This window comes from Chiloscyllium plagiosum, unplaced genomic scaffold (genome assembly GCF_037043375.1).
Source record: "Chiloscyllium plagiosum isolate Xiang-an unplaced genomic scaffold, Cpla_swu_hap1 HiC_scaffold_6, whole genome shotgun sequence".
Taxonomy (NCBI): domain Eukaryota; kingdom Metazoa; phylum Chordata; class Chondrichthyes; order Orectolobiformes; family Hemiscylliidae; genus Chiloscyllium; species Chiloscyllium plagiosum.
In genome coordinates, this window is record NW_028270144.1 from 93,368,971 (window position 1) to 93,429,918 (window position 60,948).

At 43.0% G+C, this 60,948-nt stretch overlaps 1 protein-coding gene and 1 non-coding gene across 2 annotated transcripts; one reads left to right on the top strand and one right to left on the bottom strand.

Moving 5' to 3' along the window:
- Positions 1-1,078: 1,078 nt before the first annotated feature.
- On the bottom strand, positions 1,079-1,150 carry trnae-uuc (transfer RNA glutamic acid (anticodon UUC)). The gene has a single exon. It is a non-coding gene; the product is annotated as a tRNA-Glu (tRNA).
- Positions 1,151-24,093: 22,943 nt separating this feature from the next.
- alox5ap (arachidonate 5-lipoxygenase activating protein) lies at positions 24,094-45,291 on the top strand. Its single transcript, XM_043692040.2, has 5 exons — positions 24,094-24,258; positions 24,347-24,428; positions 37,725-37,795; positions 40,372-40,453; positions 44,784-45,291. The coding sequence occupies exons 1-5, from the start codon at positions 24,189-24,191 to the stop codon at positions 44,944-44,946; spliced, it is 468 nt and encodes a 155-aa protein (XP_043547975.2). The 5' UTR covers positions 24,094-24,188; the 3' UTR covers positions 44,947-45,291.
- The last annotated feature ends 15,657 nt before the right edge of the window (positions 45,292-60,948 follow it).

Genomic DNA, 60,948 nt, shown 5'->3' on the forward strand with positions numbered 1-60,948 from the left:
AAAACATCAAAGGAGATGTGCAGTATTGGCCGAATGTCCTTCCTATGTTCTGTTTCTATGTTACACGCCAAAGTTAGATTTTACCAACTGTACCAAACTACAGCATTATATCATATTTAAAATATAAAACATGCTTCATACAAAGTCTCAAAAGGGTTAATGAAATGTACACACACGGACTAACAGACCGAGTGCATCAACTACTCGGTGAGGTGAGAAAAAGCCTTTTCACTCAGCCAGAATTTAGGGTAAGGAATGCAATGCTTCGAAGTGTGGCAGAAGCATGCTAGAGGGCATTGGATACTTATTTGGATAAAAATAGCATGCAGCGGTATGTAATGATGTTCATTTGATGAGCTAGCCCCGACATGATGGGCTAAATGGCCTCCTCCTTCGCCGTAGCACTTCCGTGATTGTGTGAAGTACCACACAAAATGTGACCAATTATGCAGCATCGACAGCCTCAGCTCTGAGTGACTGAATTTAACTCGTCGTACAAAGACACCGTGATAATAGCATTAAATATGCTACATCCAGAGTCACTCCGTTTAGAATCTGCATTAATATGTTACACACAAAACCAAAGCACAGAAAGATGGAATTAGATGTATGGACACTAAAGCTTTGAGTGACAACTGAAAACTGCCTGATTCAAATAAACACGATGCACCATCAGAGCGCCTCAACGACTTGTGTTTCCTAAAGAATTAGCTGTGTCTGCACTTAAAGTACAGCTTCTAGAATTACAGCAAATGTAACGCCAATTAAAAACCTAGAACTCCTATCCGCTGGTTTTGCAGATGTACAGCAGCACATTGGCGCGTTTCTCTCTAACACTGTTGGTGAAATGGCACTGCGCTGCCCATGTAGCAGCGATCCCAGCTGGTCCGACCCAGCAACTGTCTCTCAGCGTCACAACTGGTTTAATTAAAAGCGCAGTGAGAACAGAGTGCTAACAATATTATAACGTAAGAATTGTTAGCAACGCAACCTAGATAATGCATTTTTTTAAAAAGGTCATAAATCGTAATATCAATATTTTAAAAATTAAGATAAATTAGATTATGAAAAGGTTTCATTCCCATACCGGGAGTCGAACCCGGGCCGCCTGGGTGAAAACCAGGAATCCTAACCGCTAGACCATATGGGACGCTGAGTTAAACCCCGCCGATTGTGAAGATGTTTTACAGCTTCCTGCGATGTTCAGAGTTTGTTCGTCATTCATATAATGAGACAGCAATCTAACGGATGCAGTCATCATTTGTAACTCAGTTCAAATTAAGCTTGATTTAGTTCGTAATATAAAGTTATGGGCTCAATCTTTAATCAAGGATAAATCCACTGCGCTGACAATTTAATGCTCATAGTAGATAAAGTTACAATCTTTATACTGCTCAGGCTCCACACCTAGGAGATGAATACAAAACAAGACTTTTCCCATTCACAAAGACACGAAAGACTTACCAAAGATAGTAAAATCTCACACTGGCCAATTAATATTGGAGTCATGGAGGTTTTACAGCACAGAAAGAGGTCCTTCCTTCCACATAGTCATCAAGCATCAATCTATTCTAATCTGATTTTCTGGCATTTGGCTCGTAGGCTTATGTGCATTGGCATTTCAAATAAACAATTAAATGTTATTTAAATGTCTTAAACTGTTCCTGCCTCAACCACCCCTTTAGGCAGTGAGGCCCAGGTACTCACCATCCTCTGGATTTAGAGTCATAGAGATGCCCATGCTGACTCTCATCCCAAAATACACCCGCTCATACTTTTCAGGATTCAATTTCATTTGTCTCTATTCAGCTCATTTGACTAACCTAAAACTTTCTTGCTCACTGTTTACCACACCACCAATTTTGTGTCATTTGCAAACTATTGATCATTCCCGCTACAGTCATGTCAAGATCATTAATGTACTGAACAAACAAAGGGACCCAGCACTGAACTGCAATAACTGTACTTGCTAGTTTGCCCTTATAGTTTAATTTTCATCATCTTTATTATTTACCAGTATGATAATATACTTATACTTTATTGATATAGTTTACCAACAATCTTTGCCACATAGTTTGTTGTTTCTTTCAGTTGGATATTTTTTCAATCAATCTCCACTCAGCTTCCTGAAGTCAATGACCAGCTCCTTCATTTTGCTGATATTGATGGAGAAATTGTTGTCTTTACACCATGCTGTTCAGCAATCTATTTCCTGTATTCTGTCCCATCGCTGTTTGATATTTGACCTTCAATGGTGGTGTCATCAACAAACTTGTAATTGGAGTTGGGGTGGGAAGTTAGGATGGTGGGTGGCTTGGCGGAGAACCTACAACTGGTGATGTTCCTCTATATCTGCTGTCCTTGTCCTTCTAGATGGATGTGGTCATTGGTTTGGAAGGTGTCTAAGGATCTTTGGTGAATTTCTGCAGTGCATCTTGTAAATGATGCACACTGTTGCTTTTGAGCATCAGTGATGGAGGAAATGGATGTTAACGGATTTAATGCAAATCAAGTTAGCTGCTTTGCCCTGGATGGTGTCAATCATCTTGAGTGTTGTTGGAGCTGCAAACATCCAGGCAAGTGTTCTGACACACTCCTGACTTGTGCCTTCTTGATAGTAAGAAAGCATTAGGGGTCAGAAGGTGAGTTGCTCACTGCAGTATTCCTAGCCTCTGACCTGCCTTTGCAAACACTGTATTTATATGGTAAGTCAGTTCATTTTCTGGAGAATGGTAGCCCCCAGGATGTTGATACCATAGGATTCAGTGATGGTAATACAATTGAATGTCAAGAAGCGGTGATTAGATTGCTTATTTTTGGAGATGGCGATGACCTAGCGTTTTTACGGTGTAACATTCACTTGCTACTTTTCAGCTGAAGCCTGGATGCTTTTACACATGGACTGCTTCAGTATTTGTTGAGTCAGGAATAATGCTAAATATTGTGCAATAATCAGCTAACATTCCCACTTATGATTTTATGATGGAGGGAAGACACTGATGAAGATGCTTGGTCTAGATTATCCTGAGGAACTCCTGCAGAGATGTCCTGGAGCTGCAACCTGCCCCTTTTAAATAGGTGCATACTTCACTCGAATGCCTCCCATTGACCCAGAAGCTCTCTCTCCTGCACCTTATCTAAGCCTACATTCTATGTTACTATTTGTACTCTTGCCAGCGCATGGCTTTGGGAATAATTTGGGACATAGTTGTCTTTGTGATTCTACTCATTCGCTTCTTCCTTTGCTTTTGACAATCTGATTGTAGGACTTTAATATCTGCACTCTCCAATTTGTTGATACCAATGTGCACTGTAATTTCTACTTCTTCCTGTTCTCACTGTAGAAAATGTTGCACTATCTATGAGGTGACTTAACTTTGCATGACGAAGCAACATGTCATGTGGGACTCACAAAGATAGTTTAAAAAAAAATGCTTGCTTATCCCCAGCCGATGATGAGCACATCACTACTCTTTGCTGCTCCCTCCTGTGCATTGCTTACCCATTGGTACCAAGGTTTGGATTGCACTCTTTCACTCTGGCATCAGTCCCAGTCATCTCTAATGTTGAGATCCAGTCTGAGAATGACATACACCCCCAGAATTCCTACTCTTCAGATGGTGACCCATCCATAATCTTACATTTTGACTGCCTGTGATGTGACAACCTGCTGGAAAGTAAGATCCAGGAAACCCTCTTCCTCCCTGATGCTTTATAGTGATTCCAGCCTGCTGACCCCCCACCCCAGTCTAGGAAATTCAGAGCTTGAGATCAATCATATACAGACACTTCCTACACATGTAGTCCGTCAAGGCATAAGTCCCAAGTAAAGCCCCGCATGGCCCATAAATTGCAAGTAGTGAGTTTCTGTTGTGGAGTCCATCAAACTATCAGTGAACTTTCGGAATGGCATGGTACCTTTTCAAAAATAAACTGCTAAAAAGATAAGTCTTCACACAGAAATTTTGATTCACACTTACTTACTAATGGGAAAGGTTAGTGCCTAATATAATATTTTACAGTCATGTCAGTAATGTCAATTTGCTAAGCAGATGTTTATTATGATCTTTTGAGTGAAACTAAAACACAAATCAGAATACTTCTACGAGAAGAAAAATTCTAGGTCCAATTATATGTTCACACATATTGCCAGTCACAGATCAGTAAGATAATTTGTTCAGCACAATCTAAAAAGCAATGCTGAGCAATTTGCTTTAGAACTATAAAGGAAATCATGTGGTAAGTTCATCTTGCTCACATCTAAATCACAGATGAATACTGAGATAGGATACTCTTTGCTCTCACTCATGCTTAAGTCACAGATGCATGTTTGAGATAAAATACCTTTTGCATCTTCTGCATGTAAACTGTTGTGTGACCTACGTGAAGTTTCACTTTGATATCATTAAGTAACAGAAATTGCAAATGGCCACTCACACAAAATACCTTAAACTTATACTAATCCTTTTACAAAAATGTTATCATTCTTAGGATACTTTCAAAACCGATATTCCTTTTTCATCCCTATCTATCCATGTGGAGGTGGTGGAGGGCTTTTTTCTTGCAATTCTGCAGTCTCAACAGTGAAGACATTCTTACCATGCTGTTAGGTAGGGGCATTCCATCATTTTGATATCACAACAATCAAAGCATGGTTCCAAAGAAGAGTTACATTGGACTCAAAATGTTAACTGTGTTTTCTTCTCCACAGATATTGATAGGGTTGCTGAGTTTTTCTTACATTTCCTATCTCAAGCATCCACAGTATCTTGCTTTTATTTTTATGAAAGAATGGTGTGCAATAGTGTGCAATTTGGAAATGATGGTGCTCTTGTGCACCCCCTGCTCTCCTTTCAGATGGTGTACATTACATGCTATGAAATGCTACCGGAAAACTTTGATTGGTTGTTGTAATGCATCCTATTGATGGCTCATGCTGTAGCTCAGTATGTGATAGTGAGATGCCAATCAAGTACACTGATTTTGTTCTGGTCAGTGTCAAATTTCTTGATGCTTGCTGAAACTGACTCAAACCAGGCAAGTGGAGAGTGTTCGGCTATATTCCTGATGGTGTGTGTAAATAGCAACAGAGCTTTGGAAAACCAGGAAGTGAGCCAAGGGAATGTGCTTACACTGCCACTTGGTGGTGATGTTCATTGCCTGGCAGTTGTGTAGTGCAAATGTTCCTTTTGCAAATAGAAGCATAGAAACATAGCAAATAGGTGCAGGAGCATGCTATTCAGCCCCTTGAGCCTGCACCTCCATTCAATACGATCATGGTTGATCATGCAATCTCAGTATCCCATATCAGCTCAAGTGTGAATGTTGTCCAGATCCCAGAATGATCCTAGCATGTAGAAATAGACTGCTCCCTTCTATGAAAAATTGTGAATGGAGCTGAATGCTACAATTAGCAGTGAACAATCATACTTTTAATCTTTGGATGGGAGCAAGGTCATTGATGAAGCAGCTGAAGATAAATAGATCAATGATACATCTGCAGTGATAGCTAATGTTTCAGATTATTGGTTTCACAACTGCCACAAGGATCGGTGCTGAGTCCACGACTTTTCATCATTTATATAAATGATTTGGATGTGAGCCTAAGAGGTATAGTCAGTAAGTTTGCAGGTGACACCAAAATTGGAGGTGTAGTGGACAGCAAAGAAGGTTATGTTAGATTACAATGGGATCTTGATAAGATGGGCCAATGGGCTGAGAAGTGGCAGATGGAGTTTAAATTAGATAAATGTGAGGTGCTGTATTTTGGGAAAGCAAATCTTAGCAGGACATTAATGGTAAGGTCCTAGGGAGTGTTGCTGAACAAAGAAACCTTGGAGTGCAGGTTCATAGCTCCTTGAAAGTGGAGTCGCAGATAGATAGGATAGTGAAGAAGGAGCTTGGTATGTTTTCCTTTATTGGTCAGAGTATTGAGTACAGGAGTTGGGAGGTCATGTTGTGGCTGTACAGGACATTGGTTAGGCCACTGTTGGAATATTGCATGCAATTCTGGTCTCCTTTCTATCGGAAAGATGTTGAGAAACTTGAAAGGGTTCAGAAAAGATTTACAAGGATCTTGCCAGGGTTGGACGATTTGAGCTAAAGGGAGAGGTTGAATAAGCCAAGGCTGTTTTCCCTGGAGCATCAGAGGCTGAGGGGTGACCTTATAGAGGTTTACAAAATTATGAGGGGCATGAATAGGGTAAATAGGCAAAGTCTTTTCCCTGGGTTTGGGGAGTCCAGAACTAGAAGGCATAGGTTTAGGGTGAGAGGGGAAAGATATATATGAGACCTATGGGGCAACGTTTTCACACAGAGGATGGTACATGTATGGAATGAGCTGCCAGAGGATGTAGTGGAGGCTGGTGCAATTACAACATTTAAGAGGCATTTGGATGGGTACATGAATAGGAAGGGTTTGGAGGGATATGGGCCAGTGCTGGCAGGTGGGACTAGATTGGGTTGGGATATCTGGTTGGCATGGATGGGTTGGACCGAAGGGGCTGTTTCCATGCTGTACATCTCTAAGACTCTAAACATAACGTGTCTGTATCATTTGCAGACTCTTCACGTCATCCTCACAGCTTGCCTTTCCACCTATTTGGTGTCATCTGCAAACTTGGCTATAGTGTATTCACTTTCCTCATCCAGATCAGACAGTCATAGAGTCATAGAGATGTACAGCATGGAAACAAACCCTTTGGTCCAACTTATCCGTGACAATTATCCTAAATTAATTTAGTCCATTTGCCAGCATTTGGCCCATATCCCTCTAAAACTTTCCTTTTCATATACCTATTTAGATGCCTTTTAAATGTTATAATTGTAGCTGTCTCCACCACTTCCCCTGGCAGCTTATTCCATACACTCACCATCCTCTGTGTGAAAATCTTGCCCCTTAGGTCTCTTTTAAATCTTTCCCTTCTCGCCTTCGACGACATTGCCGAAACCTCCAAATGGACCCCACCACCAGGGATATATTTCCCTCCCCACCTCTTTCCCCAAAGACCGTTCCCTCCATGACTACCTGGTCAGGTCTATGCAGCCCAACAATCCACCCTCCTTTCCTGGCACCCTCCCCTGCCACCGCAGAAATTGCAAAACCTGCGCCCACACCTCCTCCCTCACCTCCATCCAAGGCCCCAAAGGAGCCTTCCACATCCATCAAAGTTTTACCTGCACATCCACCAATATCATTTATTGTATCCATTGCTCCTGATGTGGTTTCCCCTCATTGGGGAGACTGGACGCCTCCTAGCAGAGTGCTTTAGGGAACATCTCCGGGAGACCTACACCAATCAACCCCACTGCCCTGTGGCCCAACATTTCAATTCCCCCTCCCACTCTGCCGAGGACATGCAGGTCCTGGGCGTCCTCCACCGCCGCTCCCTCACCACCTGACGCCTGGAGGGAGAACGCCTCATCTTCCGCCTCAGAACACTTCAATCCCAGGGCAGATTTCACCAGTTTCCTTATTTCCCCTTTCCCCACCTCACCCCAGCTCCAGCCTTCCAGCTCAGCACCACCCTCATGACCTGTCCTACCTGCCTATCTTCCTTTCCACCAATCCACTTCACCTTTCTCTCTGACCTATGACCTTCATCCCCACCCCCATTCACCCATTGTACTCTTTGCTACCTTCCCCCACCCTCCTGTCTGACCTATCACCTCCATCCCCACCCTCATTCACCTATTGTACTCTATGCTACTTTCTCCAGCCCCCCCACCCTCCCTCCTCTCATTTATCTCTCCACTCTGCAGGCACCCTGCCTCTATTCTTGATGAAGGGCTTTTGCCCGAAACATCGATTTTCCTGCTCCTCAGATGCTGCCTGACCTGCTGTGCTTTTCCAGCACCACTCTAACTTAAACATATGCCCTCTAGTTGTGGATTCCACACCCAAGGGGAAAGACCTTGTCTATTTATGCCATCCATTTCCTCATGATTTAATAAATCTCTATAAGGTCACCCCTCAGCCTTGGACGCTCCAGGGAATAGCCCCAGTCTCTTCAGCCTCTCCCTATACCTCAAACCGTCCAATCCTGGCAACATCCTTGTAAATCTTTTCTGAACCCTTTCAAGTTTCACAACATTCCTCCTAAAGCAGGGAGACCAGACCTAAAATGTCCTAACCAATGTCCTGTACAGCCACAACATGACCACCCAACTTCTATACTCAATGCACTAACCAATAAAGGAAAGCATGCCAAATGCCTTCTTCACTATCCTATGCACCTGTGACTCCACTTTCAAGAAATTATGAACCTGCACTCCAAGGCCTCTTTGTTCATCAACACCCCCCAGGACCTTACCATTAAGTGTATAAGCCCTGCCCTGATGAGCCTTTCTAAAATGCAGCACCTCACATGTGCACTCCTCAATCATTTGGTCCATCTGATCAAGATCCCATTGTACTCTGAGGTAACCTTCTTCACTGTCTATTACACTTGCAATTTTGGTGTCTTCTGCAAACTTACTAAACATACTTCCTAAGTTCACATCCAAATCATTTATATAAATGATGAAAATCAGTGGACACGGCATCGATCCTTGCGGCACACCACTGGTCACAGGTCTCCAGGCTGAAAAACAACCCTCCATCACTACCCTCTGTCTTCTACCTTTGAGTCAGTTCTGTATCCAAAGACTAAAACATCCATTCCAAAATACTCTTTACTCTTTATACCATGACAGCTAACCTTGCTAAATAGTCTACCATGAGGAACCTTGTTGAACACCTTACTCAAGTCCATATAGATCACATTCATTGCTCTGTCCTCATCAATCCTCTGTTACTTCTTCAAGAAACTCAATCAAGTTTGTGAGACACGATTTCCCCCACGGGGACAAAGTGAGGACTACAGATGCCGGAGATCAGAGCTGAAAAATGTGTTGCTGGAAAAGCGCAGCAGGTCAGGCAGCATCCAAGGAGCAGGAGAATCGACGTTTCAGGCGTAAGCCCTTCTTCAGGAATGATTTCCCCCACACAAAGCCAAAAAGTCAATCCCTAATCAGTTTTTGCCTTTCTAAATACATGTACATTCTGTCCCTCAGGATTCCCTCCAACCACTTGCCCACCAATGATGTCAGTCTTGCCAGTCTATATTTCCCTGGCTTTTCCTTACCACCTGTCTTAAATAGTGGCACCACATTAGCCAGTAATGTGGAGGAGGTGTAATCTAGGTAGCTGTGGGACTCAGTCAGTTTATAATAAACGTCCGTGTTGAGTCGGTCATCCGAGATAGAAATGGAGAGGTCTAGGAAGGGGAGGGAGGAGTCTGAGATGGTCCAGGTAAATTTGAGGTCGGGGTGGAAGGTGTTGGTAAAGTGGATGAACTGTTCAACCTCCTCGTGGGAGCACGAGGTAGCGCCGATACAGTCATCGATGTAGCGGAGAAAAAGGTGGGGGTGGTGGTACCAGTGTAGCTGCGGAAGATGGACTGTTCCACATTAGCTCTTCTAGCACCTCACCTGTGGCTATCGCTGATACAAGTATCTCAGCAAGGGGCCTAGCAATCTCTTTCCTAGCTTCCCACTGGGTTCTGGGGTACACCTGATCAGGTCCTGGAGATTTAACCACTTTTTGTGTTTTAAGACAGCCAGCACCTCCTCTTCTGTAATTCGGACATTTTTCAAGATGTTGATATTTATTTCCCCTCATTCTATATCTTTCATGTTCTTACCTACAGTGCACACTGATACAAAATACTCGTTTAGTATCTATCCCCATCTTCTGTGGTTCCATATATAGGTAGTCTTGCGGATCTTTGAGGGGAAAGTGAGGACTGCAGATGCTGGAGATCACAGCTGAAAAATGTGTTGCTAGAAAAGCGCAGCAGGTCAGGCAGCATCAAAGGAGCAGGAGAATCAGCGTTTCAGGCTTAAGCCCTTTTTCAGGAATGAGGAGGGTGTGCCAAGCAGGCTAAGATAAAAGGTAGGGAGGAGGGACTTGGGGGAGGGGCATTGGGAATGCGATAGGTGGAAGGAGGTTAAGGTGAGGGTGATAGGCTGGAGAGGGGTTGGAGGTGGAGAGGTCAGGAAGAAGATTGCAGGTCAAGAAGGCGGTGCTGAGTTCGAAGGTTGGGACTGAGAAAGGTGGGGGGAGGGGAAACGAGGAAGGTGGAGAAATCTGCATTCATCCCTTTGTGGTTGGAAGGTTCCTAAGCGGAAGATGAGGCGCTCTTTTTCCAGGCGTCATGTTGCCATGGTCTGGCGATGGAGGAGGCCAAGGACCTGCATGTCCTTGGTGGAGTGGGAGGGGGAGTTAAAGTGTTCAGCTACGGGGTGGTTGGGTTAGTTGGTCCGGGTGTCCCAGAGGTGTTCTCTGAAACGTTCTGCAAGTAGGCAGCCTGTCTCCTCAATGTAGAGGAGGCCACATCGGGTGCAGCGGATGCAGTAAATGATGTGTATGGAGGTGCAGGTGAATTTGTGATGGATATGGAAGGATCCCTTGGGGCCTTGGAGGGAATTGAGGGGGGAGGTGTGGGCGCAAGTTTTTCATTTCTTGCAGTTGCAGGGGAAGGTGCCGGGAGTGGAGGTTGGGTTGGTGGGGGGTATGGACCTGACGAGGGAGTCGCGGAGGGAGTGGTCTTTCCGGAACGCTGATAGGGGAGGGGAGGGAAATATATCCTTGGTGGTGGAGTCTGTTTGGAGGTGGCGGAAATGACGAAGGATGATACAATGTATCTGGAGGTTGGTGGGGTGGTAGGTGAGGACCAGTGGGGTTCTGTCCTGGTGGCGATTGGAGGGGTGGGGTTCAAGGGCGGAGGAGCGGGAAGTGGAGGAGATGCAGTGGAGGGCATCGTCGACCACGTCTGGGGGGAAATTGCAATCTTTGAAGAAGGAGGCCATCTGGGTTGTTCGGTATTGGAATTGGTCCTCCTGGGAGCAGATGCGTTGGAGGCAAAGAAATTTGGGAATATGGGATGGTGTTTTTACAGCGGGCAGGGTGGGAGGAGGTGTAATCTAGGTAGCTGTGGGACTCAGTCAGTTTATAATAAACGTCCGTGTTGAGTCGGTCATCCGAGATAGAAATGGAGAGGTCTAGGAAGGGGAGGGAGGAGTCTGAGATGGTCCAGGTAAATTTGAGGTCGGGGTGGAAGGTGTTGGTAAAGTGGATGAACTGTTCAACCTCCTCGTGGGAGCACGAGGTAGCGCCGATACAGTCATCGATGTAGCGGAGAAAAAGGTGGGGGGGGTGGTACCAGTGTAGCTGCGGAAGATGGACTGTTCCACATTAGCTCTTCTAGCACCTCACCTGTGGCTATCGCTGATACAAGTATCTCAGCAAGGGGCCTAGCAATCTCTTTCCTAGCTTCCCACTGGGTTCTGGGGTACACCTGATCAGGTCCTGGAGATTTAACCACTTTTTGTGTTTTAAGACAGCCAGCACCTCCTCTTCTGTAATTCGGACATTTTTCAAGATGTTGATATTTATTTCCCCTCATTCTATATCTTTCATGTTCTTACCTACAGTGCACACTGATACAAAATACTTGTTTAGTATCTATCCCCATCTTCTGTGGTTCCATAAATAGGTAGTCTTGCGGATCTTTGAGGGGAAAGTGAGGACTGCAGATGCTGGAGATCACAGCTGAAAAATGTGTTGCTGGAAAAGCGCAGCAGGTCAGGCAGCATCAAAGGAGCAGGAGAATCAGCGTTTCAGGCTTAAGCCCTTTTTCAGGAATGAGGAGGGTGTGCCAAGCAGGCTAAGATAAAAGGTAGGGAGGAAGGACTTGGGGGAGGGGCATTGGGAATGCGATAGGTGGAAGGAGGTTAAGGTGAGGGTGATAGGCTGGAGAGGGGTTGGAGGTGGAGAGGTCAGGAAGAAGATTGCAGGTCAAGATGGCGGTGCTGAGTTCGAAGGTTGGGACTGAGAAAGGTGGGGGGAGGGGAAACGAGGAAGGTGGAGAAATCTGCATTCATCCCTTTGTGGTTGGAGGGTTCCTAAGCGGAAGATGAGGCGCTCTTTTTCCAGGCGTCATGTTGCCATGGTCTGGCGATGGAGGAGGCCAAGGACCTGCATGTCCTTGGTGGAGTGGGAGGGGGAGTTAAAGTGTTCAGCTACGGGGTGGTTGGGTTAGTTGGTCCGGGTGTCCCAGAGGTGTTCTCTGAAACGTTCTGCAAGTAGGCAGCCTGTCTCCTCAATGTAGAGGAGGCCACATCGGGTGCAGCGGATGCAGTAAATGATGTGTATGGAGGTGCAGGTGAATTTGTGATGGATATGGAAGGATCCCTTGGGGCCTTGGAGGGAATTGAGGGGGGAGGTGTGGGCGCAAGTTTTTCATTTCTTGCAGTTGCAGGGGAAGGTGCCGGGAGTGGAGGTTGGGTTGGTGGGGGGTATGGACCTGACGAGGGAGTCGCGGAGGGAGTGGTCTTTCCGGAACGCTGATAGGGGAGGGGAGGGAAATATATCCTTGGTGGTGGAGTCTGTTTGGAGATGGCGGAAATGACGAAGGATGATACAATGTATCTGGAGGTTGGTGGGGTGGTGGGTGAGGACCAGTGGGGTTCTGTCCTGGTGGCGATTGGAGGGGTGGGGTTCAAGGGCGGAGGAACGGGAAGTGGAGGAGATGCAGTGGAGGGCATGGCGACCACGTCTGGGGGGAAATTGCAGTCTTTGAAGAAGGAGGCCATCTGGGTTGTTCGGTATTGGAATTGGTCCTCCTGGGAGCAGATGCGTTGGAGGCAAAGAAATTTGGGAATATGGGATGGTGTTTTTACAGGGGGCAGGGTGGGAGGAGGTGTAATCTAGGTAGCTGTGGGACTCAGTCAGTTTATAATAAACGTCCGTGTTGAGTCGGTCATCCGAGATAGAAATGGAGAGGTCTAGGAAGGGGAGGGAGGAGTCTGAGATGGTCCAGGTAAATTTGAGGTCGGGGTGGAAGGTGTTGGTAAAGTGGATGAACTGTTCAACCTCCTCGTGGGAGCACGAGGTAGCGCCGATACAGTCATCGATGTAGCGGAGAAAAAGGTGGGGGGGGTGGTACCAGTGTAGCTGCGGAAGATGGACTGTTCCACATTAGCTCTTCTAGCACCTCACCTGTGGCTATCGCTGATACAAGTATCTCAGCAAGGGGCCTAGCAATCTCTTTCCTAGCTTCCCACTGGGTTCTGGGGTACACCTGATCAGGTCCTGGAGATTTAACCACTTTTTGTGTTTTAAGACAGCCAGCACCTCCTCTTCTGTAATTCGGACATTTTTCAAGATGTTGATATTTATTTCCCCTCATTCTATATCTTTCATGTTCTTACCTACAGTGCACACTGATACAAAATACTTGTTTAGTATCTATCCCCATCTTCTGTGGTTCCATAAATAGGTAGTCTTGCGGATCTTTGAGGGGAAAGTGAGGACTGCAGATGCTGGAGATCACAGCTGAAAAATGTGTTGCTGGAAAAGCGCAGCAGGTCAGGCAGCATCAAAGGAGCAGGAGAATCAGCGTTTCAGGCTTAAGCCCTTTTTCAGGAATGAGGAGGGTGTGCCAAGCAGGCTAAGATAAAAGGTAGGGAGGAAAGACTTGGGGGAGGGGCATTGGGAATGCGATAGGTGGAAGGAGGTTAAGGTGAGGGTGATAGGCTGGAGAGGGGTTGGAGGTGGAGAGGTCAGGAAGAAGATTGCAGGTCAAGATGGCGGTGCTGAGTTCGAAGGTTGGGACTGAGAAAGGTGGGGGGAGGGGAAACGAGGAAGGTGGAGAAATCTGCATTCATCCCTTTGTGGTTGGAGGGTTCCTAAGCGGAAGATGAGGCGCTCTTTTTCCAGGCGTCATGTTGCCATGGTCTGGCGATGGAGGAGGCCAAGGACCTGCATGTCCTTGGTGGAGTGGGAGGGGGAGTTAAAGTGTTCAGCTACGGGGTGGTTGGGTTAGTTGGTCCGGGTGTCCCAGAGGTGTTCTCTGAAACGTTCTGCAAGTAGGCAGCCTGTCTCCTCAATGTAGAGGAGGCCACATCGGGTGCAGCGGATGCAGTAAATGATGTGTATGGAGGTGCAGGTGAATTTGTGATGGATATGGAAGGATCCCTTGGGGCCTTGGAGGGAATTGAGGGGGGAGGTGTGGGCGCAAGTTTTTCATTTCTTGCAGTTGCAGGGGAAGGTGCCGGGAGTGGAGGTTGGGTTGGTGGGGGGTATGGACCTGACGAGGGAGTCGCGGAGGGAGTGGTCTTTCCGGAACGCTGATAGGGGAGGGGAGGGAAATATATCCTTGGTGGTGGAGTCTGTTTGGAGATGGCGGAAATGACGAAGGATGATACAATGTATCTGGAGGTTGGTGGGGTGGTGGGTGAGGACCAGTGGGGTTCTGTCCTGGTGGCGATTGGAGGGGTGGGGTTCAAGGGCGGAGGAACGGGAAGTGGAGGAGATGCAGTGGAGGGCATGGCGACCACGTCTGGGGGGAAATTGCAGTCTTTGAAGAAGGAGGCCATCTGGGTTGTTCGGTATTGGAATTGGTCCTCCTGGGAGCAGATGCGTTGGAGGCAAAGAAATTTGGGAATATGGGATGGTGTTTTTACAGGGGGCAGGGTGGGAGGAGGTGTAATCTAGGTAGCTGTGGGACTCAGTCAGTTTATAATAAACGTCCGTGTTGAGTCGGTCATCCGAGATAGAAATGGAGAGGTCTAGGAAGGGGAGGGAGGAGTCTGAGATGGTCCAGGTAAATTTGAGGTCGGGGTGGAAGGTGTTGGTAAAGTGGATGAACTGTTCAACCTCCTCGTGGGAGCACGAGGTAGCGCCGATACAGTTATCGATGTAGCGGAGAAAAAGGTGGGGGTGGTGGTACCAGTGTAGCTGCGGAAGATGGACTGTTCCACATATCCGACGAAGAGGCAGACATAGCTGGGGCCCATGCGGGTGCCCATGGCTACTCCTTTGGTTTGGAGGAAGCGGGAGGATTGGAAAGAGATGTTGTTCAGAGTGAGGACCAGTTCAGTCAGTCGAAGGTGGGTGTCAGTGGAACGCTACTGGTTGGTACGGTGGGAAAGGAAGAAGCGGAGGGCTTTGAGGCCTTCGTGATGGGGGATGGAGGTGTATAGGGACTGGATGTCCATGGTGAAGATAAGGCATTGGGTACGGGGAAGCCAAAATCATGGAGGAGGTGGAGGGCGTGGATGGTGTCCTGAAGGTAGGTGGGGAGTTCTTGGACTAAGGGGGGACAGGACTGTGTCAAGGTCCTTTGAGGGGCCCTATTCTCTCCCTGGTTACCCTTTTGTCCTTAATGCATTTGTAAAAGCCCTTTGAATTCTCCTTAATGCTATTTGCCAAAGCTATCTCATGTATCCTTTTTGCCCTCCTGCTTCCCCTTTTAAGTATACTCCTACTGCCTTTATACTCTTCTGGGGAATCATTCGATTTCTGTTGTCGATACCTGACATATGCTTTCTTCTTATTCTTGACCAAAATCTCAACTTCTCTTGTCATCCAGCATTCCCTACACCTAGCAGCCTCGCCCTTCACCCTAAAAGGAACATACTGTCTCTGGACTCTTGATATCTTAGTTTTGAAGGCTTCCCATTTTCCAGCCATCCTTTTACCTGAGAACATCTGCCCCAAACAACTTTTGAAAAGCTCTTCCCTAATGCCATCAAAATTGGCCTTTCTCCAATTTAGAACTTTAACTTTTAGATCCAGTCTATCCTTTTCCCTCACTATTTTAAAACGTAATAGAATTATTGTCATGGCGGAGGAGAAAGTGAGAACTGCAGATGCTGGAGATCAGAGCTTAAAAATGTGTTGCTGGAAAAGCGCAGCAGGTCAGGCAGCATCAAAGGAGAAGGAGAATCGATGTTTCTGAAGAAGGGCTTATGCCCGAAACGTCGATTCTCCTTCTCCTTTGATGCTGCCTGACCTGCTGCACTTATTATCATGGCCCCAAACTGCTTCCCCTACTGACACCTCAGTCACCCGCTCTGCCTTATTCCCCAAGAGTAGGTCAAGTATTGCTTCTTCTCTAGTAGGTACATCCACACACTGAATCAGAAAACTTTCTTGTACATACTTACTAAATACCTCCCTATTCAAGCCCTTAACACTATAGCAGTTCCAGTCTATGTTTGGAAAGTTAAAATCCCCTACCATGAGCACGCTATTATTCTTACAGATAACTCAGATCTCCTTACAAATTTATTTCTCAATTTCCGGCTGACTACCGAAGGTTTCTATCGTACAATCCTAGTAAGGTGAGCATCCCATTAATATACATTGTAAATAATGTGATGCCAAAACTGATCCCTGTGGCACACCACTCAATGCAGGTTGCCATCCTGGAATTTCCCCCTTCTCCCTACTTTCTGCCTTCTATTAGTTAGGCAATCCTTTTCCCATGCTAATGTACAACTCCAAAACTAATTTGACAGGCATGATTTCCTTTCATGAAGTTAGGCTAACTCTGTTTGATCATATTATGTGTTTCTAAAACCTTTGATATTTCATCTTTTGTAGTAGATTCTGACATTTCTCAATAGCAGATATAAATAGCCTATTGTTAATTTTTGTTTGTCTGTTTCCCTTTTTAATAAAGGTGTTCCATTGGCAGTTTCCCAATCCTCTGGGATTTTTCCAGAATCTAAGGATTCTTTGAAAGTTAGTACCAGTGCATCCATATCTCTGTAGCTACTCCTTTTATTATCAGAGGATACATACCATCAGGTCCAGGGGAGTTATTGGTACCTAAGCCCATTAGTTTCTCTAGTAGTATTTCTCTTATGATAGTTGTTGTAGCAAGTTTTGAGAAGATTTGTAGCTCAGGTTGAGGTTCTGGATGTAGGTTTACTCGCTGTTTGCTTCGCCCAGAGGCCTACTGAAGATGTTACCTAGTAGGGTGATGAAACATCTGGAAATGAACCTTCCAGCTCAGTGAGCAAACCTACATCCATAGTTGTTGTATTTATTTCCCCTCCCCCTGATACCCCTTGACTATATCGTATTTTGTTTTGAATGCTATTAGTATCTTCTAGTTTGAATACCGATGCAAGGTACTTATTCAACTCCTCTCCCATTTTCTAATTCCTCATTATTATTTCCCCAACTTTGTTCTCTGAGGGACTCATGTTAACTTAGGCCTCTATCTTCCTATTGAAAGAAGCTCTTGCTGTGTGTCTTGATATTACTTGCAAGTTTACCATCAGTTTATCTTCTCACTCTGTTTTGTTTTGCTTTGGTCAGTATTTGTTAGTTTTTAAATCTTTCCCAATCCTTTGGTTTACCACTAACCTTTGCCACATTCTGTGTTTTTTTTTATTGTCAATTTTATGCTACGTTTAACTTTCCTGGTTAACAATGGTTGGTTTATCCCTGGGTCCTGGGCCTCCTTCACCCCTGCTCCCTCACCACCTGACACCTGGAGGAAGAACGCCTCATCTTCCTCCTCGGAACACTTCAACCCCAGGGCATCAATGTGGACTTCACCAGTTTCCTCATTTCCCCTTCCCCCACCTCACCCCAGTTCCAAACTTCCAGCTCAGCACTGTCCCCATGACTTGCCCTACCTCTCTATCTTCCTTTCCACCTATCCACTCCGCCCTCCTCTCTGACCTACATCCCACCCCACCCACCCATTGTACTCTTTGCTACCTTCCCCCAACCTCCTCCCTGACCTATCACCTTCGTTCCCACCCTCACTCACCTATTGTACTCTATGCTACTTTCTCCCCACCCCCACCCTCCTCTCATTTATCTCTCCACCCTTCAGGCACTCTGCCTGTATTCCTGATGAAGGGCTTTTGCCCGAAACGTCGATTTTCCTGCTCCTCGGATGCTGCCTAAACTGCTGTGCTTTTCCAGCACCACTCTAATCCAGAATCTGGTTTCCAGCATCTGCAGTCATTGTTTTTACCATGCTTGTATTTATCGCAAGAGAACTAGAAAATAAGATTAAGGAAGTTAGAATTGTGTAGGACTTTGGTGAGATCACACCTGGAGAATTCTATTCAATTTTGCTCTCTCTATATTTAAAGGAAGAGACATTTGTCTTGAAGTACAACATTACAAAGATTCACTGGTATATTTTCTCAATTGAAAAAAACGCTCTTTCTGTGAGAGGCTGAGCAACTTGTGCATATACTGTCTTCAGATTATCATTGAAATGTACAAACTCCTGAAGAGGCTTGATGAAATAGACACCTAAAGGTTGTTTCCCCTCACTGGAGAATCTGGAACACAGCAGCAGTCTCAGAAAGAGAGTCGGTCATTTAGGACCGAGGTGAGGAGAAATTGCTGCATTCAAAGTGTGGTGAATCCTTGCAAATCTCTATCCCCGAGGCTGTGGCTGCACCGTTGTTAAGTGCTGTATATTGAAGGCCGTGACCAACTGATTTTTGGGTTCTTTGGGAATCAAGGAAAATGAGGAGCAAGAGGGAAGGTGAATTTCAGGCTGAAGGTTAGGCATGATTGCACTAAATGCTGACACAGGCTTAAGGGGCTAATTTGCAATTTCTTATGTTTACAGTTATGCTCCCATACCTAAGCTTAAATCATTAATATAAATCACAAGGAGTAGAGCTTTACTAAAAAGTCCCAAAAGGTATTATTTCCGCCAGACTGATAAAGAACAGTTCATCACTACTTTCTGATTTCTATCTCTTCGTTGATTTAATATTCACTCTACTACTACACCTTAATTCTTATTTACTTTGTTAAGAAGTTTAAAATTATAGGATCTTAGAACCATAGAATAGTTGCAACACAGGCCATTTGGCCTATCAAGTTCATGCTAGCTCTTTGCATAAGTCACATTGTTTTGCCCATTCAGTGTTGGCTGGAAATAACAATCTGTGGGATCTATGGAATCTAACTGCTAATGCTGTCAGAGAAACTTGAAACAGAAAGAGTAGCTTGAGATAATGAGTGGTCTAACTGTTTCCTCATCCTCAGCAGATGGGGAATAACCTCTTATCGATATCTTGCGCTTTACTTTTCTATTTTCTTTGTTTTGTGGCTTTCTCTTTCAGGAGTATGAAAAAAGCATAACCTTAAACATCTCTATTTTTATTAGACTTCTGTGTACTAGAGTTTGTCTACAATGTGTGGATGCCACATCTTGAGACAACTAGTAAGCAGCATGGGTAATGAAAGGAAGATGCTCTCTCACTTAAGTGCTACAAACCAGTTAAAAAGAGAAATTAAGGCAATGAGACTTCAACCCCCAGCCTGCGAAACTATGTATCTCAAATCAACTTTTCAACTATAAATATCACACTACTAGAGCAACCCATTAATACCGCAACACCACTGTATCTCCTCATCATGAATAATTCAGAGACAGATCTGTAATAACCTCTTCTTTAAGCTTTCATCTCTTTGGACTCACTCCTTAATTCTAATCTGCGTGTATGTGTGCATTGTTAGTTCTTTTTATTGTGTGTAGTCAATAACAGACTGATTTTCTTTATTAATTCAATTGTTAAATTGGCTCATCTTAAGACTTAAGTCATTTAGCTCTTGAAGAAGGCTTGCCACAAGGGCAATAGATCCTTTTTAAATTAACCTTGTGGCAACCAGCTGAGGGGTTTGAGGAATAAAGAGGAGGAGCTAATTCATCCCTCCTCACCCGGTGGTTTAACAATTTGGCAAACTACCTGGTAGGGAAATTAGTCTTAATTCTGTTTCAATGCAATCCATCCAGGCTGTATTGTTTTCTCTCCCCGAGAACCAGTCCCAATGTTACAGCAATCTAAGCCCATGCTGCCCTTCAGCACCATCTCTCAGTCCTTCCATCTATTTTTATACTGGCACATAGAGCAACCCAGAGTAACCTGGAAAAGGCCACCTTTGAGGCTGTGCCCACTGGTCTATTTTTTAGCACCATAAAATCTGCATGTGAGGCCTCATCCCTTGTCATACTTTTATAATTGGAACTGATTTGAACCAAAGCCACTCACTGGCCATTCTCTACTGTCCTCAGACTGCAATGCAGTTGCTCAGTGACAACTCTGACCCTGAAAACAAATTGCATTCCTGGAATCCGCTCTGCAGCCACAGAGATGTGAATGTGTGTCCACACTTTATAATCACTCATCAATAGGGTTGTTCCTATTTTCCACTCATTCCCATAAGTTGAAGCATACATGGTGCTATGAACATGGCCTTTGCTGTAATCATTACAGGAATCAGCACTCTGACAAATTTTTTGATATAATAACTGTTGGAGACTGAGATGCATTCAGGTGACTTCTGCATTATCTGCCTGGTCCTGCCTCATTGTTTCAATGAAACTTTAAGTTTTGCAGATGCACCAGTGTGGATCTAGCTACCAGTGACACTCCAAACTCCCCAAAATTCAAACTTATCCAGCCATGGAGACAGTTCCTGTATACAGTATGTGGCTATCCAGGGAGATTCCATTTGGAACTGCATGTGCATCTAATGGGACAGAATCATGCCTGTATTACTGGTTTACCCTATCATGCCTGTACTATTGGTTTGCAACCTGCTAATTTATGAGACATAAAAAATTTAGAGTTTAAAAGGTCTCCTACATTTAAAACCAATTTTATGATTCCAGCTTATTTTCTTGGATCTTGACCTTACCTCAACACTTTAACTCTATACTTGGAGTCGCTCAAATATTGTCGCTTTTTGTTCAGCACTTACTTGCATCCCAAATTATGGTTTGTTGAAGTTCCTTCATAGATGTTAACTGACTGGCTTGTTATCTGAGTTGTCTGAGTTACCTTTTTGTATTTTTTTTAAATAGAGGTGTAGGAATTGCAAGCCTGTTGGAATAGGGCAGTAGAATGAGGAAACATGAAGTTTGACCTGAGAAGTTAGATGCAGCCAAGATGGAAAGAGACGAAAGCAGTTTGTGGTTTTATGACTCTTTAGGGTAACAAACCCTCTCAAATTGCTGACATTACCGACTACAAACTTATTTTATGTATTTTACAAATGAATGATAAGGGGGAAGTAGCTGCAAGATGTCCCTGGATGACTCAGCAATACTTGCAAAGGTATTTAGAAAATCAAGCAACTAACCGCAGATATTAACTTTTCACGTGATGAACTTTCTCAACCAATTTCTGTGTTTCACTCAATTACAACTAGTCTGGAACAATGCCCTGTCCTAGGTAACTGCATTTTGTCTAAAGAATGCCACAGTTTAATGCTGCATGTAATTTATTTCTCTGTAAAATTTGCAATATTTCTAAAAGAATTTCTTGCTTTTTTTTCAGTTTTATGTTTTATTTTCAGTCCTTCATAAGTAATACAAGGTGATCAAGACCTGATGCAGATATCACATACATGGTTGAAACACATATTTGAATAACGAACCCAACTGATAGGAACAGCCCCACCTTGATTACAATTTGCAAGTTTGGAAAGGATGTGGCTGAGCTACAAACATGTGAAGGGAGCGGAGAAAACACTTGTAAGAGTTAAAGAACTGGGCATTAAAAGGGAAGATGGAAAGAGATAAAACTGAGGTAGTGAAATAAAGCCAGTAAGTCTCTAAACTGTGCTATTTTAATGCAATGCATTTTATGTGTTTTAACGTATCACATCTAGTTAAAACCAAACATTTTATGGTTTGTTTGGAAACATCTCTAGACAATACTACCAAGCAGGCAAGGTGACGAGAGAGGTACATTTTGATTGGTTATTGCAGAGAGCTTTACAAAGAGGATTTCATAAGCCACACTGCCTGGTGTTCCATTGCTGTTCCTTCCTTCTTGTGCTCATTTTATTCACAACATGGCTTCAAAGGTAATGTTCATGATGATGCTATAGAATATGGCAATCTGGTTTCAGAGGTACGAAGTAAGCCACCACAGAAAACACATCTCCAGAAAGCTGGGGCTAGGGCAAAACAGTTCTGTTATTCATCCATGGCAAGTGGCATTTATTGCCCATCCCTAGTGGCCTTGGAGAAAGTGATGGTAAACAGCTGCAGCTCACTTGGGTATACTAGCCCCAAAATGCCATTAAGGAGGAATTTCCAGGATTTTGACCCAAATAACACTGAGGAACAGCAACACATTTCCAAGTGTGAGAGGAAAGTGATGTTGGACTCAACTTGCAAATAGTGACATTCCTATGTACGCAGGGTCCTTATCCTTCTAGATAGCAATGGTTGTGAGCTTAGAAGGAGCCTAGATGAATAGATGATACATACTACTGCTACTGAGTATCAATGGTGGAAGAAGTGTATGGGTGTGGTGTCAATCAAGTGATGAGAGAGAGGTCATTTCCCCATGCTCTTTCTTATACTGGAGCAAGAGGAAGAATAATTGCAAAGCCTGTTAAACCACTTTAACTGTATGAGACATCTATTGGAGTTCCATATTAGATTCTGATCAGGACTAAACAATAACAACAACTCTAATCTGCTTCAGAATATACAAACTAAGTTTGGCCACTATGGGATTAATCAGTCATAATTGGGGTAGGTGAAATAAGCAGAAATTGTTTCTGTTAGCAGGCTAGCAATGCTCTGAAGGCAGGAGTTTATTTGCATCACAGTCAGAAGTGTGAGGGCCCTTATTTTTAAACTGTGCCTCTTAGTTCTAGATTCTCCCTGAGGAAAACAGCCACTCTGTCACACCACTCAGAATCTTATTGTTGCAATTAATATCACATCTTGTTCTTCTAAACACCCAAGAGTATAGGCTCAACCTGCTCAACCTCTTGTCGTAAACCAGCCCCTCATCCCAAGAATCAGCTAGTGAACCTCCTCTGAACTTCTTCCAGTGCAAGTAAAATAAGGAGACCAATACTACACATAGTACCCCAGCTATGCTGTCATCAATGGTTGCCCATATAGTTGGAGCAGGACCTCCCTACTTTTACATTCCATACACCTTGCAATAAGGCCAACATTTCCCAATCGCTGTTTGTTTCTGCCGACTGTACTTCTTTGTGATTCACATGGGACAAGGGGTCGCTGGCTGGCCAGCATTTATTGCCCACCCTTGTTGGCCTAGAGAAGGTAGTGGTGAGCTGCCTTCTTGAACTGCTGCAGTCCATGTGCTGTATGTAGATCCACAAAGCTGTTGGGAGCTCCAGGATTTTGACACTGAGAGAATAGTGATATATTTCCAAATCCAGATGGTGAGTGGCTTGGGGGCGAGGGTGTGATTTGCAGGTGGTGGGTGTCCCTGCATTGCTGCTGCCCTTGCCCTTCTATGTGGTAGTGGTCGTGAATTCAGATGGCGCCGTCGAAAAATCTTTGGTAAATTTCTGCAGCACATCTTGTAAGTGGTACACACCGCTGCTAAAGAGCATCAGTTATGGAGCCAGCAAATGTGAGGGCTGCTTTGCCCTGGATGATGTCAAGCTTCTTTAGTGTTGTTGGGGCTCCACCCATCCAGGCAAATGTAGAGTATTCCATCACACTCCTGACTTATGCATTGTGGGTGGTGGGTATGCTTAGTGGTTGAGAAAGTGAGGACCGCAGATGCTGGAGATCAGAGTCCAGAGAGTGGTGCTGGAAAAGCACAGCAGGTCAGGCAGCATCTGAGGAGCAGGAGAGTCCACGTTTCGCACATAAGCCCTTCATCAGGAAAGAGCATCCTTCCTGATGAAGGGCTTATGTTTGAAACGTAGATTCCCCTTCTCCTGGGATGCTGACTGACCTGCTGTGCTTTTCCAGCAACACACTCTGGACAGGCTTCGGTGGGGTCAGGAGGTGAGTTACTCACAGCAGTATTCCTAGCCCCTGCCCTGGTCCAGTCTTTTTTTCTCAATGGAAGAGCCTGTTATTAAGAGTTTGAATTTTCTTTAAATGCTTCTGTACTATCTTATCTTTTAATCTATATTCCTAGGACATGAGAAAAAAAAATACTGCCATGCTCTGGCGAAAGAACAGGGGCCGGGTATTAACCGGATAGAGCTTTCAAAGAGCAGGCGATGTCCCAAAACTGTCCTTCCTAAGCCTCTCACTCTACCCTGACAATTATGCAATCATTTCTCACTGAAATTGTGCATTCTATATTAGCTCCCTGCTATGGACTTCACTGAATCGCCTTTCCCACCAAACTCCAGTGACACAACCGCAGCTTGGACCGAGAGCAAATATTAATGACACATATCGCCTACCCATCACCCCACCCCCGGCTTCAAGGTTAGATCAACATTCTTCCGCTACGTGCAATGCAAAAGAAAAATCGGAAGTTGGACCGATTGCGAGATAAAGTACGGGACGTTTTATTTTATTGGTACGATCTCCCCTGACAGGAGCACAAAGCATTGTGAGCTCGGCAGCATGGATATGGAGATTCTGGACAATGTGATCTTTCTGGGTACTGTCACTCTGCTCAGTGCTCTTCAGAATGGTAAGAGATCTGCTTCACATGCAACCAGTTTGCACGGAGTTTGCTGTTCACTCACATGATGGGAATTATCTGTCTTCTCCTGTTGCAGTATTCTTCGCGTACACAGTCCAGAATGAATCCCTTCAGAAGCGTCCCACACACAGCGCTTTCGACCGGGTCAATGTAGCAAGGTAAGCCAATGTTTTCTACAAACAATTTATGTTAGTAATGCTCTTCCCTCCCCCGCCCTCCGTACATTATTCAAAATAATAAAACTGCTTTAATATCAACAGCGAGGTACGATTTGAATAAGATCAGTTTTCAGGCACTTTCGAAAGATGATCTCCACAGTACCAGAGTTAATTATAACTACTTCACAACAGTAGCCGGTTGTACCAGGACCAAAGAACACCCATTGAATATCGTTCAATTAATCCTAAGGGGAAAACAATCAATTGATTCAAGCAGAAAGGAAATGTTTTTAGTTCACGATGATTCTTAGGAGTTAGACAGCGTTGCAATTGACACTGATTACTTTATTCCTGATGAAGGGCTTTTGCCCGAAACGTCGATTTTGCCTGTCCTCGGATGCTGCCTGAATTGCTGTGCTCTTCCAGCACCACTGATCCAGAAACTGATTACAAGCCATCCACATTCATATCTGAAACATTACTAAGCAGCATTTTCATTTTGGTGGCCTGAAACTGTTTCCAGTTCTAGTTCATTGTAAAGAAGGGATTAAACAAGAAACCAAAGACAGATAAACTACACCTAGATTATGACTTTAAATTAACTGCAGACAATTGTAAATCCGTTAAAAAAAATGGTTCAAAGTATCTTAGTTTATTTTACTGAAAAGTGCAATGAATGTTTGCAATCGGATTTAGGGACAGTGTAATTAACCCAACTGACGTTTCAGGAATTTGGCAGAAATGCCATAGAACTTTTCAGCATCTTAGTGAGACCACACAACTTGTAATTATTTATCATCTTTAATGTAATGAAACACCCGTAACTGTTTCACAGAAGTAATTCAAAATGAAACATATTACAGAACTTCCAAACTGAAAAGAGGTAGGTCTTAATTAGTGTCTAAAAAGAGAAAACAGATATACAGAGGTTGAAGGAAGAGTTTAAAAAAAAACCCACAAAGTGGAAGGTGGGGTGATGTGAACTCGGGAAAGCCAAGAGGCCAAAATTGAAGGAGTACAGATGTCTAGAGCATTGCAGGACCAGAGTTAGATATTGTGATGGTTTTGGGTGAAGAGCCCATGGACGGCTTTGAAAACAAGAATGAGAATTTCTTCTTAATCAGGAGGCAGTGTAGGTCAGTGAACTCACGGTTGATTGATAAACAGAATACCATACCAGTTATTTTAAAAATCCCATAGAGAATGATTTGTTAGTTCCATTGGCCTAAAGTAGTCAGTTTCTCAGCAAAACAAAATAAAATTATATTCAAACACTTTTAAAACACATCCTTTACAGTCCTTGAATCCAAAAGAGCCAGTTTAATGTTAACAGGGATGGTATGGTAGCACAGTGGTTGGCACTGCTACCTCACAGTGCCAGGGACCTGGGTTCGATTCCACCTTCAAGCAACTGTCTGTGTGAAGTTTGCACATTCTCCCAGTGTCTGTGTGGGTTTCCTCCAGGTGATCTGGTTTCCTCCCACAGTCTAAAGATGTGTAGATTAGGTGTATTGGCCATTCTAAATTGCCCGTAGTGTCCAGGGATATGCAGGCTAAGTGGATTAGCTGTGCTTAATGTTGGGTTATAGCGATGCGGCATTGGGTGGGATGCTTTTTGGAGGGTCTGTGCAGACTCGATGGGCTGAATGGCCTCTTTGCATAGTGCAGGGATGCTATAAACAGCCTTTGAAACTCTGCCAGTAGATACCATTAGCAAGCATTCACAATGGTGTATGATTCAATTTGGGGCAGATGTAGATTTGTAGGTGAGGCTTGCTTTGAGCACTGTTGTGTTGTAATCCAGCACAAAAAAAGGCTGGAATATCACTGAATGTAATGTGCTCAAAATTCTGTGATCTTTTGCAAAGATTTGGTCTGTTTTGGGTGCATAATGCTGTAAGTCACAGAATAATATACCAGGAATTTCATCCCTTGAAATAAAAGGCATTAAAACTTTATCTGTTAACTTTTCTTATGCAATTAATTATTGGATATAAGCCAATTATTTTCCAAGAAAATAACTTTAAAACTCTTGTGAGCTTCCTTCTCCTACATCTATTGAGTAACTTCCACAAATTATTCTTTGAAAACCAACTCTTGTTAATTCAGACAAGAAATGTAGATATTGACGTCTTCTGTGGCAAGCTCAATGTTACAGGAATGAGTCATAGTCACAGAGATCCATAACATGGAAAAAAGCCAATCAGCTCATCAAGACTGTGTTATTCAATAACAACCATCCAGTGGGAAAATGATCAGCCACCCTGCTCACCCACAGCATGGCCACATAAAAAACACAGAAGCTGGCTTGTAAAACCCAGAAATCAAACATGCCAACACATACAAAAATTACCCAGAGTGCCCCAATCTTGGCCAAACAGGCTAACATAAAAAACAGACATGGCCAAGCCACTCCCAGACCAGAGAATACACTTCCTAAAACAGCTTTCACAATCAGCTCCCAGCCCAGATTAGCACTGCAGTCCCAACACCCTAAGGGCAGGCTCCTTTCCCACTGAAACCGATACCGCATAAACAAAGAGACAGACCAAAAGACCCTAGAAGACTTCGCCCACAGGAGGAACACAATGGACACACCTGAATGTCACAATGGACACACATTTTCGTGCAGATGAGAAATACAGTAAGGAATCCTCTAGAAGACATTCTTACCCACTCACAAAGATGGCTGGAATCTCCTGTGCCAATTACAAAAGAATTGCTACTGCCAGACGTTTGATTAACTTCCACTCAGTTTATTCTTGTTTTAATCTCTTTACAATTTTCACCATTGTACTGTAACTGCTTTACAATTATTACCTTTGTGTTGTAAAGCATGCCTGTACTTTCTGTTCAGGGAAGACAGCATTTGGCCATTGTGTAGGAGATCAGTTCTGTTTCAGCCTGGTTAATGTCTCTTCCACAATATTACTTTGTTTAATAAACTGCTTGTCAATTTCACTACGATCCTTGTTTGTGGTCTCTGATCAATTGGGTTCAATTCTCCGATACACCCCTACTATCTAACCCCGTTTTCCAACACTTGGCCCATAGCCTTGGATCCCTTGGCGTTGCAAGTGTACCTCTAAACACTTCTTAAATGTAATGAGATTTCTGTCTGTACCACCTGAAGAGACAATCAGTTTAAGATTCCCACCACCTTCTGGTTGAAAATGTTATCCCTCATATGTGCAAGAATAAACTGAGGAAACTAATTTTTACCTGGCATGCTTCAAATCAGGTTAACTGACTTCTATTTAAATCAAACGCATGAAGGAGGTGTATTTCTTTGCTGCAAGATTGCCTTTGAAGTTTTGAATATACTTGCTGCCACATTACAATAAGTTAAAGAAGGAGGGAAATGGGAAAGGTTATTTTGATATTGGACTTCAATCAAACAGAATTTAAAGAGAAACAATCCTAGGTTATAAAGTAACTATCTCATTTGGTAGAGTAAGCCAAACTAACAGTGAAGTGAAACAAGGTAAAAACAATGACTGCAGATGCTGGAAACCAGATTCTTGATCAGTGGTGCTGGAAGAGCACAGCAATTCAGGCAGCATCCGATGAGGTGAGTCTCTTATTAGATAAAATTAGATAAAAGCCCCTGAAGGGCCTTTGCCCGAAACGTCGATTTTGCTGCTCTTCGGATGCTGCCTGAATTGCTGTGCTCTTCCAGCACCACTGATCCAGAAAGTGAAGTGAAACAGGCTATCGCAGAGTGTCCCAGTGTGATGCTTAATAATGCTTTATGATGTCATAGAGTCATAGAGTTATACAGCAAGGAAACAGACCCTTCGGTCCAACTCATCCACATCAACTAGACTTCCTAATCTGACCTACTCCCATTTGTCAAAATTTGGTCTGTATCCCCCGTGACAGTGACGAAGGTTATTTAAGATTACAAAGAGATCTTGATCAATTGAGGTAATGAGCTGATGAATGGCAAATTGAGTTTAATTTGCAAAATGTGATCTATCAGATTTTGGTAAAACAAACAGGGACAAGATTTATACAATTAAAAGTAGGACCTTGGGCATTGTTTTAGAACAGAGAGATCTAGGGGTAAAGGTACATAATTCTTTGAAGTTTACATCACATATAGATAGAGTGGTTAGGAAGGTATTCAGCACGCTTGCCCTTATTGCTCAGACCTTTGAGTATAGGAGTTAGGACTTATGCTGAGTTTGTACAGGACTTGGTGAGGTCTCTTCTGGAGTACCGTGTCCAGATTAGCACTGCTGCCTCACAGTGCAAAGGACCCGGATTCGATCCTAGCCTTGGGCGACTGTGTGGAGTTTGCACATCCTCCCCGTGTTTGTGTGGGTTTCCTCCGGGTGCTCCGGTTTCCTCCCTCATTCCAAAAGATGTGCAGGTCAGGTGAATTGGCCATGCTAAGTTGCCAATAGTGTTGGGTGCATTAGTCAGGGGTAAATGTAGGAAGTGACTTTGGGTGGGTTATTCTTCGGAAGGTCAGTGTGGACTTGTTGGGTGAGGGGCCTGTTTCCACACTGTAGAAAATCTAATCTAATCTAATCTGGTTGCCCTGTTACAGGAAGGATATTATTAAGCTGGAGAGGATTCGAAAGAGATTTACCAGGATGTATCCAGGAATGAAGAATTTTAATTATAAGGAGAGGCTGGACAGACAGAGACGTTTTTTCACTGGAGCATGGAGAGTTGAGGGGTGACCTTATAGAGGTTTATAAAAAATTAAATGTACAGATATAGTGAAAGCAGGTGTCGTTTTCCTAGGGTGGAGGATTTCAAGACTAGAGGGCATATTTTTAAGATGAGAGGAGAAAGACTTAAAATAGACAAGGGGAAACGTTTTTACACTGAGAGTGATTCGCGTGTAGAATGAACTTCCAGAGGAAGTAGTGGCTGTGGGTACAATTACAATGTTTAAAAGACATTTAGATAAGTACGTGAATAAAAATTGTTTAGAGGGATATGGGCAAAGTGCATGCAGGTGGATCTATTTTAGTCTGGAATGATGACCAACATGGACTGGTTGGACCAAAGGATCTGTTTCCAAACTGCGTGAGTCTATGACTCTAAACCCTTCATATTCATGTATCTATCCATATACCTTTTTAAATGTTGTAATTGTCCCAGCCTTTACCACTTCCTCTGGCAGCTGGTTCCAGATACGCACCACCGTCTGCATGAAAAAGTTGACTCTCAGGTCCCTTTTAAATCTTGCCCCTCTCACCCTAAACCTATGATCTATAGGTTTAGACTCCCCACCCTCGGCAAAAGACCTTGCCTATTCACCCTATCCATGCCCCTCATGATTTTATAGACCTCTATAAGGTGACCCCTCAGCCTTCAACACTCACAGAAAAAAGCCCTGGCCTTGTCAGCCTTTCCCTATAGCTCAAATGCTCTAATTCCAGCAACTTCCTTGTAAATCTTTACAGAACCCTTTCAAGTTTAACAACAGCCTTCCAACTGCAGGGAAACCAGAATTGAACACAGTATTCTAAAACTGGCCTAACCAATCTCCTGTACAGCCACAGCATGATGCCCCAACTCCAAAACCCAATGCATTGATTAATAAAGGCAAGTGTACCAAATACCTTCTTCACCACCCTGTCTACCTAAACTCCACTTTCAAGGAACTATGCACCTGCACCCCTAAAATTATTTTTTCAGCAAAACTCCCCAGGGCTGTACTATTAACTGCGTAGGTCCTGCCCTGGTTTGCCTAACCAAAATGCAACACCTCAAATTTATCTAAATTAAACTTCATCTGTCCCTTCTCTACCCATTGGCCCATCTGATCATGGTCCAATTGTATTCTGAGATAGCCTTCTTCATTGTCACTACATCACCAATTTTGGTGTCATCTGCAAACTTACTAACCATACCTCCTATATTCACATATAAATTATTTTTATAAATGACAAAAAGGAGTGGACCTAGCACCGATCCTTGCAGCATCCACTGGTCACAGGCCTCCAGTCCAAAAACAACCTTGTACCATCACCCCCCTGTCTCCTATTTTCAAGCCAATTTTGTATTCAATTGGTTAGCTCTTTCTGGATCCCCTGTAATGTAATCTTGCTAAACAGTATGACTCTATGTGGAATACTTTGCTGAAGTCCATATAAACAACATCTACTGCTCTGCCTTTATCAATATTCTTTGTCACGTCTTCAAAAAACTCAATCAACTCAGTGAGGCATGATTTCTGATGCACAAAGCCATGCTAACTATCCCCAATCAGTCCTTGCTTTTCCAAATATAAGTAAATCCTGTCCCTCAGAATCCCCTCCAACAACTTATCCATCACTGACATCAGGCTCACTGGTCTATAGTTTCCTGGCTTTTCCTTACCAGATTTCCTAAATAATGGCACCATATTAGCCACTCTCCAGTCTTCCAGCACCTCACTCGTGGCTGTTGATGATAGAAATATCTCAGCAAGGGGTCCAGTAATCACTTCCCTAGCTTCCCACAAAGTCCCAGGGATTTATCCACCCTTATGCATTTTAAGAACTTCTGCACTTCCTCTTCTGTAATATAGATGCAAAATATTTGTTTATTATCTCACTCATTTGCTGTGGTTCCATACATAAACAGCCTCATTGATTTTTAAGGGACCCTATTCTATCCATAGTTACTCATTTTCCCTGAATGTATTTATAGAATCGTTTTGGATTCTCCTTAACCCTATTTGTCAAAGCTAACTCATGTCCCCTTTTTTCCCTCCTGGTTCTCCTCTTAAGTATATTCCTACTGCCGTTATACTCTTCTGAGAATTCACTCGACTTCTGCCGTCCATACTTGACATACTTACTTCTTTTTCTTGGCTAGAGCCTGAATTTTGCTAGTCATCCAGCATTCCCTATACCTACCAGTCTTGCCCTTTGCACTAACTGGAACGTCTCTGAATTCTCATTATCTCACTTTTGAAAGCCTCATGCTTTCCAACTATTGCTTTATCTGTGAACTGCGTCCCCCAATCAACTTTTGAAAGTTCCTGCCTAATACTATCAAAATTGCCCTTACTCCAATTTAGAACTTTAACTTTGCGATCAGGTCTATCCTTTTCTATCACTATTTTAAAACTAATAGAATTATGATCACTTGCCCCAAAGTGCTCCCCCACTGACACCTCAGTCACTTGCTCTACCTTATTTCCCAAGAGAAGGTCAGGTTTTGCTCCTTCTCTTGTAGGTACATCCACATACTGAATAAGAAAATTCCTCTTCATCCAAGCCCTGAACACTCTGGCAGTCTCAGTCTAAGTTTGGAAAGTTAAAATCCCCTACCATCACAACCCTATTATTCTTACAGATATCTGAGATCATCTGACATATTTGCTTCTCAATTTTCCACTGATTACTAGGTGCCTGCAGTACAATCCCAATAAGGTAATCCTCCCTTTCTTATTTGTCTGTTCCATCCATATAACTTCACTGGATGTTCTTCCAGGAATACCCTCTGTAAGTACAACCATAATGTTCTCCCTAACCAAAAACACCACTCCCCCACTTCTTCTGCCACCACTTCTATCCTTCTTAAAGCATTTATACCCTGGAACAATAAGCTGCCAGTCCTGCTCCTTCCTAAGACATGCTACTGCAAGAGTTATGATATCCCAATTCAATGTTCCCAACTATGCCCTAAGTTCATCTGCTTTGCATGTCAGGCCTCTTGCATTGAAATAAATGCAGTTTAATTAATCAATCTTACCTTGTTCTCTGCCGTGCTCCTGCTGTCTTGACTGTTTAACTTGCTCCCTTGCTATTATAACAGCCTCAAACTGAGCTCCTTTCTCACTATCATTTTAGATCCCATTCTTCCCCTTACTAGTTTAAAACCTCCTGAGTAGCACTCACAGGTTTCCCTGCTAGGATATAGATCACCTTCCAATTCAAGTGCAACCCATCCTTCTTATTTGGGTCACTTCTACCCCAGGAGAGATTCCAAAGATCCAAAAATGTGAACTCTTCTCCCTGCACCAGCTCCTTAGTCATGCATTCATCTGCTCTATCCCGCTATCCTACTCTCACTAGCACTTGGCACCAAAAGTAATCCAGATATTATGATGCTCAAGTCCCTACTTTTCAACCTCCTGCCTACTTTCTTTTAGTGTCTCTGCCAAACATCATCCCTTTCTCTTCCTATGTCATTAGTACCAATGTGTACAATGACCTTCTGCTGGTCACTCCCCTTTCAGAATATTCTGCACCTACTATGATATATCCATGACCTTGGCACCAGGGTGGTAACACACCATCTTGATGTCTCAATGATGCCTGGAGAAACGTCTGTCTGTGCCCTGGACGCAAGAATCACCTATCATAAATTAACCACTTGGAACCTGATATGGACGCCATTACAGTACAGCCAGTCAGGGTACCAGAAACCTGGTTGTCAGTGCTACATTCCCCTGAGAGGCCATCACCCCCTGCAGTATCCAAAATAGTATATTTGTTTGAAATGGGGATAGCCACAGGAGACTCCTGCACTACCTGCCTAGCAATAACCCATCTACCTGACTGTAGCTGCAGATTTTCTACCTTCCTGAAACTACCATCCATCACACCTCCTAGCTCCTGTAAATTCCTCATTGTCTCTAACCGCTGTTCCATCCGATCCATGTGATCTGATAAGATTTGCATCCAAATGCACTTCCTACAGATATAATCTCCAGGAACATTGAAATTCTCCCTGAACTCTTACATCTAAGAGGAAGAGCACATCACCCTGCTAAAAGCCATCCCTGCCCCCTTTAAGAATCTACAGACCCAGAAAATACCTAAAACCAAATACAACACACTTTGTTCAGAAACTCAGCATTAGCACAGCTCAAAACAATGTTTTGGGATAACGATACCTATCTTTATATTAAAACTCAATCAAAGGACAAATCTCAGTAAAGCATAAAAAAGACCCTCACCCTACTCACTATTATAGATTTACAAAAAAAAATACTGATTAAGATTTATAAGTTTTATAAGTCTTAAAATCAAGCACTTAACTAACAAGGGTCTGATATCATCAGTGATCTCTCCCAGCTGCAATGTGCAATTGCAAAATTAGGTCCACCAATGTCAGCTGTGGTAAAATGTAAAGAACGTTGGAATTGAAAAAAACATGTAAATATTGGTGTCTAATAACTTTATCAGTAAATTGCATAATGAATCAACTAAAGTATTGGTGCATCAAATCTGATCATGAACCATCCTGACTGAAATTCTTAGTTTTTATCACTTTCAATATCAATACATGATTTGGAGATGCCAGTGTTGGACTACCACCTGATGAAGGAGCAGCGCTCCGAAAGCTAGTGTGCTTCCAATTAAACCTGTTGGACTTTAACCTGGTGTTGTATGATTTTTAATATCAATACAGTTTTCAATTTAAGATTAAATTGGTAGAGTTTATACGTTTGTTAGTCTCTTGTGCAGTTTCTCCATTTTATTTTTAAACAATAAAAATAGTCAATTCAACTTGAATGGATACCAGATGATGTTATGCTTTCAGCCTTATGATTTTGTGTGTCTCCTTTTTAGTATCATGTGTCAGACACCATTTTCTAGCCAAGAAGTTACACATCCTAATTATTTCTGTATTGCCAGCATGCTGCTCAATAGACTACCCAAACTGACTCAAATGACTCAAAATATTTATTCTGAAGAAAGAGCTTGACCCCATTTATTCCATGTTTTCATTATTTGAGAGAAATTGTGAAATTGTGAGGCAATTATGACAGAGATTAACTTCCAATGTTACTGTTCCCTGACTCTCTCTACCAGAATGGGGTGTATATGAGGTTCCAAGCAATTAATTGTGATAGGCAATTTTCTAGAAATTAATGCCTCTGCCAACTTGTATATATATCAATTCAATCATCTCAAAAATCATCTATTTTCTCTGTTCACTAACTTTATTAGTTAAGATTTGAAGGTGCCGGTGTTGGACTGGGATATACAAAACTAAAAACCACACAACACAAGATAATAGTCCAACAGGTTTATTTGGAAGCACCAGCTTTTGGAGTGCTGCTCCTTCATCAGGTAGTTGTGGAGTACAAGATTGTAAGACACAGAATTTATAGCAAAAGTTGACTGTGTGATGCAACTGAAATGACACATTGAAAAAGATTGTTTGTTAAGTCTCTCATCTTTTAGAATGACCATGTTGGTTTCAGTTCTTTCACATGTCTGTTTCAATATATCATTTCAGTTACATCACACTGTAAATCTTTGCTATAAATTCTGTGTCTTATGATCTTATACTCCACAACCAACTGATGAAGGAGCAGTGCTCCAAAAGCCAGTGCTTCCAAATAAACCTGTTGGACCATAACCTGGTGTTGTGTGATTTTTAACTTTATTATTAAGTTTTTCAATTAAGCTTTTAGCACCTAAACAAGGACCACGTAATGGGATTTAATCAGACTGTGCACCTCAGTTCTTTACTTGATGTTTGTATAGTACCATGGACTGGCAGCATTGAATTGTGGGTTTCCATTCTGAATTTTGTCTAATAAGAGACTCACCTCATCGGATGCTGCCTGAATTGCTGTGCTCTTCCAGCACCACTGATCCAGAATCTGGTTTCCAGCATCTGCAGTCATTGTTTTTACCTCATCAATCTTGGAAGCAGCTGACTAAAACTTGTCATATGCAGAACATGAGCTAGAAACTTGAAGAAAGGGACTTCCTCTTGAGCAACATCCTGCTTGACATAAAGCTGTACTCATATGTTTAAAGTCTCAACTCATATGATGCCATTTCCGGTTTATTTCTTGTTGCAGCTCATTACTGTGTTCTCTGTGTGGGTGCTTGAAATATGAAATCTATTTCTCCTTCTTTACCGTTCATAAATGCACAAACTATTTCTGCAGTACTATTCTGGTTCTTTTCTTGTAATTTTACATTCTTAGCTCTTTCAGTGAAGGTGGTACAATATGATGACACAGATACTTTAGTACAATCGGATGCATCACACAATAAACTATAATTCTCATTTACACCTCGTTGTCAAATAATTGTCTAAAGCAGTTGGCACCACCAAGACTCACACTGTCCCCATCAAATGGCCCTTGCTGCTAGACCGGAGTTTAGAAGAATGAAATGTGATCACAGTGAGATATATAGGATACTTAAGAGGCTTGACAATGTAAATCTGAAAGGATGTTTCCCCTCATGGGAGAGTCTCAGAGCAGAGGGCATAGTCTAAGAATAAAGGGGCACCAGATTAAGACTGGGGTAAGGAGGAATTCCTTCTTTCAGAAGGTTGTGAGTCTTTAGAACTCTTTGTCACAGGGAGCTGTGGGAGCAGACTTCTTGTGTAAAATCAAGGCTGAGGTAGATTATTGATCAATGGGAAAATCAAGATTATGGGGAAAGGGCAAGAAAGTGAAAGTGATTAGATCAGCCATGATCCTATTGAAGGGTGTAACAGGCTCAATGAGCTGAATGACCTAATCCTGTTCCTATTTCCTATGGTCTTATAAACTCCCTTCCTAAAAGCTCTGTGAATATACCTACAACCCAAAGACTACAGTGGTTCAGCAAGGTAGCTCACCATCACCTGCTCCAGGACAGTTAGAGATGGATGATAAATACTGGCTTAGCCAGTGATGCCTGCATTCCTTGAATGAATAAAAAATAAATGAGCTGTAGCTCATATGAAACCTTACTATGAAAGTAGTGGAAACTACAGGAAATGAATAATGATCTAAGGCCTTAATGAAAAATTCACCCAATCTGTCATACTCAACATGATTCCTGTATCTGTGATCTGAGGTTGTTTTACAATTATTTATTCAGTACAAGAAGAGAAACAAGGTGAAAAAAGTTATTAAAGTATTATAAAAACTCAAATTGCTGCTGCTGATAAAGTCAGATTTATTTTCACACTGCTCGATCTTTTTATATATGTGGCTAATTTTCCACCTTAGACTTGAATCTACAATATGTGTGTTTCATTTCAATGTCACAGTTTGTTAAATTAACTTTCCTTGAATTTGAACAAGTAATATCAGCATGCAAATAAGCTTTTACTAAGGTTATCATATTTTTTTTTTATTTTTAAGTTGTTCATTAACCTTAGCATTGTTTCACTTCTCCATCTTTGGCTCCATAATGTATATTTTAAACAAATCTTTCAAAGGATGTTTCGCATTTTCATTATCCTTTCTGGTCACATGGCTGCTGCAAGGTCAGCCTTTATTATCTACTCTTTAGTTACCTAGATAGGCTATATGGGTGGCAGAGTGGCTCAATGGCTAGCACTGCTGCCTTAGGGTGCCAAGAACTCAGGTTCCATTCTAGCCATGGGTGGCTGTCTGTATGGAGTTTACATGTTGTTTGCATGGGTTTCCACAGAGTGTTCTGGTTTCCTCCTACAGTCCAAAGACATGCTGGTTAGGTGGATTGGCCATGGTAAATTGTTTGTAGTTTTCAGGGATGTGTCGGCTAAATGGATTAGCCATTGTAAATGTGGGGATACAGTAGGGGTCTGGGACTGAGTGGGACGGTCTTTAGAGGGTTGGTGTGAAATTGATGGGCCTAATAGCCTTCCCCTTACACTGCAGGGTTTCAAGAGAAGGAAGTATAGTAATTAGCCTTCCTTCCATTTGAACCCCTGTGGTTTATGTGTTGAATCTTTGTAGTGGTTGCACATAACTGAGTGACTGGCTAGTTCACTTCAGAGAGCTACCATCTACATTGATAGTACACTACTAGAGTTACACATTGACAGATCTTCTTCCTTAAATGAGTTGGGTATTGAACAAATCATCTATTTTGTCTGCTTTCAATGCATCTTGGAATGGATTATATAGACCCTTAATGAAGTGCAGTGAAAATGAATCAATACTTACCAATGCTCCAGTGGTTGGATTATGAAGATTGCATAAAGTAGGCTTGTACTTCTAGGAGTATTGAGGTTACAGTTTGATTTAATTGAGGGTTTTTGGGATTTTGAAAGTAATTGATAGGGGACCTGCTGATAAACATTTTCTTCTGGTGGCCTAACTTTAACCTTAAAATTGGAATCAGATAATGCAAGAGGAAATTAGGAAACATTTCTTTATACAAATAGTAGAAGTGCATAAAAAGCTGCAGATGCCAACTCAATTAATAATTATAAATTTAAGATGCATAGATTACTGATAGACGAGCATATGGAGTTAAGTTACAGATCAATCTTACCTCTCTGAATTGTGGAACAGCTCAGAGCAGAATGGTTTGCTCCTGTTCCTATGCTCCTATAATATTGCAAGGACATTGATGTGATTTTTGATTACACTTGTTGTTTTGTTTTTAGCCGTAATTGCGCTGAGGTTTATCCCACGTTTCTTGCTTTACTGTGGACTGCTGGACTTTTCTGTAGTCAGGGTAAGTTGCCATTAATATAATTTACATCTAAAGAATTTGCTTGTGAAATGAAAACTTGCATATCTTTTATTATTTTATTTAAGCGTTCTCAATTAATATTCACTTGCGTGTTTCTGATGTGTTTTATCGATAATTTGGGTCATTTTTGAGACTGAGTTGGAACCATTAAAAAAAAATCAGTGCTGCGGGTAGTACACCTTCCCCAACTCTCCATCCTTGTATCTGTTATGATATAAGTCCAACAAATAAACAGCTTTGGATAACAAGTCCAGCTCATCATCTTACTGTAAATCTTATAACTTTGAGGTGCTAATCTTAGACCAGTATTTTTCCAAAAGTACAGTTCATTCATAAAATGTTTACAGGTATGTTACATGACAGTTCAAATTTGGCAATATGAAGTGTCATGCAGGTCAGTTTATTTCATTACAGAATATGAGATGTCTCACCACACCAGACGTTACATGTTATATTTACAATGTAAATTTATAGTTCTCATTCAACATTCTGTGGTGAATCTAGCCCAAGGGGTTTTACATATATTCAAACCCCTTGAAATACAATGTATAGGAGGGCCTGAGACAGTGGCCTTTACTGAGCCTTTGCAGTTCCTGGCAAAGCCTGAGAATGTGCCTTATCACATAGTGCTGGACCTTGGAATGTGTCAGGTCATCAAAAGCTTTTTACACTGGAAGACTAGAAAGTCTTGGACAGACCAAATAGCATCTTTCACTGAGTTGATAGTCCTCCAGTGATTGTTGATGTTTGTCTCAGTCTGTGTCCCTGGACCTCAAGGGGATTAAAAAATCTGTTTATATCATTTGTCCAGAGTTTCTGTGGCATAATGTCATAATTGTAGAGTGCAAAGTCCTACATTACAGGAGTGCTCCAAATAAACCATGATTTAAAAAAAAGCATTGTGTATCTTTAAGGACCAGCTTTACAATGGTGCAATCAAGAAGGAAGTGGATGGCAATTTCTTTCCCAGCCTGAAGCAGCTTGCACTCTGACTGGATCTGACAGAGAGCTCTTCTCAATGCAAGACAATCTACATCTTAATGGTTGCTTAAATATCCTGGCATTGGTGCATTCTTCCAAGTGAATTTGACAGTTTGCTTAGGGAATAATCCAACAGGATTCACACTTTCCTTTTCCATAGGCCCTTCAGAAAGTTACATGCAGACCATTGCACTTGTGGTTAATGGTGTTTTCCTGTACAATCCTTTCCCCGAGGGACAGGTTGAGTGTCACGATGCAAATGACTGCACCTTCTATGGCAATGTAGCTCAATTTAGTCTTCACGGCATTGTGATGATTAAACCTCAGTGCTTAGTGACGCTTTTGAGGTTTCTGCATAACCTAATCCAGCCACAAAAAAGGTGGCTGTCAGAATAAAAGACACATTGGGTTTGTTTTTGCACCTCTTTGTACATCATGACCCTGTGCATAGTGTTGGTTTTCAATTTCCAAATCAATTGTAAGATGGCTTAGGTGACCACCACATTACAGGTGTGGAATTGGGGATAGGACTGCAGGACATAAAGCAACAGTAAGAACTCCTTGCACATGATGGTTAGGTTTTGACCCACAACAGTGAGGGATCTCCACTCCCATATGCCCGGTATCTGTTTGACCTTGGTTATGGCAAAGAAGAGCTGAAAATGTGCTGCTGGAAAAGCGCAGCAGGTCAGGCAGCATCCAAGGAGCAGGAGAATCGATGTTTCGGGCATGAGCCCTTCTTCAGGAATTTTACTCTGATCTCCAGCATCTGCAGTCCTCACTTTCTCCTATGGCAAAGAAGAGACAGCCCTGCCCGACTCCAGAGATAATGTCCTTCAAATTCACCCAACTAGATTTAACTGTTTCATCTTTCTTGCATTATCAGTGTTTAATTCTGATTCTGCCAGCATGATGAAATTCCCTTGTAGATTTGGTCTCTACTCTCTCCTGAGCCATTTGTTATCCACTAGATTAAAAAATCTGTGTTAATGTCATTTGTCCAGAATTTCTGTGGCTCAGTACCATAATTAAAGCAAATGATTAGACAAACCACTCTGGAAATACAATAGTTTGTACATTTACTTCCCCCAAGATACAACAAGCTTTCATATGCCCATGAACTGAGAGAGACTTCACTTCAGATGTAAATTTTCTGAAACGTCAAGGAATTACAATGGGCCCATTTCAATAATGAGGACTCAAATCAGAACTCATTACCTTTGCCTTCTAGATAATGTACAATGAAGCTAATAATATGAGATGAAAGTGGCATTCATTTAAGACCTTCTCTGTCTTGTTCACCTTTCTGTAACAGCATGGCCTTTAAATGTAATCTGACAGTTGGGACTTGGCAAAATCAGTTTATTGGCATTGGTCCGGAAAAACCTTTTTGTGCTCATATCCAAAGTGTACACAACTCTTCGAATTGGCACCTATGTTTCCCAGGGAATAGTTGGAAACACAACCTGAAGTGGACCATGTCAAAATTCCCTCATAGCTTTGGGTTACTATGGTTATAACATCATGGTTTTCTGTTTTGCATTAAATAATGTCGATCTGTGTTTCTCTTTTGCTAGCTCCCGCAGCCTTCGCTGGATTGTTGTATTTGGTGGTGAGGCACAAATACTTTGTGGGTTATTTAGGAGAGAACAGTCAAAGGTAACAGTTCTTTGTTCTATAAGCATTTTAAAAATTATAAGTCTGTATCTTCAGCTCTCATTGATAATGGACATGAGATGTCTTGCCGTTGTGATTAATATTCCAGATTAGATTAGATGATTAGATTCCCTACATTGTGGAAACAGGCTCTTCGGCCCAACAAGTCCACACCGACCCTCCGAAGAGTAACCCACCCAGATCCATTTCCCTCTGACTAAAGTACCTCACACTACGGGCATGGCCAATTCACCTGACCTGCACATCTTTGGACCGTGGGAGGAAACCAGAGCACCCAGAAGAAACCCACTCAGACACGGGGAGAATGCGCAAACCCCACACAGACAGTCGCCCAAGGCTGGAAACAATTAAACCTTTAAAGAAAAGTGATGAATTGTTGAGCTAATTAGGTGAAGGTAAAGATGTTGATGGTGTGGAATCAAAAAGTACTTTTCAGTCGTATTACTTACTGTTAATATCAGCTCAGGTTGATCTCGTAACCAGTTCTTGGGGAAAAATATCTTTGTCTTGACAAAGCTCATCTGCCTGCACCACCAGGTAATCTCACGTCGATGTTTCTGGTGGGCATAATATTGGATAAAACAATCCAACCAGCTCGCTTAGTGAACTGCCTGTGAACACTGGCTCAGCACTTGCAGCTCACCTTTCCAATTCGGGTAAAAGAGAATCCAAAGAGATTTTATAAATATTTTGCATCATTATTTACTGTGGAGAAGGACATGGAAGATATAGAATGTGGGGAAATAGATAGTGACATCTTGAAAAATGTCCATATTACAGAGGAGGAGGTGCTGGATATCATAAAAAACATAAAAGTGGATAAATCTCCAGGACCTGATCAGGTGTACCTAGATCTCTATGGGAATTTAGGGAAGTGATTGCTGGGCCCCTTGCTGAAACATTTGTATCAATAGTCATGGGTAATGTGCTGGAAGACTGGAGGTTGGCTAACGTACCACTATTTAAGAAAGATGATAAGGAAAAGCCAGGGAATTATATACCGGTGAGCCTGACATTGGTGGTCGGCAAGTTGTTGGAGGGAATCCTGAGGGACAGGATGTACATGTATTTGGAAAAGCAAGGACTGATTAGGGATAGTCAACAAGGTTTTGTGCATGGGAAATCATGTCTCATGAACTTGATTAAATTTTTTGAAGAAACAATGAAGAGGATTGATGAGGGCAGAGCGGTGGATGTGATCTATGTGGACTTCAGTAAGGCATTCGGCAAGGTTCCTCGTGGTAGACTGGTTAGCAAGGTTAGATCTCATGAAATACAGGGAAAATTAGTCATTCGGATACAGAACTGGCTTGAAGGTAGAAGACAGAGGGTGGTGATGGAGGGTTGGAGGCCTGTGACCAGTGGTGATTCACAAGGATAGATGCTTGGTTCAATGCTTTTCATCATTTAGATAAATGACTTGGATGTGAATATAGGACGCATAGCTAGTACATTTGCAGATAACACCAAAATTGGAGGTATGGTGACAGTGAAGAAGGTAATCTCAGGTACAATGGGATCTCAATCAGATGGGCCAATGGGCTGAGGAGTGGCAGATGGAGTTTAATTTAGATAAATGCAAGGTGCTGCATTTTGGAAAGGCTAATCAGGGCAGGATTCATACACTTAATAGTAAGGTCCTGGGGAGTATCGCTGAACAAAGAGACCTTGGAGTGCAGGTTCATAGTTCCTTGAAAGTGGAGTTGAAGGTAGATGGGATAGTGAGGAAGGCATTTGGTATGCTTTCCTTTATTTGATAGAGCATTGAGTACAGGAATTAGGAGGTCATGTTGCAGCTGTACAGGACATTGGTTAGGCCACTGTTGGAATATTATGTGCAATTCTGGTCTCCCTCCTATTGGAAAGATGTTGTGAAACTTGAAAGTGTTCAGAAAATATTTACAAGGATTTGAGCTATGAGGAGAGGCTGAATAGGCTGGAACTGTTTCCCTGGAGCATCGGAGGCTGAGGGGTGACCTCACAGAGGTTTATAAGATTGTGAGGGGCATGGATAAATAGACAAGGTCTCTTCCTTGAGGTGGGGGAGTCCAGAACTAGAGCGCATAGGTTTAGGATTAGAGGGGAAAAATTTAAAAAGGACCTAAGGGGCAACTGAATGGGTACATGAATATGAGGGGTTTAGAAGGATATGGGCCACATGCTGGCAAATGGGATTAGATTAGATTAGGATATCTGGACAGCATGGACGAGTTGTACTGAAGGGTCTGTTTCTGTGCTGTACATCTCTATGACTATGACAGCTTATTCAAAAAAAAAATCAGACAAACTTTGCAATCGTGTTGCGTACATATTCTTCCAAGTTTGCAGTCAACACAGTAGTGACTCAACATTGTCCCGTAACTCTTATCTTATTTTGAAACAATTTCCTCTTTCATCTAGCTGCCAGAATGTATGGTGTTATTTCCACATCATTGTGGTTTTCACTTCCTTTAAAAACTACCAGATAGTCTTCTACATTTAATTCATTGTGTTTTATAGTTAACCCTACTTTAGATTTGAAAATGCTTGAGTGATTATTTATTCAGGCGACTGTGTCATGATAGAGGTGCCATAGGTGAATCACCAATTTGAGTAATTGGAAAATACAATGGGCAAGATGTAAAATGGGCAATTGATCAGATCTCATCACTTCCTTGAATAAGGAGACTAAAAATTGTCTTTCATAAAGGAATATATTTCGAATGGGTAAACTCAGACTGGCCATGATCCTATCTGCTTTGAGGAAATACAAATAAAAAGAAACTTTGAAAAATTATTGCTTTGTTCATTCGATATAGAGTAACATGATGGAATTATTTAGAACTATGAAAGGACGAGAGCCATTGGAAATTAATCTTTTACAGTGTACGAGATGTCAGGAACTAAGTTCTAACACCTAACCATTAACATCTTTAGCCTCCTGACAAGCCTCCATCCCCAATCCAACTCCACAGTTACAAGAAGTGGAATCAGATTGGTCTGGCTGGTGCATTCAGATAGATTTCAGCTAATAATATGCTAGAAACTGATTGAGGTATTAATATCAGGGCAAGCACATTTATGGAGTTTCAGTCTTTGGCCCAGGCTCCCAGTCATAGAGCCTCATCAGGCAGACGCTGTGTCCATGAAAACAGTGCAAGAGCCTGCATCCAATGTATCCAGACCTTGGATTTACAGCTTTTTGGTCACATTCAACAAAAACTCACAATTAACGTACTGAAACATACCCGGGTGCTTCACAGGAACACATAAACAAAGTAAGACATTGAGTCACATATGGAAGTATATACAGAGGTGAAATGACCAAAAGTTTGGTCAAAAAGCTAGTTTTTAATAAATGTCTTAAAGCAAGAAAATAAGATGAAGACTTGGAGAGTTGGGTAGGAAAGATGACAGTGAGAAAGCACTGGGTATTGTCAGCATTCATGTGAAAACTAAGGCAATGTCTTTGTATGTTGGTGCCTATGGATAATGTGTAGATGAGGAAGAAGAGGGGGCAAAGGATGGATCGCTGGGGAACAACAGAGTTAATGGAGCAGGAGCAGGAATAGAGGGAAGCCATTGCAAATGAATCACAGGCTATGATCAGTTAGTAATGAATGGAGCAGTCTTGTCTTGCTGAACAACAGAGGGAGGCATTGCAGGAGAATGATCTGATCAACAATATGTACACCTGCAGAGCAGTCACGAGAATGAGGAGGGAAACATGATGTTTGTCACTGTTACATAGATGCAATTCTCTCTAGATTTATGATGTGAGATCTGCAGATGGAAATACACAAATTCAGGGCCAGTATGTTGGCAATACAGCCTTTGATATAGGGATCCTCGGAGGAAAATGTGCAGTATTGTCTAATTTATTGCAGTTTTTAATTCTTTGATCTGATGGGGATAAGGCATGTGTACTTTGTCGTTCCAAAGAAGTGACTTCGATTTGTGTGAGGTGACTGAGGACGAGTAGAACTCAATAGCGATGATTTTATGAATGTGTACTGTCTGACAATGGTTTTCTGTTCCTTGGGGGCAGCCTCTCAGGAAATTGTGGGGGCCCTCCAATTATTTCCCAATCCGCATTAGCTGCAGGCAAGGTTCACTGGCATAAAGTGGGCATTGTACAAATGTTCTTTAACTGAGCAGATAAGTCATATGGACTGACACAATAGTCCAATATCAGTTGCTGTACCTGCCTGCTAAAGGATTATTTAATAGAGATGGTGCTGCGAGCAGTTTTATTCATGAACTGTGATTTATGCACAAATGTACAGTGATTTTCTAAATCTTTAATTCTTGTCTATGTCACTTATTTTTACAGTCTTCCTGGTTTCTTTTTCGGAAAACGTTTGATGGCATTCTTATTCTTCATGGCAACTGCTGGAATTATCAACTATGCAACAAACTACTTCTTTGGAATCAACTTTCTGTATTACATTCAAACAGCCACAAAAGCCTCTGCTGCATTGCTTCTTATTCCCTAATCAAGTTGGAGACATTGTTAACATTAACATTTACCCTTTGGTAACTCCAAACTTGCTAACATAGAATCATACAGCACAGAAACAGACCCTTCGGTCCAAGTCATTCATACCGACCAGGGTTTCCAAACTGAACTAGTCCCACTTGCATGCATTTGGCCCACATCCCTCTAAGCTTTTCCTATTCATGTAACTGTTCAAATGCCTTTTACACGTACCTGCATCTACCACTTCCTCTATTTGTTAAGCAAATTCATTTGAGGCTGTTTGATTGAAAACTGAAGTAAAGAATTCAATGTCTACATTGTTTCCCTTATGAGGTAACAATAAAATTCGAGTGGAGCTTTATTACTTTTCAGGACACCATGATATACTTGAGGCACAGAATTCAACAGAATCAAAGCTATAAGCCTGGGTCTAACACTTATACAACAGCGAAAGGGTATAATATAAACAAGTCCTTGGTGTCTTCTATCGTGTGGATTGCCACTTTATGAAATGGTATTTCATTTTATATCAAGAGACAAAATACTTCTGATGGTACACTTCAAAGGCACACAATCTAATGTCCTTAGCAAAATGGCAACAGGCAATCGGAAGCAAAATGGCACGCAAAGTGCTCGGAAACCAGGCACCATGGATTTCAAAGTGGCAAGTTTGTGGTTACCTATCCCCACGGATCTGATCATTTCAAGGCAAGACTCCCTTACTCCCTCCCGCTGCTCTGTTCGCAGCCAATGTCCCAATGGTGACCCCGATCTTTTCGATTTGTTTTCCCAACATGGACTCCTGTTTGATTTTGGTCTCAACCATCAGTCAGGATGCTGTTCTGGTCAGGTGGGACCCTGGAGGTTGGCACAAACTGTGTCCCTGGCCTTATTAAATTTATCGGTCAGTCATGGTCTTCTTCTCTATTTCCACCTATTAAAATGTGATTATTAATATTTTTAGGGACACTTCAGCACTGTCCTAAAATAAAGCAGTTTCACTTCTTTAAATGAATAGTCACATAATCAATTGAGAGAACTGTAAATGGAAAATGCTTTCAGGCTCTATGATGTAACCAGAAATTTGCAAGATCATTGGTTAATTCTTCCTGTGCCAGGAGAGCAACTATAATATATCATTGATATAAATCAAATTTGCACCTCTATTTGGTATCGTTATCAAAATGATGCAAATGTCAGGAGCTGCAAAGAACTGAAGCCCAATATGTCATATGGTTTAAAAAAAATTGCTATGCATAATTTTTTCCATTATAAGGCCTTAGATTGTTGACAGCAGCAGAGAGACTTTCAATATGACTCAGACTTCAAGTGGGCCCAGTGCTGAACCTCGAGTGGGCTCAGCCCAGACCTCCAGTGGGCCCAGTGCAGAAACTCCAGTGGGCCCAGTGCAGAACCTCAAGTGGGTCCAGCCCAGACCTCAAGAGGGCCAAGTGTGGAACCGCCAATGGGCCCAGTGCTGAATCTCGAGTGGGCCAATCTGAGACCTCAAGTGGGCCCAGCAGAGACCTCAAGTGGGCCTAGTGCTAAACCTCGAGTGGGCCCAGCCCAGACCTCGAGTGGGTCCAGTACTGAACCTTGAGTGGGCCCAGTGTGGAATCTTAAGTGGGCCCAGTACCGGAACCTCGAGTGGGCCCAGTGCAGAACCTCAAGTCGGTCCAGCTCAGACCTCAAGTGGGCACAGTGCTGAACCACGATTGGGCCCAGTGCTGAACCTTGAGTGGGCTCAGCTCAGACCTCAAGTGGGCCCAGTGCGGAACCTGGAGAGGGCCCAGTCCAGAACCTCGAGAGGGCCCAGCCCAGATCTTGAGTGGGCCCAGTGCTGAACCTTGAGTGGGCCCAGTGTGGAATCTCAAGATAGTCCAGTACTGGAACCTCGAGTGGGCCCAGTGCGGAACGTCAAGTGGGCCCTGTGCGGAATCTCGAATGGGCCCAGCACTGAACCTCAAGTGGGCCCAGCCCAGACCTTGAGGTTCAGTGCGATACCTTGAGTGGGCCCAGTGCAGAACCTCGATTGGGCCCAGTGCAGAACCTCGAGTGGGCCCAGTGCAGAACCTCATGTGCACCCAGTGCGGAACCTCATGTGCACCCAGTGGACACCTTGAGAGAACCCAGTGCAGACCTTGAGTGGGCCCAGCCCAGATCTCGAGTGGGCCCAGTGCTGAGCCTCTAGTGGGCCCAGTGCTGAACCTCGAGTGGGCCCAGTGTTGAACCTCTAGTGGGCCCAGTGTTGAACTTCGAGTGGGCCCAGTGCTGAACCTCGAGTGGGCCCAGTGCAGAACCTCGAGTGGGCCCAGTGCGGAACCTCAAGTGGGCCCAGTGCGGAACCTCAAGTGGGCCCAGTGCGGAACCTCAAGTGGGCCCCGCGCTGAACCTTGAGTGGGCCCAGCACAGACCTCGAGTGGACCCAGTGTGGAACATCAAGTGAGCCCAGTGGAGACCTCGAGTGGGCCCAGTGCTGACCCTCGAATGGGCGCAGTGCGATACCTTGAGTTGGCCCAGTGCTGAACTTCAAGTGGGCCCAGTACTGAACCGTGAGTGGACGCAGTGCTGAGCCTCGAGTGGGTCCAGCTCAGACCTCGAGTAGGCCCATTGCAGAACCTCGAATGGGCCCAGCACAGACCTCGAGTGGGTGCAGCACTGAACCTCAAGTGAGCCCAGTGCGGAACCTCCAGTGGGCCCAGCACAGACCTCGAGTGGGAGCAGTGCTGAACCTCAAGTGGGCCCAGTGCTGAACTTCGAGTGAGCCCAGTGTGGAACCTCGAGTGAGCCCAGCACAGACCTTGAATGGGCCCAGTGCGGAACCTCGAGTGGGCCCAGCACTGACCTCGAGTGGGCCCAGTGCTGAACCTCGAGTGGGCCCAGTGCTGATTCATTATCACACTGTGACTTGCCCCCACAATCCAGCTATTAGTCGACCAGCACACTGATATTGTGGCACACTGCCTTCCTATGTCAATTGACACAAAAGGCTGTTCACTCAATTGGGTGCATATCAGCCAGTCTTTCTCCCCCGAGAGCAAATATTTATGTCTGGTAAAGAGAAATACTCAAATAAAATTACTAGACGAACAATTTTTTTTTAGTATTTCTATACTTGTTCTCCAGAATTAGTGCTGTAACCTTGAATTGATCTTCAATTCTTGGAGACTCCAGGCCAATCCTGCAAGCCTACAGTCTTATGTTGAAATATTATTGCAATTATAATTATTGGAATAAATCTCCACAAATATCAAGACACTTGGCATGTCGGCTAGTTAAAGGCATTGTCTAAGCATTAAGTATGAGAACAAATCCTCACATGTTGAATTTCCAGGGCTTATTATCATATTCTTATGCATAGTCAAACACGGCTGCTCAAGTTTCAGAGCTCAAAGTGTCATTATGTGACCATGGCACTTAAGCATTACCATTTATGATACTGAGTTGTGCTGTCCTTTGGGTGTATCCTGATATACCTCGTCTGCCTAGTGAGGGCACAACCTGTTAGCGTTCCTTTTCTAATGACCACCTAATTACTATGTGCATTGTAAAGGTAGTCACTAGGTGGTCATGAGAAAACTAAAAGTTCAAATAGGAGATGGTTCAAGGTGGGTAAATGGGTAGTTAGATACATTTGGGGGATGAAATAGACAGGAGCTATGAAAGAACGGATCGAAAATAGACAGACCTAGTTCCATAGGAGTGGCAGTGACTTGACGGAATGATGCATATTGCTCTCTTTTAGGATTTCAGCATGTGTGCCCCTTCATCATCCTCCCAATCGATAGTTATCAAAATATTAGTAATTCAACTGAGCCACACTGACTGGGCAGCAGCAGACATACAGCATTCTACTAATAGGCCCTCATGGCTCAAACACCCAGAAGTCATCAGTCATGAGTATGTCCTGCCAACCAACAAAACTATTGACCACTTCCTCTGTCAGTTCATACCATACATGCCCCACCATCTGCATGAAAAAGTTGCCTCTTACGTCCCTTTTATATCTTTCTCCTCTCACTTAAGTCTATGCCCTCTAGTTTTGGACTACCCCACCCCAGGGGAAAGGCCTAGTTTATTTATCCTATCCATAACCGTCATGATTTTATAAACCTCTATAAGGTCACCTTTCAGCCTCTGACACCCCAGAGAAAACAGACCTGGCCTATTCAACCCTGTAACCCTGGCAACATCCTTGTAAATCTTTTCTGAACGCTTTCAAATTTAACAACATCAATTGTGTAGCAAGGAGATCAGAATTGCACGTAGTATTGTAAAAGTGGCCTGACCAATGTCATTTCAAGCCATAATATGACCTCCCAACTGCAACACTCAATGCACTGACCAATAAAGGCAAGCATTCCAAAAGCCGTCTTCATTATCCTATGTACCTCTGACTCCACTTTCAAGGAACTATGAATCTGCACTCCAAAGTGGCTTTGTTTAGCAATACTCCCCAGGACCTTACCATTAAGTTCATAAATCCTGCCCTGATTTGTCCTACCAAAATGCAGAGCCTCACCTTTATCTAAATTAAACTCCATCTGCCACACCATGTCCCATTGGCCCATCTGATCAAGATTCCATTGTACTCTGTGATAACCCTCGCTGTCCAGTACACCAACAATTTTATGTGTCATCTGCAAATTTACTAACCATACCTCCAATGTTCACATCCAAATCATTGATATAAATGTCAAAAAACAGGGGACCAAAAAGCAACCCTCCACCATAACCCTCATCTCCTATCTTTGAGCAATGTTTGTAACTAAATGGCTAATTCTCCCTGTATTCCATGTGCTCTAAGCTGGTTAAACAGTCTCCCATGCGGAACCTTGCCAACCGCCTTACTGAAGTCCATATAGGAGAAAGTGAGGACTGCAGATGCTGGAGATCAGAACTGAAAATGTGGGGCTGGAAAAGCGCAGCAGGTCAGGCAGCATCCAAGGAGCAGGAGATTCGACGTTTCGGGCATGAGCCCTTCTTCAGGAATGAGGAAGGTGTGCCAAGCAGGCTAAGATAAAAGGTAGGGAGGAGGGACTTGGGGGAGGGGCGTTGGAAATGCGATAGGTGGAAGGAGGTAAAGGTGAGGGTGATAGGACGGAGTGGGGGTGGGGGCGGAGAGGTCAGGAAGAAGATTGCAGGTTAGAAAGCTGATGCTGAGTGTATGGAGATGCAGGTGAATTTGTGGCGGATATGGAAGGATCCCATGGAGCCTTGGAGGGAAGTAAGGGGGGAGGTGTGGGCACAAGTTTTGCATTTCTTGCGGTTGCAGGGGAAGGTGCCGGGAGTGGAGGTTGGGTTGGTGGGGGGTGTGGACCTGACGGAGTCACGGAGGGAGTGGTCTTTTCGGAACGTTGATAGGGGAGGGGAGGGAAATATATCCCTGGTAGTGGGGTCCATTTGGAGGTGGCAGAAATGACGACAGATGATACGATGTATATGGAGGTTGGTGGGGTGGTAGGTAATCCACCACAAATTCACCTGCACCTCCACACACATCATTTACTGCATCCACTGCACCCGATGTGGCCTCCTCTATATTGGGGAGACAGGCTGCCTACTTGCGGAACGTTTCAGAGAACACCTCTGGGACACCCCGGACCAACCAACCCAACCACCCCGTGGCTCAACATTTCAACTTCCCCTCCCACTCCACCAAGGACATGCAGGTCCTTCACTCCTCCATCGCCAGACCATAGCAACACGACGGTTGGAGGAAGAGCGCCTCATCCTCCGCCTAGGAACCCTCCAACCACAAGGGATGAACTCAGATTTCTCCAGTTTCCTCATTTCCCCTCCCCCCACCTTGTCTCAGTCCCAACCCTCGAACTCAACATCACCTTCCTAACCTGCAACCTTCTTCCTGACCTCTCCACCCCCACCCCCACTCCGGCCTATCACCCTCACCTTTACCTCCTTCCACCTATTGCATTTCCAAAGCCCCTCCCCCAAGTACCTCCGCCCTACCTTTTATCTTAGCCTGCTTGGCACACCTTCCTCATTCCTGAAGAAGGGCTCATGCCCGAAACGTCGAATCTCCTGCTCGTCGGATGTTGCCTGACCTGCTGCGCTTTTCCAGCAACACATTTTCAGCTCTGAAGTCCATATAGACAACATTCACTGGTCTGCCCTCATCAATCCTTTTCATTACTTCTTCAAAAACCTTTATCAAGTTAATGAGACATGACTTCCCACACACACAAAGCCATGTTCAGTATCCCTAATCAGTCTTTGATTTTTCAAATACATGTCAATCTGTCCCTCAGAATTCCATCCAACAGCTTGCCACAACTGATGTCAGGCTCACTAGTCTATAGTTCCCTGGCTTTTCCTTACCACCTTTCTTAAATAATGGCACGACATTAACCAACCTCTCATCTTCCAGCACCTCACTTGTGGCTATTGATGATACAAGTATCTCAGCAAAGGGCCCAGCAATCACTTTTCCAGCTTCCCACAGAGTTCAAAGATACACTTGATCAAGTTTGCGAGTTTTGAGAAGACTTGTAGCTCAGGTTGTGGTTCTGGATGTAGGTTTGCTTGCTGAGCTCTTCTCTTTCTATGCTGTTGGTTCCAATGTGTACAATGACCTCCTGCTGGTCCCTCCCCCTCTTTGAGAATTTTGTGCGCCTCTCCGAGACATCCCTGACTCTGACACCTGAGAGGCAACACACCATTCTGATATCTCATGTTTGTCTGTACCTCTGACTAGACATTCTCCATCACAATTAATCACTTGGAACCTTGTGCATCCTGAATAGAGCCAGTCTTATAAATTTGGCTGTCAGTGCTATATTCCCCTGAGAGTCCGTCACCCCCTACATTTTCCAAAACCGCATTCTTGTTTGAGATAGGGATAGCCACAGGAGACTCTTACACTACTTGCCTAACCACCCGTCCTGGAGGTATCTGCGGATTTTCTACCTTCCTGAAACTGCCATCCATCACACCGCCACCTCCTGTAAATTCCTCATTGCCTGAAACTACTGTTCCAACTGATCTATGAAATCCAATAGGATTCACAACCAAACACAATTCCAGGAGACATGATCATCAATAACATTGAAATTCTCCCTAATCTCCCACATCCTACAGGAAGAGCACATCTTTGCACCTTAACAATCTAACAGACCCAGAAAATAGCACAGTCGTACTGCTCTAAAAACGCCGCTGCAGGGTATGTTGGCACCTATATTTTATATTTTAAAGAACAGTTTAATTTAGAGACATAGCTCAACAAAACAAATGAAAAAAATGACCCTACTCACTATAATAAATTTATAAACAGAGTAAGATTAGACTTAATAAACCACTTAGCTGTACCCCTGATGTCTGGAGAGCCCCATTCAGGTTTCTCCAAGATCAGCTGTGAATTTCAGTTTGTTTATTTTTCTCCAATGTCCAGAGATACTTGAAACTAAGCAGGAGAGGCAGCCAGCTGTGAAAGTTCACTGCCTTGACAGACAGCTATGCAGCATCACATTGCCTTTAGCACATTAACACTTTTTTTAAAAATTAAGTGTGAGTTAACATTGCCAGTGGGTCATTGATAGAGAAAGTGGACGATGGTTTCATTACTTTTTGAAGGAATGGAAAAGGATGTAACCAGAACAGTAAATACAGAGGGGCTTTCTGTAAGGTTTCAAGGGCAGAAACACTGGAATCACTGTGCAACTAATACATTTCAGAAATCTCTTGCTGCATGTTAGTCCACCTTCTTCTGCTTCCCCATCCTCCCCATTTCTCATCCAATGGCAGACTCTGATTCAGGAAGCCTTTCATAGGTTATAGTTTAGGGAGTGAACAGACCTGTCCAGACACCTGACGCTCTGTTTGTGTTGCCCAGTTCTGTGCTCAATCCTGATTTTGTTGGTCTTGTGTCTTTGATAATTCCTGTGAAGCAAGGAAATGGTGTCGTCATGAAGGAGGGTCCCAAAGTGTTGCAGCTAATCCCCACTGTCCAAATGCTATAAGGGTCAAATAAAGAGGGGATAGAGTCAAAGGGCAGAAAACAAGCAACGTGACAGCAGCTGCCTAAACTTACATCTGTGACGGTAGGCAAACTATGCATGAATTAAGTACTGCTCTATTAACACAGACAAGTGGTTGGATTTCTGGCATCCTAATGACAATTGGACCCAATGATGTTCTGTACGTTAGAGAAGATAACTACTCCTGCACATTCTGTTGATTTTGGCACCAACTAGAAAGGGAAGTGCTGTCGAACAGAGAGACCCAGTGTTGCGGGTTCATAGTTCCTTGAAAGCTGCATCACATTTAGACAGGGCAGTGAAGAAGGTGTATGGCACACTTGCCTTCATTGCTCAGATCATTGAGTATAGGAGTTGAGATGTCATGTTATGACAGTACAGGATGTTGGTGACGCCATTTTTTGGAGTAATGTGTACAGTTCAAGTCACACTGCTGTGGGAAGGATATTATTAAATTGCAGAGGGTGCAGAAAGTATGCTATTGGGACTGCTTAGACATTATAAGCAGAGAGCAGATAGGCTGGGAGTGTTTTCACTGGAATGTAGATGGTTGAGATGTGACGTTGTAGAGGTTTATAAAATCATGAGGAGCATAGATAAAGTGAATAGCAAATGTGTTTTCCCTCCTGATTTCCCTCTTAAGTATACTCTTACTTCCTTTATACTCTAAGATTCACTCGATCTATCCTGTCTATACCTGACATATGCTTCCTTCTTTTTCTTAACCAAACTTTCAATTTCTTTAGTCATCCAGCATTCCCTATACCTACCAGCTTTTTCTTTCACCCTGACAGGAATATACTTTCTCTGGACTCTCATTATCTCATTTCTGAAGGCTTCCCATCTTCCAGCCGTCCCTTTACCTGCGAACATCTGCCTCCAATCAGCTTTGATGCCTAATACCATCAAAATTGGCCTTTCTCCAATTTAGAACTTCAACATTTAGATCTGGTCTATCCTTTTCCATCACGATTTTATAACAAATAGAATTATGGTCGCTGGCCCCAAAGTGCTCCCCCACTGACACCTCAGTCACCTGCCCTGCCTTATTTCCCAAGAGTAGGTCAAGTTTTGCATCTTCTCTAGTAGGTACATCCACATACTGAATCAGAAGATGTTCTTGTACACACTTAAGAAATTCATCTTCATCTAAACCTTTAACACTATGGCAATCCCAGTTCGTGTTTGGAAAGTTAAAATCCCCTACCATAACCACCCTATTATTCTTACAGATAGCTGAGATCTCCTGACAAGTTTGTTTCTCAATTTCCCTCTGACTATTAGGGGGTCTATAATACAATCCCAATAAGGTGATCATCCCTTTTTTATTTCTCAGTTCCACCCAAATAACTTCCCTGGATGTATTTCTGGGAATATCCTCCCTCAGCACAGCTGTAATGCTGTCCCTTATCAAAAATGCCACTCCCCCTCCTCTCTTCCCTCCCTTTCTATCCTTCCTGTAGCATTTGTATCCTGGAACATTAAGCTGCCAGTTCTGCCCATCCTTGAGCCATGTTTCCGTAATTGCTATGATATCCCAGTCCCATGTTCCTAACCATGCCCTGAGTTCATCTGCCTTCCCTGTTAGGCCCCTTACATTGAAATAAATGCAGTTTAATTTATTAGTCCTACCTTGTCCCTGCCTGCCCTAACTGTTTGATTCACTTCTGTTCTCAATTGTACCAGTCTCAGATTGATCTCTTTCCTCACTATCTCCCTGGGTCCCACCCCCCTCACCTTACTAGTTTAAATCTTCCCAAGCAGTTCTAGCAAATTTCCCTGCCAGTATATTAGTCCCCTTCCAATTTAGGTGCAATCTGTCCTTCTTGTACAGGTCACTTCAACCCCAAAAGAGATTCCAATGATCCAAAAATGTGAATCCTTCTCCCATACACCAGCTCCTCAGCCATGCAATCATCTGCTCTATCCTCCAATTCCTGCCCTCACTAGCTCATAGCACTGGGAGTAATCCAGATACTACTACCCTTGAGGACCTCCTTTTTAAATTTCTGCCTAACTCTCTGTAATCTCCCTTCAGAATCTCAACCTTTCCCCTTCCTATATCGCTGGTTCCAATGTGGACAATGACCTCTTGCTGGTCCCTCTCCCCCGTGAGAAAATTCTGCACCCCCTCTGAGACATCGTTGATCCTGGCACCAGGGAAACAACACACCATTCTGCTTTTTCTCTGCTGGCCACAGAACCGTCTGTTTGTACCTCGGACTACAGAATCCCCTAACACAATCGATCTCTTGGAAGCCGACATACCCCTCTTTGCATTAGAGCCAGTCTCAATACCAGAAACTTGACTGTTTGTGCTACGTTCCCCTGAGAATCCATCACCCCCTACATTTTCCAAAACAGCACACCTGTTTGAAATGGGTATATCCACAAAAGACTCCTGCTCTAGCTGCCTAGCTCTCTTACCTTTCCTGGAGTTAACCCATTTATGTGACTGTATCTGAGACTTTCCCCCCTTCCTATAACTGCAATCCATCACATACTGTTGCTGTCGCAAATTCCTCTTCGCTTCTATCTGTCTCTCCAACCGATCCACTCGATCTGATAAGATTCGCATCCAACAGCATTTATGGCAGATTTAATCCACAGTAACCCTTAAATTCTCTTTAAACTCCCTCATCTGACAAGAAGTACCTTTCACTGCAAAGGCCATTTTTGCTCCTTCACAATCTACCCAGAAAATAACACCGTCTTATTCCTCTACAAAACACTGCACCTGGTTAAATTAAGAGCTATGGCTTATATGTTAAGTTTAATCAAGAGACTTATCTTCAAAAACATATAATCAAGAAAGAACCCACTGTACTCACTAATACAGCCTTTCTCTTGGACAGACTTAAAACAACAATTAACTTATCTGATTCTGTGTTGTGACCTTCACCCAAACTTGTTCCTCCAAGATTAGTTGTGAAATCCACAGTTTGTTAATTTTCCCAGACACACTCCGATGTTCAGCGACACATGAATTCAAAAACAGCAAAGGCAGTAACTGTGCAGGTTCTCTCTCCCTCTCTCTCTCTCTCTCCTGCACTGTCCTCACCATGTGCTTCCTTTGTCTGCTCTTCTCCCTTTTAAACTGCTGTCGTTTTGACTTTTTTTTTCAAAAGATCCAAAACAATGCAACAGCATATAAAACAGTAATTGTTGCTCCTGGAATTCGAGGAAATCACCTCCAACACCTAAAATATCTCAAAAAGAGGAGCAGCTCTTACAGCCAGAAATTTTTCCTGTCCTCCATCTTGGATTACCCAGAATTGTTGAGAGGAGAAAGGTTGAAAAAAGACATGAGAGGCAATATTTTTATACAGAGAGGCGTTTGTGTGTGAAATGAACTTCCAGAGGAAGTGGTGGATGTGGTACAGTTATGTCATTTAAAAGACATTTAGATAACTGAATGATTAAGAAATGTTTTAGGGATACATGGGCCAAGGGCAGGTAGGTGTGACTAGTTCAGTTTGGAAACAAGGTCAGCATGAACTAGTTGGACCAAAGGGTCTGTTTCCATGCTGTATGACTCTGAGATTCTAAGACTCTATGGTACCTAGAAACTAGGTGCAAGAGTATGCCATTAGCCCTTCAAGCCTGCTTCACCATTCAAAATGGTCATGGCTGATCCTCTATCTCAATGGCTTATTCCCAATTTCTCCCCATACCCCTTGATGCCATTAATATCTGAAAATGTATCAATCTCTTTCTTGATTATATTCAGTGACTTGGCCTCCACAACCTTCTGTACCAGAGAACTCCATACGTCGTTACCCTTTGAACAAAACATTTTTTCTCACCTCGATCCTAAATGGTGTATCCCATATCCTGAGACTGTGATCCCAGTTCTAGACTCCCCAAATAGGGAAATAATCATCCCTGTATCTAACTTGCCTGACTCTGTTAGAATTTTATACTTTCAATCAGCACCCCGTCATCTTTAAATTCTAGTGAATATGGGCATAATCATACAGATGTCACCTCATACGACACCTCCCCCCTACCCTGTGCCAGTCTAATGAACTTCCTTTTTTAGACAAGGAGACCAAAAGTACACGCAGCACTCCCAGTGTGATCTCACCAAGGCCCTGTATAACTGCAGTAAGGCTTCCTTCTTCTGAACTCAAATCCACTTGCAATGAAGGCCAATATATATTTTCCTTCATAATTGTTTGCTGCACCTTCCTTTGACTGGCGTATACAGACACCCAGATCCCTTTGTACATCGACACTTCCCAATATATTACCATTTAAATAACATTCTGCCTTTCCATTTTTCACACCAAATACAATTTCTCATTTAGCCACATTCTACAGCAACTGTCATGTTTTTGCTCATTCAGTCAACTTATCTAAATCACCTTGAAACATCCTTATATCTTCCTCACAACCTACAATCTCGCCTAGTTTTGGGTCATCAGGAACTTGAAAATGTTGGATTTTGTTCCCTTGTCTCAGTCATTTTATATACATCGTGAATAGCTGGAACTGAGCAGCTGCCAGCCACCTGGGAAACAAAACATTTATTCCCATTCCTTGTTTCCTGTCTGAGAATCAATTCTCAACCTATGCCAACATATTACCTGTAAACTCATGGGCTTTAATTTTGTCCACTAACGTCTTCTGTCAGCCCTTATCAAAAGCTTTCTGAAAATCCAAATCCATTGTTATTCCTTATCTATTCCACTGGTGACATCCTTCAAAAACTGCTCCACTAGATTTGTAAATCTTTCTCCCTGGTCTGACATGACTCCTCTGTACAGAACCCCAGCATCCTCTCATCCACCTAAATAGCTGATGAAGTTGAACTAAAATGCCTAGTGCCATTATCTTGTGTAGCATTCTTTCACCAAAAAGCTTTAACAAAGCATAACATCAGTAATTTCACTATTTTTGTTTATTATCCTGAGAAAATCTTGTATGTTGGATTATTTCCAATCCAGTGGCACTTACTCCAAAGTTTTTGTAAAGACAGTTAGTGCTTGATAAATTTTGCCTTAATTCTAATTATAATTAATTTGATATTTTGCATTGTTGATCCTGTGGTTCATTAAATTTTGTCATAGCCTTGTCATAAAAATTGTCATAACTCTTAAGTAGCATGTAATCAGGAAGAATTGTATGAATATTTTAATACAATTGAATTATAAAATGAAGTAAATGTTAGTGTGTAATGCTAAATCAAAACAATAATCTCATAGAGCCACCTTGTGACAAGAATAAGAACTGCACAACAAGGGAGGCAACAGGACAATGATAATCATTACAGTAATTACCATTGTGGTATTTTCAGTGCTGATAAATTGAATGAGGTAGACAAAAGATAAACTAGGGAAGAATGTAATGAAGAAGAATTAAATTGAATGCCATGTGTAAGTCAATATTTCTCCAGCAAGAATCTCTTTCAAATCCAGGCAGCAAACATTCCAAAGCACAGGGAATGATAGAGTCATAGAAATGTACAGCATGGAAACAGACCCTTCGGTCCAACCCGTCCATGCCGACCAGATATCCCAACCCAATCTAGTCCCACCTGCCAGCACTTGGCCCATATCCCTCCAAACCCTTCCTATTCATATACCCATCCAAATGCCTCTTAAATGTTGCATTTGTACCAGCCTCCACCACATCCTCTGGCAGATCATTCCATACACGTACCACCCTCTGCGTGAAAAAGATGCCCCTTAGGTCTCTTTTATATCTTTCCCCTCTCATCCTAAACCTATGCCCTCTAGTTCTGGACTCCCCGACCCCAGGGAAAAGACTTTGTCTATTTATCCTACCTATGCCCCTCAGAATTTTGTAAACCTCTATAAGGTCACCCCTCAGCCTCCGATGCTCCAGTGAAAACAGCCCTAGCCTGTACAGCCTTTCCCTGTAGCTCAGATCCTCCAACCTTGGCAACATCCTTGTAAATCTTTTCTGAACTCTTTCAAGTTTCACAACATCTTTCCGATAAGAAGCAGAATTTCAGGCAATATTCCAACAGCAGCCTAACCAATGTCCTGTACAGCTCAACATGCCCTCCAAACTCCTGTATTCAATACTCTCACCAATAAAGAAAAGCATACCAAACAACTTCTTCACTCTCCTATCTACTTGCGACTCCACTTTCAAGGAGCTATGAACCTGCACTCCAAGGTCTCTTTGTTCAGCAACACTCCTTAGGACCTTACCATTAAGTGTATAAGCCCTGCTAAGATTTGCTTTCCCAAAATGCAGCACCTCGCATTCATCTGAATTAACTCCATTTCTCACTTCTCAGCCCATTGGCCCATCTGGTCCAGATCCTGTTGTAATCTGAGGTAACCCTCTTCGCTGTCCACTACACCTCCAATTTTGGTGTCATCTGCAAACTTACTAACTGTACCTCTTATGCTCGCACCCAAATCATTTATGTAAATGACAAAAAGTAGAGGACCCAGCACCGATCCTTGTGACACTCCACTGGTCACAGGCCTCCAGTCTGAAAACAGCCCTCCACCACCACCTTCTGTCTTCTACCTTTGAGCCAGTTGTGTATCCAAATGGCTAGTTCTCCTTGTATTCAATGACATCTAACCTTGCTAATCAGTCTCCCATGGGGAACCTTGTCGAACGCCTTACTGAAGTCCATATAGATCACATCTCCTGCTCTGCCCTCATCAATCTTCTTTGTTACTTTTTCAAAAATCTCAATCAAGTTTGTGAGACATGATTTCCCATGCACAAAGCCATGTTGACTATCCCGAATCAGTCCTTGCCTTTCCAAATACATGTACATCCTGTCCCTCAGGATTCCCTCCAACAACTTGCTTGAGTGGGACTTAATGTTGAGCACTGTTTAGGTGAATGAGATTTTGACTGAACCACGTTAAACAGATGATGTTAGAAATACTCAGTAGGCCGGGCAGCCTTGACCAAACATGCTGTTTGGAATTTTTTGAATTTGACTTCAATAAAATCTGGAATTAAAAAATTAAAAATAACAACTATGTAACCATTGCCAATTGTTGTGAAAAACCTGTCTGGCTCACTAATGTCCTCTAGGGAATGAAATCCGCCATTTTCCATAGTTAAAAATCACACAACACCGGGTTATAGTCCAACAGATTTAATTGGAAGCACACGAGCTTTTGGAGCAGCCTGTTGGACTATAACCTGGTGTTATGTGATTTTTAACTTTGTACACCCCAGTCCAACACCGGCATCTCCAAATTATGGCCATTTTACATGGTTTTCATGTGACGTCAGATGCACAGCAATGCAGTTAACTATTGACTACCTTTAGACAATTAGGGATGGTCAATAACTGCTGGCCTAGCCAGCAAAACTCACAGGAGTGGATTGGGAGCTGATGAGTAGGAGCCATTAAATCAGGTGAGAAAGTGAGGGAGTGACAAGTCTGTCACCCTTCTGCTACTACTGCTAGCATTTTACCAGTTGTAAGGAAAATAGTGAATATCCTTCCTGTTCAGAGGTCAGTTAAAGTCCTACATAACCAATTAAGGGCTAGTTAAGGGTCTTTTCCCACTACTAGTGCCATTTTAACCATCAGTGTGTGGGCTTTCTGCCATTTGGAACCCCAGCAAATAACTGTGGAAGTCTCTTCAAAAGCTTGTGGAGATTCTCATGATTTAGAACCCTGTGGCTTAAAAAGGATTCCCAAAATGGTAAAGGCTGCCTCCTTGCCCACACCAACCATCTCTCCCTCTCTTTTCAGTGCGATGTGTCTGCCTGGCCCCTGAACCTCTGCCTCCACTCATCTTGGTTCCAGGGTAATGTCCATAACACCTGCCTATGCTGGGTGCAGTCTCAGGAGCAGCCACTCTCCCAGGGCCACTGCTGGAACTGAGGACATGCTCAGCCTCCAGTTCGCCAGCAGCTCTTGGAGGTGGGATCTAATTCCTTAAAGAGCTGGAAGCCCAGAAGACAGGTCTGGCTGGCACACCCAGAAATTTCTGAGGCTGAGTTACTCCTGACATTCTGGTCGATGTGTGGGATGACTGCTGCCCTTCAAAACTCTGGTCCTCAACACT

Bases quoted from the DNA above. Each gene is read 5' to 3' on its own strand.
- alox5ap (XM_043692040.2), top strand. From the start codon at position 24,189: ATGGATATGGAGATTCTGGACAATGTGATCTTTCTGGGTACTGTCACT. The intron at 24,429-37,724 runs GTAAGCCAATGT...TTTTGTTTTTAG, and splicing joins GACCGGGTCAATGTAGCAAG to CCGTAATTGCGCTGAGGTTT. The intron at 37,796-40,371 runs GTAAGTTGCCAT...CTCTTTTGCTAG, and splicing joins TGGACTTTTCTGTAGTCAGG to CTCCCGCAGCCTTCGCTGGA.